A 72,089-nucleotide genomic window follows, 5' to 3' on the forward strand; every position below is an offset into this window, starting at 1 on the left:
CGTTGCGGTGGATCATCTCACGAGATATGCCGAAACCGCCGCCGATCCGTCTGCCACAGCGACAGACGTTGCCTCCTTCCTTTTGCAACGTTTCGTCCTTCGTCACGGTGCACCTCGTGAACTGCTTAGCGACCGCGGACGCGCCTTTTTGTCCGATGTCGTCACCGCCCTGCTCCGCCAGTGCAACATAATCCATCGTACCACCTCCGCCTATCATCCGCGGAACAACGGCCGCACCGAGCGATTTAGCCACACCCTCGGGGACATGCTGTCTATGTATGTCGCCTCCAACCACTCGAATTGGGATTTCATCCTCCCTTATGTGACTTTCGCCTACAACACCGCCCAGCAGTCCACTACTGGCTTCTCTCCCTTCTTTCTTCTTTACGGCCGTCATCCATCTGCTACAATAGACACCATTCTGCCATACCAACCTCACGCCACCGGATATACCCCTGTTTCCGAAGTCGCGCAACACGCAGATGATTGTCGCCAAATCGCCCGGTCACTCACAACTGACGCCCAGTATCGCCAGAACTTCAACCACGACAACGCTCACACCACATCGCACTAATCTCCTGGTGCGCTTGTGTGGCTCTGATACCATCAAGTACTCCTGGACTCTCCTCGAAATTTCTCGCCAAATATCACGGGCCCTGCCGTGTCCTGGAGCGAACATCTCCAGTTAATTACGTCGTCGAACCTCTCACGCCATCTTCCGATCTCCGCCACCGCGGCCGCGAGACAGTTCACAACCAGCGTCTCAAGCCTTACTACAACCCCTCCATACTGCAGTCGCCGTAAGTCGCCAGGATGGCTCCTCTTCGCCCTGGGGTGGTTCTGAAGATGATGACCCAGACAAAGCAGATAACTCGTGAAAACGAAGATGGCCCTGCGTGTCAGCCGTATTGCTATCGCCACGTGTGTCTGTTCCGACCTGGTTGCCCTCGGATTCTTATCGCCGCTGCTCCTTCCTCCCAGCTCTTTTAAATAAACCCCCGCCTTACAATATATACCTTTACGAAGGGAGCCAATAATCACTGAAACCAAGGTGCATGCGGGAATATTTAATTTTTTTAATGTGTACTCTGATAATAATACATAAATTAATCATTAGCTTGAAGAAAATTACTTATAAAGTAGCGGAAAAACAACCATGCTTCCGTTGGAATCAGAACCCACGACCTCCGAATATCGTATCCGGCGCTCTTATCAACTGAGCTACGGCGACGGCTTTCCAATCTGCTGCTCACGTAGGTATTTATGCTTATTGGGTGTAAGAGAACTTTGAAAGTGTTCACCAGCGCCACCCTCGTCCATAGCGGCGGACGTAGCACGTCCTGTATTGCCGCGGGTGTGACGTGGAATGCCATCTAACGGTGAGGGCGGAAACTGTGCGAGAGCTCGCTTATGCTGCCTATAGCATCAAGACTGCCAGAACCGAGACCCTCGTTAAGCTATTAGCAAACAAGGTAAAGGAAATGAGCGGCTCGTTTGACAAACTTATGAAGGGAGCCAACAGTCACCAACACCAAGGTGCATACGGGAATGTGTAAATACATTTAATGTGTAGAGGGATAATAATACTTCGATTAATGTATCGCTTAATGAAAATTACTTATAAAGCAGCACAAAAAACAAGCATGCCACCGGTGGGAGCCGGAGAGACCACATGGAAAGGCTTGTTTACAGGAAAGCAAGAAAAGATATAAAGCACAGAGAGAGCTGCACAGCAATGGCCGAGAGAAAGAAAAAAAGAAGACACGAATACACAGCATGCACACACAAATGTGTCCCTGTTGGAGCATCTCTGAGCAGAAGATATGCGGGAAATCATAGGAGCCCACGATAAGACAGCGCCAGAGTGTTAGAAAGTGCCCCAAGAACGGAACTGCAGCTCAGGGAACAGTGCTTACAACACAATAATATGATAGATACAGATGACAAGCGATATCATAAAAAAAGGCTCAAATGAATGCAAATACAACACTAGTGTGAATAAAAAGTGTGTTAAAAAGCAAGTCTTAACTAAAATGCAGCGACCAGTGAAAACACAACACGTATTTTCACATAATTTCTAAGCCGCAGAGGGCTTAGAAATTTATGTGAAACCAGCTTTGTCGCAACTATCACTTGGCCACGTGGCAAAATGGCAGGATATTTTGAGAGATGCAACTATGCAGCTTTTGGATGTTGCAATAGAGCATGGTGAATCTTACCTGCATAGCATGCTGAAACAGGAAAAAGAATCCATTGAACGTAATTATCTTAAGGACCACGAGATGCCCACTTTAAAACGCTGCGGAGCAGAAAAAAGTAGCCTATTTTTTGCCAAAGAAACCAAACAAACTCAGGCGTGATGATATTATTATTCCTTCCGAGAGTCCAGAAACAATAAGCATACCCCAAGATTCTGTTGACAATGAAAGTGCTTATTGCTACGCTACTAACTACTCTAGTGGCGCCATACAGCGGCTAAACTGCATTTCATGGCAGTTGGCAAGCCTTGAGCCATCTCGGGGCTAGATGCTTCGTCTTCAACTCTCGTGCTGCCTGCTGCCTTGCGCGTTCCAACGTCTTGCGCGTCTAATTAAAGCAAGTAAACCAGCCCTGCTTACGTCAACCGTTTCTCAGTGACATGTTTGTTGGAGGTGCGGGGTAACGGCTCATGTACGCGTACCTCGAGGACACCTTTGACGTCAGCTCTCAACGTGTGACTACAACACCAGTCCACAAGGCGAGCCGCCGCCTGCGAGGCCTACAACCCGAGTTCGGCCAACTGACAGCGCCGGTAAGGACCATGACATCCACCGCGGCTAGCCAGACAAGTCAGCACTCCGGGAATGCCCCGCCATTTGTCCTTCACGCACCTCGATTTCCGCCACCGTTCCAGGGGGACAGGTTCGAGGACGCCGAAGACTGGTTGGCCAGCTTTGACCGAGTGGCGGGTTTCAATGAGTGGGACGGCGAGCGCAAGCAGCGCAACGTCTACTTTGCGCTGCAGGACTCGGCCAAAACGTGGTTTGAGAACCACGAAGCTTCCTTTACCACCTGGGAGGCGTTTCGTCGAGAGCTGCTAGCGACATTTACCAGCAGCGAAAGAAAAGAGAAAGCTGAAATCGCCCTGCGCTCGAGATCACAGCAGCCGAACGAGGGCGTCGCGATGTTCATCGAGGACATGACACGACTGTTCAATCGGGCCGACCCTGCTATGCCCGAAGCCCAGAAGGTACGCCACTTAATGCGTGGCGTAAAAGAGCAGCTGTTTGCCGGACTGGTCCGTGACCCGCCACGAACAATGTCCGAATTCACCAAGGAGGCGATGGGTATCGAGCGCTCTTTACAGGAACGTGGCGCTCCCTGCGGACGTCAGGCTACTGTAGCAGCCGCTTCCCAGTCCCAGTACACGCCTACGTCGCTGCCCGCCGAGGACCTTCGGGAGCTTGTAAGAAGCCTTGTGCGCGAGGAACTGGCGAAACTTCGCTTTGAAGCTCCACAGGTCAGCGTCGCTGCCGTTACGGACGTGGTCCGCCAAGAAATCCGACGAGTTGTGCAGCCACCCCCAGCTCCACACACGGCGCCCTCCGTTATGACGTACAGCGATGCGCTACGAAGTCCCGGACCAGTGATGCGAGCCTTTTCTCCCAGCGCTCCTGTGCAATACCTACCGGAGCCAATCGCAACAGCACCCTCCGTGCCGCAGGAGTTCAGGCCCCCCTTGAGCAAAGCGCACGTTTGGCGTACGCCAAACAATCGGCCGCTCTGTTACCACTGCGGAGAGCCCGGCCACATCCTCCGCCATTGCCCCTACCGCAGGATGGGTTTAAGGGGGTTTTCACCTGACGCACCTCGACCACGCTACGGTGAAAGACCACGGGATATCGAACAGTACTTGGCTGATAACGTGCAATCTTCGACCTCGCAGCGACGCCAGTCCCGATCGCCATCCCCAAGGCGGTTCGCTTCGCCCGGCCGCCCGTCATCATCTGGTCAGTTCAGAGGTACGTCCCCACGTCGGGAAAACTGAAGACGGCGTCCTCCGGTGGTAGGGCTGCTGCTACTGGACCGAGTCAAGAGCCTCCAACCGACGATTCGCCGCGACGCTCCGACCGACGACGACCTGACACGACGACCTCGACGACGCGCTGCGACCGACTGGCCTCCGCCGAAATTCCGGTATCCGCCGACAACCACGACGTTACAGCACTCGTGGATACCGGCGCCGATTTTTCGGTAATGAGCAGACGGTTAGCCACGGTCTTGAGGAAGGTTCTGACCCCTTTGTCTGAGCCGTAGATCCGGACAGCTGGTGGCCACGTGGTAACTCCGATCGGTGTTTGCACTTCGCGAATCCAGATCCGCGGCGTTACTTTCCCTGGTTGCTTTGCTGTGTTACCCGAGTGCTCCAAATACCTCATACTTGGTTTCGATTTCCTTCAAGAGTACGGTGCCGTTATTAACCTCCAGGAGCTGATCGTGTCGTTTTCCACCCAAGGTCGTGTCGACGACAATACCGAGCCACGCAGGGCTATGTTACGCGTCTGTGACGACCACGTTTTGATCCCATCAAGATCCAGCATGTTTGTTACTGTAGAGTGCGATAACAGCACCAAAATTCGTGGCATCGCTGAAACCAACATGTCGCTGCTCCTTGGTAGGCAAGTCTGTGTTGCTCGAGGAATTGTTGAACTGAACAAGGACCGAACCGAACTCTTGGTGACCAATTTTGGTTGTGAACCTCAGTGTTTGCCTGGCAGAACAGCTATTGCGTATTTCGAGGAACTCAGCGAATTCGCGGGACAGCACGCTTTGTCCGGAGCCCCGGCATCAGTGGAGGAACCGACCACTCCCATAAACACTGCCGTGAACCCAAACCTCCCAACTAACCAGAAACGCTGCTTGGAAAGCGTTATTCACCCCCGTATTCTTAAACAGACCTCCACTTGAAATTTCACTCGAGTTGCTCCTCGAAGCCGGTTTCGTGCTTCTTAAACCCTCCTCCACTCCTACCGGCCCTCGAACGGAGGAACTCCTCCACGGTTTCCTCCAAAATCTCGAGGTGGCGCTGTTGCTACCTTGAACGCCTCCTCGACCGAAGCGTCCCCCCTCAACAGTGTCAAGATGGCTGCCGGCTCGCTCGCCGAGTTCGCCGAACATGTGCTACGTGTGGACGAACTGTTTCACGATGGCGCCGACGATAGCCAAGCTGCAGTTGTGCCACGGCGGGCTTTGCGGGATAGAATAAACCCGCTGGAGCATTTCAGCGATGGGGAGTTTTTATCCCGGTACTGGTTTACGAAGGACACCGTGCGAGAGCTCCTGAAGTGCCTGCCCATGGAAGAAAGCGTCAGCAATCGCGGTCACCCGCTGCCACCGATGCTTCAGCTGGCCGTTGCGCTGCGATTTTATGGAAGTGGAACATTCCAAGTCGTCACCGGTGACTTGATAAATGTTTCGCAACCGACGGTGTGCCGTGCAGTGGAACGAATATCAACGCTGATCGCGGCACATCTGTTCCCGCGAACTGTGAAATTCCCTTCTACAGCGGCCGAGTTCCAAGCGGATACGACGGCCTTCTACCGCCTTGGCCGTTTCCCTGGGGTGACTGGGTGCATAGACTGCACCCACATCCGAATCAAGTCTCCTGGCGGTCAACTCGGAGAAGTATTCCGCAACCGAAAAGGTTACTTTTCGATCAATGTGCAGGTGAGCCCATTTTTCGTTTTGCAAAACTTTATCGCGATCTAGGTGACATTATATCATATTAACGCGTGTTGATATTTAGAACAAACATAACGGCCGCTTTCCTTCACATTGCCCATCATAGCTGTCGTCTTATTCAAATAATGTTCATGTAAACATTGAGCAAAAAAAAGATAATCGGTCTCTTGCAGTGCTTTGAACCTGCACTGCATCACTTTTCAAGATTGGAGGGTCTGGTTCAATTATTGTTTCTAAGTATACGCAAACTCCTTTTATGTCCAAGGCGACTTGTGCTATCAATTTATCAGTGATGCAGGTATATGTTTGTACAATATTTTAGTTATGCCTCAATATTTTGGCTTGCGCACTTCTGTATCCACTCATAAATTTGTTCTCTATTTCTTAGCTAACATTGTATATGTAGGAGGAGTCATTTGTTTTTCACGTTGCTTGTTTTACATTTCTTTCTGCCTGCACCCTTCTGAAATGCCTGCATGACCTTGAGGGTAAAAATTAATAAATACCATGTATGTTACCTAGCGTTCCTGTTACATGAAGCACCAAATTTTCACTCGCATTGCAAGCAAACAATTTGCGCCGTTTTAATGAATGTGCTAATTTTTCTGGCTCTTGTTGCTTGTAAAACATAGAGCCTAAGCTATATAAATAGATATTAATTGCTGAAGAGTACAGTGATTTGACATGTAGCCACAAAAATTTATATTCATTTCCTGAGAATATCTTCATGACAGAGACATAATATTTTATCCTCAGGCAATACCGGGGCCAAGACTGGAATTTTACGACTTGGTCGTCGGCTGGCCTGGATCAGTCCATGACAACAGAATTTTTGATAACAGCCGTGCACGAGTCCTCTACGAGACAAAGAGAGTTCCCGGGTTGCTACTGGGAGACGCAGGTTATCCCTGCATGTCATTTTTAATGACACCTCTGGCAGATGCCAACCCACCAAATACCCCAGAGGGCAGGTAATTACAAGAGGGAACTTATACACCATAGTTTCTTTGATTGAAGGCAACACAAATGTACGAATGCCATCTCCTTTTGCTGCTGTTCTGCTCTGTAAACTCTTTACATCAAAGAGTGGATCCTCCATTTTTTTTGTTACCGAAACACTTAATTTTCCCATGCTTTTCCCATTTTTCTAATCAAATTCAACACAAATTCAACATTCAGACTTAATACATTTGCCACCGGTTGACGGACAAAACCCCTGAAGATGACTTAATACTTCCCGAGGCGTGCAAATGTAATTAAAGCTTCATTAGTAGCTGCAATGGGGCCACTGAGAATGTAATGCGCAGACTGCTGTGCTCTTCAGTTTAGCACAGCTATACAAGTTTTTACTTCAATCTGCTCGTCTTTCACGCAGGTATCAGGCGGCCCACATCAAAACCCGAAACAGTGTGGAGAGGGCTTTTGGAGTTTGGAAGCGCCGCTTTCCATGCTTAGATATGGGCCTCCAAAACCGCCCTGAGCGCTCAGCAGTTATAATAACTGCCTGCGGCGCCCTTCACAACCTCGCCTTTCTACGGAAGGACCCGGAGCCACCTGCTGTGGCCCTCCCCGTTATCCAGCAGCCACGGCCCAGCGTGCAACCCCAGCAGCTCCATGTGCCACCGCAGCCTTCTGCCAACACAGTGAATGGCTCTCATGTTCGGGTGGGGCTTATAGCCAGATCATTCCGTTAGGTGTCCTAATTACCTTCTCGGCAAATGTACACAATACTTTTCTAGTGTTAAAGAACCGTTACTTTTATGGTATTTGCATTGTTTTTGCCTATTTCTTTTTTCTATTTCTTAAAAGCAATTTAATGTCATCATCAGCTGAACTTCGTCCACGGGAGGACGAAGGCCTCTCCCGTATCTTTCCAATTAACCCTGTCCTGTGTCAGCTGCGGCCGCCTTGTTGTGGCAGAATTCCTTATCTCATTAGCCCACCTACTTTCTGCCGCCTTCTCCTATGCTTGCCTTCTTTTGGGATCCATTCTGTTACCAATGGCCCAATTTCATCTTGAATTCACATTACATGCCCTGCCCATGCCCATTTCTTCTTGATTCCATCTAGGATGTCACCAACTCTCATTTATTCCCTCATTCATTCTGCACTTTAACCGCTACATTTATCATTTTCCTTTTTGTAGTTCTGCACTGTATCGGCCCCATAGGTTATAGGCTTTGCCCCACAAGATATGGCTGTTGAAGAATACTAGTAAACTGCCATTCATGGCTGGAGAGTGCCTGCCAAATGCGCTGCACAATCATTCTTATTGTCCTAGTTAGTTTACACGTGTGGTGCGGATCTGTGGTCACTATGCTCTAAATAGATGCATTTACCTTACAACTTTCAATGCTTTGCTGCCTCTCGTGGGCTGTTCCGTTCCGAGAGTTAACATTACTGGAGATGTCAATATTATTTTTACAACCACCATTCTGCTTCCTTTGCTTGTCTTCGATCATGTTTGGAAGTTTGTCCTTAGCTACTTAGCAGTGAAATATTTTTTAGAAAATCTCAGATTATTGAGGCATTCGCCATTAAATTTCATCTACAGTCGCTTCCTCTCTAGTTCTCTGTAAATATCCTGGAAGCACGTGGCAAATAGTACTGGAGACGTGTCTCCCTGCGTGACACCCTTCACAACTAGTATTTTGTCAATTTCCTTGTGAACGACTATGGCACTCTCCAATTTCGGCCAACGACGGATTTCCTTTTGGCCGCTTTTAGGCTACCTCCCTTTTTTACTGATTGATCTTTTCCATATTATATTTCTTTGTGCTGTTTATACATGTGCAGTGTGTTAAATAAAGAACATTGTTTTTAAGAAACTGAAGGAATGAGCATATACTTTACGACTGCATCAAAATGACGACAGTGTTTGTAATTATACACAGAAGTGTTCCCAGACAAATATGTGCAACTAAATTTTATTTTTCCATTTAGCGCTGCATTGCTTCTAACTGCTTTTTCCGAATTTGAATGTCGAGAGAAAGCAGCTTGAGCTGCATTTTGACTTTTAGCCGCTGCTCGGCCAGCTGGCTCCTGCGGAGTTGCACATCGAGTTGGTGCAACTCTTCCTTGCGCCGCTCCTCAGCTTCAATAGCCGTAATTCTGGCGGCTACTTCAGGAGCCAGCGTCCGCTCTACCGCAGCAACACGGGGGCCACCTGCCCTCGTGCGAGCAGTTTGTGTTGGTGGGATGCCTTCAGATGAGCTCTGATTTGGCACGACCACTGTTCGTCTGCTTGCGTTGAGGCACTCTTCCTGAACAGGAAGTTCATCCTCGTTTATGGGTCGGCTGTTCAGCAATGGTGACTGTGCAGGAACATCATCTGCAAAAACATGTGCATACATACAATGCCTTCATGAGAACTCTGCAATGCTGTGACAAAATTCGTGGACTCTTATGCTTACATACAGACTACTGTGATATGACACGCAAAGAACAAATAAGACCATGAATAGAGGCTATTCAGACCATAACAGAGAACCAAAAACATCCTTTACATGGTCACGACTATTGTAGACATCTAAAAATAAACTTATCAACATATATGTGACGTCATGAAAAATGTACCCAGTAGGAGCCCGTCAAGAAGTACTAATAAATATGTGGCCCCGCTTGCTTGAGCACATGCACATACAACGAGAAGGAAATAACTAACGTCTGCTGCAGTGCCGCTCGATCGCTGAGCACCAGTTGCGGATTGAATCAGGGATGCTGCGGCCACATATCGATAGGTGCGAGATGTGTAAATGCCCGTATAATGCGGCATGCGGCATGTAATGCGGGCGCTAAAGAATCCCTTGCAGTTGAAATTAATCCATAGCCCTCCCCGACAAAGTCTTTCTCAGCCCAGGCGCAGGTTTTGGACTTGATGCACGAGGAAAACTAACCGTGACAGTTGTAACTAGTATTTAAAGAGGGCAGCCTTATTTACTGGAAAAGTCACCTTGGCTTGTTTCGTTGCCGTTCACCATGGCCTCTAATAGTGCAGCAGGTGGCAGGGACAGCACTGCCTCGCCGACGTGGGCTCCGTCACTGTCAAATGGGTTTGGCAGTCTTGTTGCCATATGGTCAGCAACTGCGCCAACCAGTTCCGTAGCCGGACTCATTGGCCGGCATTCGAGAGTACCACCACCTGCACCAAAATTCTTAATTGTGCATCTCCCACAGCACCATCCGTGCAGTGAAACACACTGAAGTGAGGTGTATTTTGTACGCAGCATGCAATGCATGAAAAAAAAAAAGCTAACCAGAACAGCACAAACCAGCAATGTATTGCTCAAAAGTAGTTCGAAGATTTTTCACATTAAGAAAAATTAGAAGATTGCACATACATCTGCTTATGAGCGGAAATTCGAAAGCCTTTCCCTTTCCTCTGTTTCTCCCTCCGTTATTTTAACTTTTTATTTTGTTTTCGTTACTAGAAATTGTTTTTATTTCAGTTAATTTTTCTTTTTGTTTTTTATTACTTGTTTTCATTTTTTAACTTCAGTTTTTTATACTAAGTAAGCCTTCTCGTGCATTTACATCGTTTTTCATCGAATCAGTCACACAAAACCTGCTTCAAAGACAGCATTTATTTTCATAATTTCAACTTAATTAAGTAATACAATTATACAAAAAACTTTTCCCATTTCAAGATCTACTCGCACACTGCCTAACTCAAACTTTTGCATATTTATCTCCACAGAACGACATAATCGCGCGGGCAGAATTTGCGGACACGTTTTGCTGAGGTGACGTAACCATATAATTTTTTCGCATTAGTAAGAAATAACGTCAAATTGTTAGGATTAAGATGATGCCTGGAGATGAAACGTGCGAACATGCAGGAAAATGTATGGGACAGTTTTTGAATGCAAAACTGTTTCGCTCACCTGTCCGAAAGATTTCCCTATTTTCTTCGGACTTCTTCTTCCAGCGGCACTTCATATTGTCCCACAGTTTCCGTAACTGTGCTACACACACAGTGCGTGTGCCGGCCAAGCTATTATACTCTTCGCAAAGTTGAGCCCAGGCTTCGTCCTTTGCCTTTTTCGAGGTGTTGTCTGTTCGCTTGTTTTCGACAACGTCCCGATACTTCGCCATTATGTTTCTTAACACGAGGCGTTCATCTGCGGTGAAAATGAACCGCGGAACTGCGGGCCGTTTCTTGGCGCGCTGGGAAGCGTCCGAAGCAGATGCCGACGGTGTCGTATCGAAGTCCGATACCTCATCATGGTCGAACATTGTACACGCAAAAAAAAAGGAAGGGCAGATACAAAAACACCTAAACACACACGAACAGTCGAACACGCGCAGGCACAAACACTGCAACAAAGCTGCACGAAGCGAGTCGGGAGCACAACAGACGAGAAACACGCGGCGAGCAAGGGGAAAAAGGGAAGAGGGACCGTAACAAAAATGCCGCGCCGGGCAGCTGCGACTGCTGCGGTTGCCAGACAGGTAAAGAAAACTGGTTATTTCTTCTAAAAGTACACGTTTTTTTATAGAAAAACAAAAAATATGCAGTTTATTTGTTTTTACCTTGCAGTTTACCGCTAAAATAGACAAAAGGATTTCTATATTATCAATTAGGTGGTGTTCTGTTTGCACGAATTTACAATACTCTCAACACCAGCAGTTTCTTTCTCGTCCTCGAAAGCACTGGAGTGGAGGAAGGCAACTCGGCCAGCTCCTCGATGGAGGAATGTCCGAGGTGTGTTCAAGAAGCGCGACTGCTCCTCGGGCCGAGGATGAGCGCTCTCCTCCACTCCCAGGAGTGGAGGCGCAGCGTCGAGTGGAGGGTTGTTTGTGAATACGGCGGTCAGTCTTTCTGCGACTGCTTTGCCTCTACCCCCCAAGGTTAGGCAGACACCGCTCACAAAGCACCGAATTATAGTTGACGCCAACCAACGGCCGTTATGTCAGCCGCCCTACCGCATCTCTTCGAAGGAGCGCGATACCATTCGCCGCCAAGTTCAAGAAATGCTCAAGGACGACGTGATACAGCCATCGACAAGCCCGTGGGCGTCGCCTGTTGTTCTAGTGGCAAAGAAAGATGGAAGCCTACGGTTCTGCGTTGATTACAGACGTTTAAACAAAGTCACTAAAAAGGATGTTTATCCGCTCCCGCGTATTGATGACTCCCTGGACCGGCTGCGCCACGCCAAGTACTTCTCATCGCTAGATTTACGAAGCAGCTATTGGCAAATCGAGGTGGACGAACGCGACCGAGAAAAGACTGCCTTTATTACACCGGACGGTCTGTACGAATTTCGGGTGCTCTCTTTCGGCCTGTGCTCGGCTCCTGCAACCTTCCAGAGGATGATGGACACCGTTCTTGCCGATCTCAAATGGCAGTCCGGTCTCGTGTACTTGGATGACATTGTCATCTTTTCTGACACGTTCGAAGAGCACCTGAGACGCCTGCGCGCTGTGTTCGAAGCAATTCGGTCAGCCGGTCTTTCCCTGAAGCCCGAAAAGTGTCACTTCGCTTTCGAAGAGTTGATGTTTCTGGGCCACATAGTGAGCGCTAAAGGGGTTAGCCCCGGCCCCGATAAGACGGCCGCCGTGGCTGCTTTTCCTGTGCCCACCGATAAGCGAAGCGTGCGCCGGTGTCTGGGTCCCTTCGCCTATTATCGGCGTTTTGTGCAGAACTCCCAGATCGCTGAGCCCCTCACGCGACTCATGAAAGATTCCGAACCATTATTCTGGGGCCTGGAGCAACAGCAAGCCTTTGAAGATCTCTGCACTCGTCTCCAAAGTACGCCCATCCTTGGACACTTCGACGAGTCAGCCGACACTGAACTACACACAGACGCCAGCAACATCGGCCTCGGTGCGGTCCTTCTGCAGTGGCAGGATGGTCTCGAACGCGTAATCGCATACGCGAGCCGCACCTTGTTACGATCTGAGGCGAACTATTCCACCACCGAAAAAGAATGCCTGGCCATTGAGTGGGCACTAACAAAATTTAGCCCGAACCTATATGACCGCCCTTTCAGGGTCGTCAGCGACCACCACTCGCTGTGGTGGCTGGCGAACCTGAAAGATCCCTCGGGACAGCTTGCACGCTGGAGCCTTCTACTTCAGGAAATCGATGTCACCATCGTCTATAAGTCTGTTAGGAAACACAGTGATGCCGACTGTTTGTCTCGTGCTCCTATCGAGAACAACCGAGCTGACACCGACGACGATTCTGTTTTTCTTGGTGCCATCTCCACGTCCATCCGCATTCAACACCAAAGGGACGTTTACGTGACGGCGTCCTATATAAGAAAAACTACAGTCCAACGGAAGCTGTCTATCTACTCGTCGTGCCTACGGCCCTTCCCGACGAAGTCTTGCAGGCGAGCCATGATGATCCATCTTCTGGTCACCTGGGTTTTTTTCGAACTTTGGCACGAATACGGCAAAAATACTACTGGCTAAGGGTTGCTGCAGTTGTGAAACGTTACGTAAGAACTTGCCGCAAGAGCCAACGTCGCAAGACGCCACCGACTAAGCCAGCCGGCCTACTCCAGCTTATTGATCCGCCTCAGGTTCCCTTCCACCAAGTTGGCATGGACATACTCGGCCCAATTCCGGAGTCCTCTCTGGGTCACCGCTACATTGTGGTCGCCACCGACTACCTCAGCCGATACTGTAAGACTAAAGGTTTTCCGCGTGGTACTGCTGACGAAATTGCGAACTTTTTCATTGAAAACATTGTGCTTCGTCACGGTGCAACCCACCATCATTTTATCTGACAGGGGAACAGCGTTCACCTCGGCCCTTACGCAGGAGGTTATGCGCCTAAGCGGCACCAGTCACCGCAAAACAACCGCTTACCACCCTCAAACGAACGGCCTCACCGAACGGCTCAACAAGACGATCGCCGACATGATTTCTATGTATGTCGACGCGGACCACCGGAACTGGGACGCCATACTCCCTTACGTCACCTTTGCTTATAATACTGCGGTCCAGGAAACGACACGCTTCACTCCATTTCGTTTAGTACATGGTCGCGAAGCCACAACCATGCTGGATGCAGTGCTGCTTCCAGCTAGCGCTACCCCCTCTGTTATGGGTGCTGCCCAATTTGTTCGTTACGCTGAGGCCGCCCGCCAACTCGCTCGACAGCGCATCCGGGACCAGCAAGTTCGCGACGCTCAGCGATACAACCTCCGGCACCGAAGTGTGCGTTACCTGCCCGGCGAACAAGTCTGGGTGTGGAGCCCAATCCGCATGAGGGGACGCTCTGAGAAGCTTCTACGCCTATTATTTGCCAAAGATACCAAACTCAGGCGTGATGATATTATTATTCCTTCCGAGAGTCCAGAAATAATAAACATACCCGAAGATTCTGTTGACAATGAAAGTGCTTATGTTGGTAAGCGAACAACCGGGAGTACTTCTATAATTAATCTTTCGGGTGCAAACCTCTCCAACAAAGAGCAAAGTGTCTTATCGAAAGGCCTGAGCTTTTGCCCCAGCAACGGAAACATAAATGAGCTCCAGTTTTATAAAAACTTGGATAATTTTGTCCGTCGCCTAAGGCTTCGAGAGTACTATGATAATAAATCTGAGAGCAGAAACGCTGGGCCATCTCTGCCATCGTCTATGGACTGCACTCCTCCACAGCGAGATAATTATCTCAATCTCTACATAAAGGCTGTGCACAACGACATCTTGTCGGATTACAAAAGGCGCTCATACTGCAGAAAAATCTTTCGCACAAAGAAGAAATTGCTTTAAAATCTCTCGCCACACGTTCCGGCATAGTTATAAAGCCCACAAAAAAAGCGGTGCAATTGTCGCGATCAGTACCCAAGACTGCAAAAATGAGCACAACGGCAGTTAAGCAACAAATCTTTCTATAAACACGTAGCCTCTGACCAAACCTCGAATTTCAAACAAGTGTTCCAAACCACTCTCAAAGACCTCGTAAAGGGTAACAAAATAACTGATAAAATCTCCAAGCCTTTGCTACTGTTGTCACCCATCCCCGGGAGGTTCTGTGTTCTGGAAAAATACATTTAAAAAATAATCCGGGACGACCAATTATTTCTGGAATAGGAACAACATCAGAAAGAATTTCCAGTTTTGTAGACAGCTTAATCAGAGCAATACCGCCAAATTGGTCCCTGGTTTGTCAAAACACAACTCAATTCATTTCTGACATAATTGATCTGTTCATTTCAGAAAACAGCATACTCGTTACCCTCGACGTTGTGTCGTGATACACCACTCGGATAGGATCAGGGCAGTCGTTAACGCTTACAGAAATTCCCAAGTTGAAACCCTAATCGACGTCACTACTCTTGAAACGCTGCTGCATTTGGCGCTGGAAATGAATAACTTTTAATGTGATGGCGGCCACTATGCACAAATTTGTGACACATCAATGGGCAATAAAGTAGGTCCTAATTATGCTAATATATTCATGGGCATTCTCGAAACGTGATTCTTTAACAGCTGCCTCATCTGGCCTCTTTTTTATAGGAGGTTTATGATGACATACTTCTTATATTGTGCCATGGTGAAGAAGAGCTACTCAAATCATCACTAACTTCAATAATGCACAAAAAGCATCTCGTTTTCCCACTCCTGCTCAACCTCCATGATCAGTTTTTGGACGTCCAACTTCAGGTCTCGAAAAACGAGCTTGTCACCTAAGTGTTTAGAAAGCCCACAGACAAGCACCAATACATGCATTTTGAGAGTAGCCAAGTAAAACATAAAATAATAATAATAATAATAATTGGTTTTTGGGGAAAGAAACTAACGCAGTATCTGTCTCATATATCGCTGGACACCTGAACCGCGCCGTTAGGGAAGGGATAAGAGAAGGAGTGAAAGAAGAAAGGAAGAAGGAGGTGCCGTAGTGGAGGGCTCCGGAATAATTTCGACCACCTGGGGATCTTTAACGTGCACTGACATCGCACAGCACACGGGCGCCATAGCGTTTTTCCTCCATAAAAACGCAGCAGCCGCGATCGGGTTCGAGCACGGGAACTCCGGATCAGTAGTCGAGCGCCCTAACCACTGAGCCACCGCGGCGGGGCAAGTAAAACATGGCAAAACAGGAATACCATACAGCCAGGCTCTAAAATTTAAAGACATTTAAAGACATGACGTTTCCGCACACCAATTTTTTTGCTGGCTTGCCGCAGGTCGCCGTCGAACTTCACGATGGCCATATGGCTCTGCCAACAACAGTCGAAATCAAGAAGTCGTTGGACTCCACGAAGCGAGGCGCAACGCCTGGACCAAGGAATTCTATTTACTAATTCTGGAATATTGTAGGCCCCATCTTCTCGGATGCGTTAAAAATCTGCTTCACTTAGCCTGTCTTTCCTGAATTATTTTACAGAGGCCGCATTGTCCTTATTACTAAAATGTCTCCTTTGTCGACATGTACGCCAGATTGGCGCCCGATCACCTTACTAAATTCAGATTACTAATCATAAGCAAAATTACTCGTTCGCCGTCTACGGTCTCTCCTACCGTCCCTCATTTCCTGCCACCAGGTTTGCCCCATCACGGGTCGTGAAGTACGCATAGATTATCCTCCGTAACGCGAAGTATCCTACAGTATACTATACGGCAGGCCACGCAGGGTCGTCTTCCTTCCCTCGATGAAGTGAAGGCGTTCGACTTTTTAGAGCATGAATATTGACGGCACACTGAACGCTTTCTGTTTCCTACCTTCTTTCGTGCTTTTGATTAAAGAGGTCTACAGGGAGATTAAAGCCAAAGCTTTACTGGCCGCGAACTTGCGCGAAAGCCGTTGCGGGGCTCCGAGGCGGCACATGACGCCACAACGCGCGCCTCGCCGCGGAGCCGAACTGGTCTGCCTGGGCTGGCGGCGTCTGGCGCACTGGCACGAAATATAGACGTGCTCCTATTCTCCGCCTGTGCGGTCAGAGTTCGCCGAAGCCGCCGAATGCTTCGGCGGTCAAGCACAGTTGGAGTATAGAGGGTCTCGCTTTGGCCGACGTGACGTCGCCATGCAGCGCGCGCGCTCGTTACGCCGGAGTATAAACGCACGTGAGCAGAGCCTGCGCTTAACCGCTAACCAGCGTATTCGGTGGCGGCATCTATGGGACCCACTGAAAACCCACGCGCACTCACTGAATAAAAAGGACTGGCTGTGGTTTAGCTCTGGTTAATCCGAGTTGGATTGCGAAAGTTTTGTTTCCTCAGCACGTCGTCTACTCAGCATCTCAATCCGACGCTCTCGAGAACTCAAACCGGTCTCTTCCGCAGTTTAGGAGTGACTCCGGGACGTGGCACGACTTCTAGCCGAATCTTTCTTCCGACGCTTATCGAGTCGTGCGGCGCGTTCTTCTAGCGTCTCTTGAGAGCATTGTCTCTTCCTCGCTTCATTTTATCGTTGTTGCCTCTTCTGCTCTCCATAACGGCTAGAATACATGGACGCAAAGCGCAAATATATATATATATATAAAAAAACTAATGTGGATTAGATTCGCTTAGCTAATCTAGGAAATACAAAGCAAAAGATGTCGGCGTTCACTGTGTTCATTGGCGTTCGTGTTCTAGACACCAGTGGCTTTGAGGAAAGGAAGGGCGCATAACTGGCTCTCTGGATATGCGGACGCCTCATTCGTGCTTTGAGACATGTGTCGGTGGTGAGAGAGATGTAGACTCAATGCATTAGAGCTGACAGCCTTGTGGCTGACATGCGGCATTGCAGTAATAGCTAGGCCGCAGCGCTCATTTGGTGATCAACCTCCCGCGATCAACCATTAAATGCATCCCACCTCTCTGGGTGGCAAGGAAGGCGCGCTGCCTGTCCAGTGTGTGGAACGCAATCAAAGCAGGCTTTTGCAGTTGGACACCAATGCCACATACATAAAAGGGAGATTGAGGTTTTCATTAACACCCGCCGCGGTGGCTCAGTGATTAGGGCACTCGGCTACTGATCCGGAGCTCCCGGGTTCGAAACCGACTGCGGCAGATGCGTTTTTATGGAGGCTAAACGCTAAGGCGCCCTTGTGCTGTGCGTTGTCAGTGCACGTTAAAGATCACCAGGTGGTCGAAAGTATTCCTGAGCCCTCCACTACAGCACCTCTCTCATCATTTCTTCTTCACTCTCTCTTTTATCCATTCCCTTAAGGCACGATACAGGTGTCCAACGTTATATGAGACATATACTCCGCCATTTCCTTTCACCAAAAACCCAATTAATATTATTATTATTTCCACTGACCCACAGAGCCGGTTGTACGCCTCTCCTTTCGTGAAAATTAACGGCCTTTGCAAAGATGTCAACGCCAATAAACTCTATGAACGCCATCAGCTCCCTTGTTTCGTTTGGCTTTTGAGGAAACGAAATGGCACAGTAACCATCTCACATATCTCAGTGGACACCCGAACCGTGCCGTAAAGGAAGGGATAAAAGAGGGAGAGAAAGGAAAGAGAAAATTGAAAATTTAAAGTTGGATCTTGAGGAAAGGCGCGGCGCTGCGCAGCGGTGGAACACCTGTGGCTAGGTTCTTCTAGTGGCGCATGCACAGTAGTCACTAGGGAGCGAGAGAGAAATATCCGCGGCGAGTTATATCTAGGATGTAACTGTGAGAAAAGAGATATCATAGAGCGTCCATCCTGACCATTCGATCACATTTCAAGTGACATCTGCGGTAATACAGTACTTACAACGTCCGCCCCTATGGACGAGAGTGGCGCTGGTGAACGCTATCTATACTCCGTCTCAGAAGATGTTTGCAGCACTACGAAAGGTACAGCTCTCTCGTCCTATCAGGATGGCGCGCACTACATTAGTGTGTTCCTACGCGCCTGTGGCTCGATCCACCTGATGTCCAGGTGGCTTCTTTCTACCTCTATTTATAGTAGCACCGAGCCACAGGTGTTCCACCGCGCAGCGCCGCGCCTTTCCTCAAAATCCAACTTTCAATTTTCAGTTTTCTCTCGCTTCTTTCCCTCCTTTATCTCTTCCTTTACGATGCGGTTCGGGTGGCCACCGAGATATTGTCTTTCTTCTTTCCCTCCCTCCTTTATCCCTTCCTTTACTGCGCGGTTCGGGTGTCCACCGATATATGCGAGACAACCAGGGTACTGTTCTCATCAGTTCCTCTGTTGTCGCGTCGCAGTAAATTTCAGTAATCGGGTCATGTGCATATAAATTTATTTACTCCAGCGTGCCGAGGCAGCCGAGTGTCGATGGTGGCGAAATGCAAAACAAGCCCATGTGCTGCGCGAGAGGCAACGCACGTTAAACGGGTTCGATCATCTCATCGTCCTCATAACAACTGAATTCAGCACTGCTGGTTGTGTCGTCCTCCAGGTTGACAACAATGGCCGGTCCCTGGTCAACAACATCGTCGATGATGTGGTCCAGTTTTCTCATCACATCTTCCTCACTGATAATATGCTGCACCTAATTCTTCCATTTCTCAACAGTCACTTGCGTGATGCCTTGCCAAACCAGAGGCTCGACGTCTTGGAGCTTAAACGTCTTGTTTTGGCTGGCCACGAAACCCTTGACGTCGCTCCAGACAAGCTCTATCGGGTTCAGTTGGCAGTGGTACGGTGGCAGGCGCACAACGAGATGGCCAGCAGCTTTAGCAATGCAGTCGACACGGTATTGCTCCCCACCTGTGTTCACATTGCTGACAAGCTGCATGAGCTCGGCCTTCACCATGCCGCTGCTCCACGCGACACCTTTTCCGGACAGCCAAGCCTGTATGTCCTTTTTGAGGCTACTCATCCGCGGCACTTTACCCTGCTTCACAGAATGATATGGCGCGTTGTCCATCACTATAACGCTGCCGGGTGGTAGTAGTGGGAGAAGTCTCCTGGAGAACCAGTTTTCGTAGTGTTCCCCGTTCATTTCCTCGTGGTAATCGCCCGAATTTTTCTTCGCTCGGAAAACTTCCGCTGCGCCTTCGACAAAACCTTGCTCACTACCGCAATGCGTCACAATAAGCCTGCCACCTTTGCCACTGGGGTTTTGTAGACCAGTCGACAGTCCGGATCGATGCGCTTGGTGTGCAGATTGGATGGTGCAGTCAGTCCACACTCGACTTCGCGTGTGGCCGGCGTTAACCCACGTTTCGTCGGTGAAGAAAATAGGCCTACCCTGGCGTCGCAGCTCCGCTATCTGGCGCAGGTACCGGCGGCGACACTGCACAATGTGCGTAACTTCGATTAACATCGCATTCCGAGAGCGCTTCTTATATCGGAAGCCAAGTTTCTTCAACATCCTCTGCATTGTCGCTGCGGACACGGTCGGTAGCGTTTCGTCCTTTCGAAATGCGCAACCACCTTCGCGATAGTTGGAATTTCCGCTCTCTGGAAAAAGGTGTGTACCACCCTTCGCAACACGCTCAGGTCAAAATCGTCCAGCTTCTTCGTCCGCTCGCGGCCTCTTCCGCCAGCACGCTTCTTCGGTGACAACACTCGGCCCGCGTTCAACGTCTCCGTTGTCCACTTGTAAAGCGTTCGCTCGCTCACCTGCGTGAGTTTTGCCGTCCTCTTGATGAGCGCATTTGTACTCCAACTGCCCCCGCACTCGACGCGAAGCGCTTCAAGAACATTTAAAGCCACCTGCTTCGCCTGCTTGGGGAAACAGCGCCCTGTCGGTGTAGAGCGCACAGGAGACACAACAGACTCGTCCGACGCCATGTTGGAAAGTGGCGACGCATCACTACCTCGCAGCAGGCCTCCGCAGAGCTGTGTCCGTGCGGGCTTTGTCTGGTAATTTCACCAGTGGTTGAAACACTCCCTACCATTTAAATATACCTGTCCAAATCATGTTTTTAGTTGCAATGCTTATTGTTTTGATTAATAGTCATACACTCCTCAAATATTTGAGGGACTATTTTCTGCGTTTCTGCAGCCCTGATTGGACGAGAGAGCTCTACCTTCCGTAGTGCTGCAAACATCTTGTGAGACGAAGTATAGACGCTGTAACAACGCCCTGGCTGCTTTTCTAATAATAATAATTGATTTTTAGGGAAAGGAAATGGCGCAGTACCTGTCTCATATATAGTTGGACACCTGAACCGCGCCTTAAGAGAAGGGATAAAGGAGGGAGTGAAAGAAGAAAGGAAGAAAGAGGTGCCGTAGTGGAGGGCTCCGGAATAATTTCGACCACCTGGGGATCTTTAACGTGCACTGACATCGCAGAGCACACGGGCGCCTTAGCGTTTTTCCTCCATAAAAACGCAGCCGCTCGTTCTTGTTTTCACAGGATGGCGTCGCCAGCGTCAAGCACCACCTCCAGCCCAAGTCGACCCGGATCGCAGCCGCGCCTTGAGGGAAGGACGCTCACTGTGTGTTTTCCGCTGGCGCGCACGTTCCGATGCACCGAGAAGGGATGCGCTACCGCGTATGCCTCGGCCACGTGGACGTACAGGCAGCAGTCCCTCATTCGACACCTGAAAGCGACCATGGCGTGCGCGTCGATCGCGTCGAATACTTCTGCACCCTGTGCAAGAAGGATGCCGGCCGCTGACCTACTGTGCACGGAGGGAGGTTCGAGGAGACCGAGCCTATGGAGCATTGCTACAAGTGCTCTGAATTTGCAATGACTTTTACCACAAAGAAGCGATTGCACAATCACCACTCGTGGCACCGCAGGAAAGCTGCGTCTGAGGCTCTGCCGCCCCGTCCCGGGCCGTCGTCAGCGACTCGCCGGAGGACGCGCCGCTCGCCGCCACCGTCTGAGGACTACCCTGCCGGAAACGCAGCCCACAACTCGCCTCCACCGAGCAGCCAGCCCTCGTCGCTGTCACTAACACATTCTCTTTCCCCAGGTAACTTATTAAGCCGACGACGAGCGACCGAGCCCTGCACCAGCAACGCACATCGCCCCGTCAGCACTGGAGCCTGACGTCATCATCTCCAGGCAGCGTGATGCATCCGCCCGGGAAGAATCGCCGATCCAAACTCCCTCGGACCAAGAGGGGGGCCCAACACAGCAACAAGAAGAGGACGACGGCGGCCACGAAGATGAAGAAACCACCGACCCTGCGGCAACGCGCACTGACGACAATGACGGTGCCGGGGACGAAGCGAACACCGACCCCCTGGAAAACCTGACTGAGGACAACGGAGTTCTCGCCGAGCACCCCAGGCGCCTGCGGCGTTTGCTGCGGGAGCCTGTTTCTGACGAGGGTTGGGATGAATTCCTTTCAGTGTTGCAGGAGGCCATCGCGGAGGTTGCGAAGGAGGTAAGCCTGCCGCCGGCTCCAGCCGGGGGTAAGCCGCGTCAACCGGTCAACCCCGAAAACACTCAGCAGATCCAGACACTCTACCGTAGGAATCGCCGCCGAGCAGTAGGCCTGATCGTGGAAGGCGAATCTTCGCTCTGTCCGGTCCCACTGCAAGACATACAATACCATTTTAAGGCGACGTGGGGACCCAAGGAAGTTGACACGACCATCCTGCTCAACAAGACCAGCTTTATCGAGCCGGCGGAATTCCCCCTCGACGAATTCACAGAAGAAGTCCTCCGGAAGCTCCGCAAGTGCGTGAACAGCGCACCCGGGAACGACCGAATCACCTACCAGCACTGGAGATCCACAGACCAGGAAGCCAAGATCCTGACCGCAGTCTTCAACACCGGCATCATGTTCAGGAGAGCGCCCCTAGAATGGAAGGAGTCTCGGACGATCCTGATACACAAGAAGGGACCAGAGCAAGACATAAGCAACTGGCGCCCCTTCGCCCTCGGCTCGACGATCGCAAAGCTGTATGCCGGTTGCCTAGCATCGAGGCTGCAGCGTTGGTTCAGAGAGCACGAGTCCCTCTCGCGCTGCCAAAAGGGGTTCCTGCCGCACGGCGGCGTGTTCGAACACACTTTCGTGCTGCAGGAGCGCCTTGACGCGGGGCGTGGCGGCCGTGGGGAGCACTGCGTGGCTTTCCTGGACTTCGCCAACGCCTTTGGCTCCGTCGCCCACAACGCCGCCATGAACACCCTGCGAGGAGCCGTCGCCGGAGACGACTTCTGCGCCATCTTCGCCGACCTGTACCTTGACAACACCACCCGCATCGTGGCAAAGGAAGGAGCGACGCAGTCCATCGATATCTTCGCCGGAATTCGCCAGCGGAACAGCCATACAACCAACAGAACAGCCATACCAACCATTAATGACTTTGAATCGCAATCTTTTCTAGGACGTGCCGTCAGATTCAGCGTTTTCCCGGATACTGCAACAGTCGACGACGCCATCACCGTAGGCCACCGCCTGCTGACCTCAATGCTCGCTCCGTGGCAGAGAGGTTGGACGCTGTAGAAACATTCCTGTACCCAGCGCTCAACTTCTCCATGCGGGGCGGGCTGTTGGGGAAGGCCGAGTGGGAGAGCTTCAACGAAGCCCTGCGACCACTAATTAAACGCACTCTCTACCTTCCAGCGGGTGCCACCAACGACTACATCTACGGCAGCGCAGCAGCAGGCACGGCGGGAATTCTCCTAGCAGCGTAGCTCAGCGACGTCTGCCGCATCGACAGCGCTTTTAAGCTCCTTCCTTCTCCCGACGCAGAGGATCGAGACCTGGCGAAGCGAGCAGTCACCGAGGTCACCAGCAAAACACTAGGCCGAGAAGTGACCGAGGCGGACGTCGCAGCCTACCTCAGCGTGGAGACGGAGGGAGACTTTAGGGCGCGGGCCACGCAGCTGAAGTTCATATGGACGGAGGCGCGAAAGGCGTCCCGGCGTTTCAAGGTTACGTAGGAAATGCAGGAAGATGGGCCCCGCATCACCTGTGCCGACGTGACCCTGGCGCCGAAGCACCGAACGAAGTTCGTGAAGAACCTGCGCTCGATCGTGACGGCCGCACGAAATCACTCTCTCCAACAGAAACCCAACCAGAGGAAAGTGATGGAGTGCATAGCCGCCGATCCAGGCAGCAGTCACTTCGTGCTTTCCGGTCTTTTCACCCGTTTCTGTGACTGACGCTTTCTTCACAGGGCAAGGTTGAACCTCCTGCCACTCAACGGGGCCAGGCCGTGGGTGCGTGCAAGCGACCAGCGGTGAAGAGCGTGCGGGCACAGCAAGGAAACCCTCCCCCACGTGCTCTGCCACTGCATGCGTCAGAGTGCTGCTTACACCGCCCAGCACAACAAAATCGTGAACCGGCTGAAAGCAGCGGCTGGGATGCGATTCACAATTACCCACGAGAGTCGTCCCGTGGGAACGACTAACCTCAAGCCAGACCTCGCTCTGGCGCGAGGGGAGTCATGATTGTCATTGACGTCACATGCCTCTTTTGACATAAATATAATAATAATAATAATAATTGGATTTTTGGGGAAACGAAATGGCGCAGTATCTGTCTCATATATCGTTGGAAACCTGAACCGCGCCGTACTGGAAGGAATAAAGGAGGGAGTGAAAGAAGAAAGGAAGAGAAAGATGCCGTAGTGGAGGGCTCCGGAATAATTTTGGCCACCTGGGGATATTTAACGTGCACTGACATCGCACAGCACACGTGCGCCTTGGCGTTTTTCCTCCATAAAAACGCAGCCGCCGCGGTCGGGTTCGAACCCGGGAATTACGGATCAGTAGTCGAGCGCCTTAACCACTGAGCTACCGTGGCGGATGACATAAATATAAATAATTGGTTTTTGGAGAAACGAAATGGCGCAGTATCTGTCTCATCTATCGTTGGACACCTGAACCGTGCCGTAAGGGAAGGGATAAAGGAGGAAATTAAAGAAGAAATAATGGAAAAGGTGCCGTAGTGGAGGGCTCCGGAATAATTTCGACCACCTGGGGATCCTAAACGTGCACTGACATCGCACAGCACACGGGCGCCTTAGCGTTTTATTTTCCACAAAAACGCAGCCGCCGCGGTCGGGTTCGAACGCAGGAACTCCGGATCAGTGGTCGAGCGCCCTAACCACTGAACCACCGCGGCGGGTTACCCTTTTTGACAATCGCAGAACTGCTTTCGATGCGGCACGGGAGTATAAGGTCGCCAAGTACGAACCCGTGCGCCAATACCTGCTGCGAAAATTCCAGCGGGTTAGCATCGAGGCAATCGCTGTTTGAGCGCTCGGCTCTTGGGACCCAAACAACGATAAAGTGATGAAGACGCTCTGTAGCAAAAGCTACTTGCGCCTTCAAGAAGCTGTGGTCAGCGACACCATCGCTGCTTCACGCGAAGTCTATTCCAGACATGTGGCTGCAAAGTGAGGGGCTCGCACTTGGGTGGACCACAGCTGTAACGCGCTGGAAGACTTCGAACACACAACAGCACACTCACACCACACGAGTAAAATTTAGAGACGAGACTTCCGATAAAAAGGAACGAACAACAATCAGATATCCGGATGAGAACAAGGAAATCTCCCGAAACGTTTCTGCAAAACCTCTGTTCTTATCAGCTTAAAATGTTTGTAACCTAACAAGGAATTCATTAGGTTGTCTGATGGAGCGTCATCCACTTTAAACACCCCATCCGATATTATTTTACACAATTATGAATTTAGTTTTCTTGCAGAATCTTAAAAGTTTAAGGCACGAATTTTCAGAAATATTAAACGTTGGCTTTACCTACGTTCACGGGATAAATTTGACCTTAAAGTGTAATTTTGCCTCTGAGAAACGCCTGCTTTAATTCTTCTCGTAATTTCTAAACGGTGTTTTATAAACAGCCAGACGTGAAAAACAAACAAAAAAACACCATGCAGGAAAACTATGCAGGCATCTATTCTTGCAGAAAAAGGTAAAAGTGGACGAGGATGTATCTCGAGTGTCCAACATCGCTGTCGCGCTTTCTTGTTTCTTCTATGAGTCAGACTCACCAAAGAGTACACCGTCGTGTCCGGTTCATCGTTGAATTTGCCGAGCAGTTGAATACGGTGCTGAAGACTTGCATGTTAGACATGGACACGTTGACTCTAGAGCAAAACCGAACAATACATTCCATTCAGAACGTTCATGACGTAATTGCATTGCGTGCTCTCCACTAATGCCTTTTATGTTTGCACATCCTCTCTTAAGAAACAATAATTGATTGGTCTTTCATGTGTCTGGTCTGAGGCTGACTCACTTCACTTACATTGTCGCATTGAGCGTCCAAACTCCTTGCACATATTAATAAACCTTACGCGATCCGAGTCATGTGGAAAGCGTTATAGACCATCACCATTAAGAGCCTATCACGCACTCAACTTCCACCTTCAGTCCTCGCAATACCTTATTCAGACACAGTTTTTTCTTTGTGCTCTAGAGAAGTTTGGAAATCCTACTCTGGCCCTACCCGGCTCTGCCTCTGAAAGATTTTTTAGATTCTGCGATTTGTTCCTGCCATCTTTTTAATGTGCGTTTGTTTGTGCTTTTGTATTACAGTCGAACCTCAATATAAGGAAACAGTTTATAACGAAATAATATATTTAACCCAGGAATGACAATTCCCCTTGCAAGCTCGATCAACGCGGGCTTTAACGAAGTTATCGCCCGGCCTCCTTCAAATTCGTTACAATGAGGTTCACCTGTATCTCATATTCTGCGAATTCTGTTCATTTGTTTCCACATTTTCTATATCCTTCCTCTATAGCCTAATTAGAGGCTGTGTGAAAGCAAATTAAAATAAATAAATACATAAATAAATAAATACATTCTGCGCAGCCATGCCATCGAGCGCTGCCCTCACTTTGCTATCATTCTGACATTCCGCCGGAGCTAGTTTAGCCATTCATAAAAGATTAATCGATGAAGAGAATGGTCTAGAAGCAAGGAGAGAATGGGGCTTTTAGAATAGGAGCATCGAAAGCCTCATTGAGCATCTTCGTCAGCGCCGGAAACGGTTTGAACAGCGTCTCAAGCTCAGAAAATTAGTTGGGCGTGTAAGCAGAACGGCGGGAAACACTTCAAGCGGATCGCGATTTCAGAAGATGCTGCATTTATAGTAAAAATAACGCCAGGGAAAAAAAGATATTTTTTGTTGTCTGTTAAGCTTTTCTGTTCCGATTTCAATACGCTGCACGAAACTTGTCTTGCGTTGTGATAACTTGAGAGTATTAGTGAAGCAAGAGCAAGAAATAATTTCAATGTACACCTAACTACGCACATTCCGCGTATTCTAGTAACGAAGAAGATCGATAGCCAAGTGTACGTGGACAAAAATACGATTAAAATTTTTGTTTTTTTTTTATTTGGGGCACCTAATGGATATTTTCAGATGATTTATTCTACTAAGTTCTACTAACGAAGCAAGAGTAGCCTGGAGAGGAAAGCTCGCGGTGCAGTGGTCAGATAGCATCACGAGCACTCCGATATATTGGTAATTATTGTTTACCCTGTTTACTAGGTTAGTGATTGTTCTTTCGTGGCTTAAAAAGTATCTCTTGACATGACTTATTGATAGTGGCTAACGCTTTCTTCCCGCCCTGTCTTAACTACTGTCTGGCATTTCTTCATAATTCCTTTTTCGTTTGCCTATTTCTAATTTCTGGGAACTTTCTTCTTCCACTCGCATCTTCCTCCCTTCCCTTAAGACGCGGTTCGGGTGTCCACCAATATATGTGAGACATTGTGCATATCCCTTATTCAAAAACCAAAGTTTTCAACTCACTACACAGTGACTATTTTTAAGCTGTGGGGATTTACACAGGATAACTTTATTTTCCTTAGCTTTCCTGTTTTGCATAAAACCACCCCAAATATTGGTTGGCTAGGTCAGTGCAGCTTTGTTACCGAATGGAATACGAACAGTTTTATGTTATCCAAACGTAACAGGGGTGGAGAAGTTTTGGGAACATTTACTACTTGTGCGAAATTCGTGCAAAACAAACATTCATGCGAAGCAGTGAGGCACTCGGTGCTAGCACAGGGGCTGCGGCACGGCGTCTAACGGAGTTACAGCGATGGCTGCAAAAAGACCCAACACTTACTGTCAACAGGAAGTACATAGCAAGCGAGGGTAGCAATTTTATGACCGCCACGCAATACATACAAGGAAGTTACTTTTTCAGAAGGGTTAGGGTTCGTGTTGATGGCTAATCGACATGAGGTTCCATAGCGCACTTTATACATACTTCACTTGTTACTTTATAAAGCTGTGCCCAATAAAAATTATTTAGTGGAAAATTAGCACTCCTGTTGTCGTAGTACTATTAGTAGTAGTAGTAGTAAGTAGTGGTAGTAGTAGTAGTAGTAGTAGTAGTAGTAGTAGTAGTAGTAGTAGTAGTAGTAGTAGTAGTAGCAGTAGTAAACAGCGTAGGTAACCAATCAGAGGGTGCTTACTATGGAATGGGGAGGGTATGGTCTGAGCGACCATTTAAGTTATAGGTGCGTTGTTGTACTCATGGTTATCGTTGTTGTGACTTTGAGGTGGTCCCGTAACGCTCGCCACCCGTTTTGTGACAGAGCGTCGCCAGCTCTCTAATCGGTAGCGAAGACTCCGAGTCAGGCGTCGGTGAGAACATCGAAAGGGATTTTATACATTATGTACAGAGCATTATACAGGACGAGATCGGCATAGAGGTTGAGAGCTAACAGCAAACGCGACTGTTCTCGCACGGTGACGTCCGGCGAGGCTCCAACGCGTCACACATCTCACTCCACTCGTGAGCGGCATACGGCTCACGGTGGGTCGGTGTCTCTACAACGGGCTCGGTAGAACGGAGTCCGGAGTCTCTCCAGGCGGCAGCGTAGGGGCTTATATAGCCCCGGAGAAATAGTAGTCACTCAAACGGACCAATAAAAGGCCAGCACTTCACAGCCATCCTAGAGGTCCAACCAGCGACCGCGCTGAAAACCGGCTTCAAGTTTGCCGCGCGCGGTGACTCCCAGGGGAAAAGGGGAACCAGCGCCTGGCTGTCTAGCAATTCGCTGCAGGTTGGAACATGCCGCTCGCCGATGCTTCTCCATAAGGCGATGCTGCCCGGCAACGCAGCATCTTTACTTGTCAAGGAAGCGTTATGGCGCTTCTGCCTTGCGGCGCAGCACCGAGCTGGTCCACGGGCGTTCGCAGGAGAAATTGTGCATCTAGTAAACGTGGAAACCGGGCTGGTTGTCCGGGCACAACACCGTGGAACGAGGAAAATATCTAAGAGTTAGTTCTACTCTAAAAAGCATTCTTGCATGTGTGATCAGGCTAATCAGGTCGCAGTTCTCCGCTCGTTGTATTTTTATATTTTTTAGTGCTCAGGAAATCTTGGTGATTGTTTCGAAGTGGCTGTGCCCCATTTACGTCACAGCTACCATAGAAAGGATCCGATTGGCTGTAGTCACTGGTGTTTCTGTGTTTATCAGCGAATGCGATGCTCCAGTCGCGCATGGTTACAAGGTTGTGATGAACATATTTTGATCTGGGATGAACTGTCCTGGTTTATTAACGGCAACCAAAATTCTTGATAATCACCGCTTCGCTGGAAGCTGCAGCACTGCGCAACTTACTAGAATGCCATTCGTTTACTTGATTGTCTCCATGCGCCAGCACAAGCAATGATGGCTGATAAAAGGACATTCGTTCTGCCATGTAATTTCCTTGCTTAACGAGCAGCAGCCTGGACCTCCGCAATTTAAAGAAATATTTCGTAAGGCACAACCTTATTGGGAAACATGCGAGGTGGGGACAAAAAAAACAGCGATGACTTTAAGAAATATGACAATCTCGCACAACTGTTAACATGTAGGTACGCCTTACGCATGGCCATAACAGTTTTGACAACGTCGAATGTTGAAAATTGTGGGGGTGATTACACGCTCCCCGTGCTAGTGATTACTTTTTCCCCTCGTGTTAAATACCACAAATTTTCCAAGCAGCCTTATTCGCACGTTTATTCGCCGGCTGCGACGACATTCGTGAAGACGTTTGCGACAACGTTTAACCAGGGTCCTCACTTGCATACTAAAATATGCAAGCAGTTGTGGCCTATTCAAGAGATAGCTGTCGTTATTATGCGTATATGCAGAGTAACGGCCAGGTTTATTATGCCTTCCCCCCTCTCCCTGAAACAAATACATTCTAGCCTCATTGAAATTTCTCCCAGGATATGAGATAGAGCTCACACTGTGATACATATTAACAGTTCTTTCACAGTGCACAGAAGCCACTAAAGCTCGTCGCAGCTTTTTCATCTGTTGCCCCAACCCATTTTCGCTGGAAATAAAAACAATTTACGACGAAACTGATGGACAAGGAATAATTCGGTGTGAACTGTTACTGTAGCTGTCAAAACGCATGACAGAATTTTCTGTCGTTTCTTTTGTCGCGCGACACAACTCTGTGTCGTGCGACAATCGATCTTGTCGCGCGTTGCGTAGTGCGACAGAGCCTCCTGTGGTGGGTTCTGTCGCACGACAAAGGAGTCAGTGGTGGGTATGATGATTGACATGGAAATTAGCGCGACTGACTTCGGAAACTTTCGTTTCCCACACGCAACATTATTTTGAAGTGGCGCAGCGGTTTCTTACCTCTACTAGGCAGGACTGTGGTTGTCGTACTGGATCAGCTGCCTGAGATATCCAGGCCGGCTGTTGCTGCACCATACATGCGCGGATAGAGACGCCCATCGTTCATATGCATCCTCAATACATCAGAGAAAGAGGATTCAATCATGCGAAATAGCGCTGATCGGAAAAGCGACGGCCCGTGAGTGCATGTACCATTATGCTTGAGAGGAATAACAGCTTTTTTTCCCACAGGCGTTCCTTGCCAGGTAAGCGAGTTTCATTGTTTCCACATTCGTCATTTAGCAGTGTGTTGTACGCCTGCAAAATTAGGCAATTGTTTATAGATTGGATCGCCTTGTACGTGTCCCGCTGACTTCATTCACTGGCTCGGGAACGCACACTCGCACGCTTCCCCCCCCGCACACACACACACACACACACACACACACACACACACACACACACACACACACACACACACACACACACACACACACACAGACAGCACGAACGATATATCTGCAATACGATGCGGGCTGTAGGTTTGAAACTAAAGCATTAGTGCTCGAGTTATGAAGCCAACGATCCCTGAAACGAAAAAAGTATAGGTAAATGCTTCTCTTCTTTCAATTTGCGGTGTTAATATATAGCGAAATAATAGCGCAATTATTTCATGGCTGAAAGATAATTGATTCAAAAGTAGAAGAAATTGACCACATGCTGCCGCTGGGATCCTAATCCTCGACTTCTTCCCATACTGTGCTCTATAGTGTCCAAACGACTTCCACCCTCAGTCTTCCCAAATCATTGACAGAAATATACAAGTTGTTATAATTATTTGTACTTCCACTACGACTAACGTTCCTGGCAGAAGCATTATGGCATAATGAACAGAAAGTAAGAACGAGTGTCAGCATCGTATATTCTTTCTTTTTAAAATAAATTTACACTATACGACGCTGGTGGACACAGTGAAACTTACCTTGAAGGCCATTCGAAGACCGCCGTTGCCGCCAATATTTTAGTCCAATGTTTTTTTGCTATTGAACTGCATGATGTAAGAGAAAATGCATCCTGTACTTCGTGTGGGCATTGATTGGAAGAATTAACCTAGGTACACAAAGAGAACAGTGGCAGAAGCCCCGGCTCCCTAGCGTCCTACCTAGAAGTTGTTCCTACGTTGTTCGGTGCATAGTAAATAAGAAAGTCTAGAGAATCTGCCTTCTGTAATAATTCCACGTAAGCCAAAAAATACTGTCTATGTATTCTTGGACGACAAAATATTGTACGGCAAAACGTGTTTGCATAAAACTAATTTATATAGTTATATGATGGGGTCGATGCGAGAAGACAAACTAAGCTAAGCCTTAGAGTAGACGCACGCATGCCATGTTTACTCGTGTATACACATCACTGATTTACCGGACGCCGCAAGAAGTGCTTGAGGTTTTCTGTGTAGTATTTCTACAAAGCTTTCTTTCTTTACCTAAGGCCTCTGCATCGCGAGAACAAAACCAGAGGAACTGGCCCATCCATTCACAAGCATGCAGTTTCCTCAGAATGCACGTGCAGCGTATAGGTCACGAATGTGTAGGGACAGCATATGTTGCGAACCCTCAATGTCATCTTAGCCGCCTGATCTGTGATGTTTCCGTACTGCTATTCGAAGCATTTGCCTTCTTCTCAAAATACGTGGGAATAGAGTTTTTCCACCGGTTTTGGAGTGCAGCGTCAGCGTCGTACTGGCTCCCTTCAAGGGCGGATGTCTGATAAGTGACGTTAACGATGCTCGAAAGATCATAACTGAATTTAATTCGAATACATAGTTGATAACTTTGCTGCGTTGGTCAAATGTTTAAGGAAACCCCCGAAGGTAGGGTGGATTTGTAACAAGAGAGTAATTATTCATTGGCACCCACCCAAACACAGCCACTAGGCTAGAAAGGAAAGCTATACAGCTTTCTCAGAACCTTCGCAGTTAAACGAGAATTGTCCTGGCCTGGGGTTCGAACCCAGGACCACCGCTTCACAGGAGCAGCCGCACTAACAACTCAGATAACGGGGACGGTTTGCTGTGTGTTTTGTTTAAAATCACATGCCATATGTTTTGGTCAAACCCTTCATTAAACACCTTTCGCCTAACGTATACCGTGTTACCGTTACCGAATCACATGGAGCCCGCCCGCCGCCGCTGAGCACGCGCTGATCGGTCCCGATGCTGCAAGCACGCGAGAGGAGCCTTACAGCTGCCGGGTTCCTGGCGCCATCTGGCGCCTTCAAGGTGATTTACGCAAGCGCATTGACTGCTCGAGGCTCCGGTACCAGTAAGGGTAACACGCTACTCGGTATGCTAAAGGTGTCCATTAACAGCACTGAATCCGCGTATACTCACCACGGCATGCTTGCACCAACCGTGTTTGAAGAAAGTTTCTCAGGTTTTCATATAAACGTCATAATACGCCTTGATGATGAGATTAGAGCAAAGGCATAATTGCACTTAACATACTCTATTGAAAATGGATTCGCTAGTGCAGTTTTTTTATCTTCAAGTTCTAGTGGACAAGCGATTGGTGTGACGTAGTCGACAATGGTTTTTCATCAAATAAGGGAAGCCCCTGAGAAAATTCTCACTGGACTTTCCCATACCACTCATCCGAGTCGTCGAAGCCAGGTGTAATTTTGTTGCCAACCGCCATTCCAATGGCTCCAAAGTTCACTGAACTGTGGGCGACATTAAGGTAGTGTGCACATAAGCGTCGCTTTTACTGATGTCTATCCTCGGGACGCGGAGTCCATGAATTTGAAAGTGTTTTATTGAGAAAGCATTACGTGGTTTACCGGAAACCAGCGTCGGCGCTGAACAGCAGCAGTAGTCACAAAAATCTTATAAGGCGTCACTGCACTCTAAAGAGAAATCACCAAAAAAAGGGGCGGAAGCTGTGCCCTAGCGCGCACCCTTTTATAAAGGGCGGCACGGTTGAGGACAGCTTACTCACTTTTTACTCCCTTTTTTACTCTCTTTTCACCCCCTTCTCCTGAGAGTGCGCGATGCCGCAGACGTGAACAAATGCGCAAGGACCCTCGCAGCATTTATTACTAGCGCTACCTAAAGTCTCTGGCGAAAAAGAGTTTTTTTTTCTTCTTGCAGTGTTGCAGTTAATGAGCGCACTACTGTGCTTAAATGTACGGTTGCCTACTCCAGAGGAGAACATTCTGTCAACATGCGGTCATTGCAGCAGTCACTGTGCTATGGAGGGTGATCAACTAAGTCTCTAGATTACAGTAGAAAAACGCGACCTTTGTTATAAAGCGAAAGCTGAATCTTAGGGTACTGAGACTTGAAAGAATACCGTGGCTTACCGCGGCACTCTGTGCTGGTAGAAGACGCCTTGAAGGGTTCCTGAGGGGTACACTCCAAGGTGCACGGTGCGAATGTCTTATTTCTCCAGTTAATTGTGCGCCGCGTGTCTGCCTTTCCGTCCACAGTTAGTAGCAGCTGGTTTCGGCCCTTATATGAAGTCTAAAAAACACAGGGGTGCCTAATTCCATTATGTGTTGGCACTGCGACAGTTTTCGAAGCTGTTGATTTTAAAGCAAGTGATTAGTGGGGCGGTTAAGTCGCAAAGGTTGCTCTTGCCGAGCTCTTCACGTACACCACTTGCCCCCTGCTGCGAATGGAAGGCGGAATCTACGCACGGACAAACCTTGTCTGGTGACGTCACTTCCGGTGCAATTGCATTACTTCCCTCCAGATGGCAGGCATTCTCCGATCTGGTGACATCTCTTTCTAGCAGGTGACGTCACATACCTCCAGTCAATGAGAATTCAAAGTAAAAGTCAGTATATATTCAGACAACGCATGGTGCAGTTGCCTAGGGTGTAGACCAAAAGGCTAATGGATGCTTGACAAAGAGTCTGCTCCCTACTTGCTTCCATTCGAGAGCACAAGACATTCAGCGCATAATTTAAACACAAAAGAAGATGGAAACACAGAGTGCTTAGTTAACATTCTCTATTCTTCGTTTCTCCGTTCTGCATGGTGAAGTCATTGATAACGCTACTGCCGGCGAGCCAATCAGAATTTTTCTCGAATAGCACTATCGTGGATTGCCTGTCTGTTGCATCCGGCGGCATCGACATCATCAACTCTGACGTCAGAACATCTACACGCTGGCGCGTTCTACCTACCCATGCTGTCGAATATTAAACAGATAAAACGTAGTCGGATAGCCATACGGCAAATACGGCAACGCATTGCGGTCGGTACTGTTGCCGTGTTTGGCAACCGCGTTTTCATTGCGGTTTTTATTTAGTGTAGTTATCGCATTTATTGTGCGATTGTTCTAGAACTCTCTATCACAGTGCTCTCTATTATGGCTACCGACAACTAAACTTCAATACCTGATTTACTCTGTGAGTAAGTTTCGGTTTCTAATTTGTGGGTTGTCTGTACACTGATTTTATGTACGAATATGTGTACCTGCATAGTGGCTATTTTGTGCTCGTAGCCTCCTAACTATGTGTTTAAGTCATCTACCCTATGCATTCTTGATCCAAATCAGTAAACGCCATTTCGTGCCTTCAGCCACTGAGAAATGGCTGGCTTTACTCGGCGCCTTGGCGAAGGGTGGTACAACAGGTCTGAAGTACTGAGGGGCATTTAGAAAGGAACAGTGGTGCCAGAGCTTACTTTTGGGAATGCGATTTTATGCTTAAGGGCACCAGTTCAGTCGCGACTGGTAGTAAATCAGCGACCTGCTGACAGATTAACCTCAGGTGGCCTCGTCAAATCCACAAACGAGGAATTACAATATGAACTGGACATCGCTCGAAGTACGGAAAGCTAGGAGTGAAGTATTCTGTGAGGAATACCTTACGAAATTCGACGATAACATCTGGACACTTAAGGTATTTATATACTTGCGTAGAAAGAGCGTTCGCTCAAAGTGGCGGGAAAGGACTAGGAAACTCAGCACAAAGTGTGAAGGAAACCGTGGCGGAGGTAAAGAGAGATTTAAGCGAAAGGGAAAAACGCAGATGTTCACAGCTGGATTAAACCAATGGAAAGAAAGCAGGCCCTAGACCGGCAAAGAAAATGGAAAATTCAAATCAGGACGGAATCTTTCAATAGCAGCTAAGTAGTCAGCTCGCTGCGCTTTCAAGTGAGATCTAGGCGTCTTAGAACACAAAACAACAAGAATAAATTTAACCAAGAAGATGGCACATATGCTGGGTGCAGTAAATTCGTAGAAACAACTGAACATATATATGTTACTAAAATGTGATAGTATTCATCCCAACGCCGGTATAGGCACAGCCACCCTCCCTGAGACCTATGTCCTTAGAGACAACGTATATAATCTGACAGAATCTGCGGTAGACTTTAGCAAAAAAGCGATTGCAAGATTTTTGTCCAAAAAGCAGGGAGGTGACGTAGGGATGCATGTCAGGATTAAAAACTGGACAAACGTTAAAGTGAATGAAATTCACAAGTAATGAAAAATGGCGTATTGATAGGTATTGCCGTTAAACTTGACAGATTGGTGAGGTAAATATAGAGATAAAGATATACCGAGCATGGAGGCACCACTCACCACCCTGTTTCAAAGGGAACGTTCCTAACATCCATGCATCCATCGAAACAATAAGAGCTATCAAACAGGTATCGCTGTAAAACGTAACGTGTTCATACCCATTTCGTTGTTGCTTGGGTTGTAAAAGGCGTTCACGACAGCAGGACCCACAATCCAACTGCAGTGAGAAAGAAAAGCAAAGCGTTCTGCAAAGCATTCTGGGATGCATTGTAAAAAAAGGTGAAGCCAGTAGGCGTAACTTTCCGCGTGTTATTCATCATCACCAGCCCGATTACGCCCACTGCAGGACAAAGGCCTCTCCCATGTCTCTCCAATTAATCCTGTCCTTTGCCAGCGGCACCCACCCTACGCCTGCAAACTTCTTAATCTAATCCGTTCACATAATTTTCTGCCGCCCCTGCGCTCCACTCCGTTACCCTTAACGACCAGCGGTTATCTCATCTTCACATTAGATGTCCTGGCTAAGCCCATTTCTTCTTCTTAATATCGACTATAATACCATTAACACGCGTTTTTTCTCTCACCCACTCTGCTCGCTTCCGGCCTCTTAACGTTACATCTATCATTTTTCTTTCCATGGCTCGCTGCGTTGTCCCTGGCTTAAGCTGAACCCTTTTCGTTAGCCTCCACGTTTCTGTCGCGTAGGTGAGTGCCGGTAAGATACTGTTGTTGTATTCTTTTCTCTTGAGGGCTATTGTTAAACTGCCATTCATGATCTGAGAGCCCCTGTAATATGCGCTCCACCCCATTTTAATTCTCGCTGTGAAAGCTGCCAGATCCAGTGGGGATCTTGAATAGGGGCTCCACCCGCTGAAGAGGGCGAAGACATCGCAAGATGAATACGACCTCTGAAATCTGAAGGGTATGGAAAGTAGAGCAATTAAGTTTAACCTATCCTGTCTTGTCATTCACTGTGCTGTTGTTATTTACGTGTTGATAAGCGTCGTCTGGTGGCTCGGCACTCTGTTATCAAAACTGCACCCGGCGTGCTTCTCTGTGCGTCTCCAAATTCTCTACGCGCAGCAAAACTTCGGCAACCCGTGGCAGCGCGCCGATCGATGTCATGATCTGCGCTTGTGGCGCTGTTATCGCTAGCGACATGGGACACACGCTGAAGCCGCATTGACATCGCTCGATCAGCTTACCAATGCGCAATAGTTTGCAAATGGCGCCTCTTTGTCTCGCTGAAAAAACCTGTTTACAGTAGTGCAATTCAAAGGAAGAACTGTTCCTTGTCAGATGGGATGTTCTCGGCGATGTTTTATAGAATAGCGGCTCAGTTCTTGAGACACTATACTCTATCTGCTCGTCTTTTGGGTCGCTTTCTGCTCCAGGTGCAAGGTAATCAGAAAAGAGGTTTCCAGACAAGGAGGCGCACGAAATAGAAATGCTATGCAAAGTCTTGATCGCAGAGTACCGGGCCACCTGCCGGCGCCCGGATGCAATTTACTTGTCTCTTGCGCGTCCCGGATACTTATGGCTCCGACAGTATTTGAGTTAGGGCTGTCCTTATTACCTGCCCGTTAACCCGTCTTTCATTTCACTCGGTGCCAATTACTCATTAGATACGTAGTCACTTTTATAGGCAAGGCATCACATTAAGCGTGAAGGCTTGATTATTGTTTTGCTTCGATGTTTTTGGCTGGGCCGGCAGTGTTTTCGCTGTGGGCAGGCGAAAGAATCTTGAGCCAGGGAAGCAACAACTTACTCGGCTTTGTCGTACGGCTGCCGCCGCTTGAGTATTTCCCGCATCTATTGGCTAACTGTATCCAAAGCAGCATTTGCGCGAAGGAACAGATTTGACACAGCTGCGGTGCCTGCAGAAAAAGAAGTCTGTAGTTCTTGAACAGCTAGGTCATTACGTATTTTCTATAGAGGATCTTTCGCCCAGGACTACACTAATTTTTTCAAAATATGCTTTTTGAGTTAGAAAAGCGCTTCTTTCGGCATAGGATTGTCTGCGGTATGGCACGTCTGAATACAACAAAGATGTGCGAACTAGCAGGCTGGTAAATAATACTGAATAGTTAATTTTTTTAACTATTATTGGTAGGCTCTGTGAATATTGAGAGGCATGTAGCCCACCGTAAGCAATACGCACATCAGTTTTTAGGATTGGAAAAATGCGGTTCCCTCAGCGCCGCGCGATGTAGCAAAGTTTTGTTGGTCCTCAGCACCGGTGGTAATCGCGTTTTCGAAATTCTAAAAACTGATGTCGATATTACTTAGGTTGGGCTACACGCCTCTCAATAGTTATCCGGGGAGCCTAACAGTAATCACTTTTATAGGGAAAGCTCTACTTCAGGACCAAAGCTGCGAAAACCAGGCCATCGCTGAAGCCTTGACCTTGATTTGGAATAAATAAATAAATAAATATTAAAAAGTCTAGAATTCGAATCCGCTCTGAGCGAACACATCAGCTTCGCTGGCCCCTCGCTACAGGAGAGCACAATACCATGTCAAAAAACGAGTCCCTCATTTCATTTACCTTGTCTGCTAATTGCTTATCGAGCGTCTCGGTTCTGGCACTCTTGATGCCATAGGTAGCATAAGACGGCTCTCGCACAATTTCCACCCTCATCGTTAGATGACGTTCCACGTCACACTCGCAGTAATACAGGACGTACTACGTCCGCCCCTAAGGACGAACACTCTCAAGGTTCGCTTCCGCCCAATAAACATAAATACCCACGAGAGCAGCAGATTGCACAGCCATCGCCGTAGCTCAGTTGGTAAAAGCACCGGACGCGATATTCGGAGGTCGTGGGTTGGGATCCCACCGACGCCATGGTTGTTTTTTCTCCTTTATATATATTATTATCCCACTGATTAGCACTATACATAAAAAAATTAAACATTCCCCTATGCAAATTGTTTCGGTGACTATTGGCTCCCTTCATAAGTATATATATATATATATATATATATATATATATATATATATATATATATATATATATATATATATATATATATATATATATATATATATATATATATATATGGCCATTAACAGAAATTCGTAACAGCGCCCAGGCAGTGCTAAAAACACCAATAGCTTACAGGGCCTCAATGGGAGGCGACTCAGACATTCCGGACAGCGCACTAATGTCACGGATGATGTCATTGCGGTATTTTTGAATGTTCAGAGCCATGCGCCTCGAGGTATCAAAACAGCTAGTAGCGCTTCTCACGAACTGCTGGTAATGAATGCCGCTGGCGCGAATGCTCACCTTCGTCCTTATAAAATAAATAAATCATTTATATAAATAAATAATACTTGATTTTGTGGTCTCGTGGGTGCGCCACTGTTCGGACTGAAAAACAACTCGTCTTTTAACCTTGCCTTCTTTAATTCTTGGAACTCTATAGAATTGCATACAACGGATTCACAGATATAACCAATGGCAGTCAAGAAATTGATGGAGGGAGGCCATAAGGAAATTAAATAAAGTTGGCACTGTAGGGAATGCACAGGAGTAACTGAAGGTTGTTGTGAGAGTCTTGGCCCTATAATGCTCCCGCGGCTGATGATTGCGTGCTTGGACCCTCTTTTCAATAGCTGCTACGTCGCGGTAGTTATCCCCCGCCACCACCATCACCACCATTCACTATCACCAACACCACCATTATCATCAACATCATCATCGTATGCCTGACTATGTCCACTGCAGGGCAAAGACCACAAAAATCTCCGTTGGATAACAACGTCGTATTGGATTTTTTTTTTTTTTGCTGCAGGGAAAAGCCGCAGCGGCTAAATAAGTAAATTACGGTTGAAGGAAAATTATAAGCACGAAATTACTGGAAAAAGAGAAAAGCGAGAAGATTAAGAAGGAGACCATAGGACCGAGTGCCCGTCCGATTCGTCACCCTATTTTTAAGTCCTCGTGTTGAGTGGCATTCTCCTTTTTTTTACAGAAGTAATGGACAAATTAGCTTAACAGCACAAATGTAAAAATAATTGTCTTGCTATCTTGTGTTTGACATGATGGAAAGCTCACATACCCATGCAGGCGTTGTAAGCAACAGCAGCATTGTCTTTGACGTTCTGGCAGTCGTAAATCAGGGTCATGTTTTCCAGTATGCCTAAACGGCTGGCGGAAAGAAGAGTGACGACTTTATCAGACGAATGAACAAGAGATAAAGTTCCCATGCCTAGGCTTTGGAAGCTTCCAATGACACCGCATACATAAGCATGGACAAATGGGTCAAGGTGATGACACCGCATCTGACTCCCAGATATTCCGTGCCCGGATATTCCGTACCCAGATATTCCGAACCCAGATAATCCGTCGCACCCTGATATTCGAAACAGGGACGTTTTTTTCAGCGGGAAGCTGTTTACGAACGCAGTTTTTCTGAATATCGCAATATTGCATCAAAACCGTGAAATGAGCCGCAGATCCCCCCGCGGGACGCTTGTACCTTCCTGTTGCTTACTGTCATTTGTTTTTAAGGATTTCTTAACTGTTCGGTGCGAGCGCGACACAAACTTAAGCAGCATTATGTTTCTAAGCAATAAAGATTAGACCATTCCGATCCCCAATATGTTTATTATTTTAAAATATTCCTCGTTTCTTCACAATTAAAAGTGGTGCCAAAGAAAGTCGGACACGTTTTAGAAAACAAACACGAGCCGAAGGTCGTAGTGAGTTTCACCTTAAATAATTAAGTCCTGTTTTAATTCTAAAAAATGAATAGATTTCTGGATTCTGATTGTTGCAGCCTGACGGCGTCGAAACCCGCTCACTCGAGTTGAACGTTCTAGAACTCAAGTGAGCACTCAGACAACAGGACATCATTACAAAGGATCAAATAGCGCATACGAGAACATAATAAGGGTGTAATTACTCATTGGCATCCAGCCAAGCGCGGACACAAAGGAAAGCTATGTTGCTTAAACAGAAACTTCGTAGTAAAACGAAATTTCTTCCTGGTCTGGGGTCTGAACCCGGGACCTCCGCTTCTCAGGAGCAGTCGCTGTACCAACTGAGGTAACCGGGACGGCAAGCTTATGATAGGGCGAGAGTGAATTGACCAATAACTCGAAGGGGGAACAGTGCAGATCAAACGTTTAGGGGAAGCCCCCTGGGTGGAGACAAATTTCAAAACCTCTGTGCATCTGCACATTGACCTTGCTCTTGATGGTGCTACAATGCAGAGGAGACCATGTGTCCAGTGTAGTTTGTACTAGGTCACTGGACAGTTCAATATATTTTTATATGGCACAAGGCACAAGTGCGCCTTCTAGAGAATATGGACTGCTGATTATTAAGTTCTCAGCTCAGGGCAACAAGAAGAGTAAATAGAGGCTCGGACCCAGGTAGCTCATGACAGCTGGCCAATATTTGAAAGCCATTGGCAAAACGTGGCCCTAAGTAGTCCCAGAGTTGCCATTGAGGATCTGGTATTGGCTGTGCCATCAAAAAATCATGGCTATGATGGGCCATGTTAGCCAGAGTTCTTCCATTCTTTGCAAGAATTCTCTAAGCCATTTTCAAAGCCTGGCTATGATGGGCCATGTTAGCCAGAATTCCCCCACTCTTTTCCGTAATTGGCTAAGCCATTTTTGAAACCTGGCTATCATGGGCCATGTTAGCCAGAGTTATCCCACTCTCTGCCAGAATTCGCTAAGCCATTTTCGAAACCTGGCTATATTGGCCTTGGCTTGCCACCCCTTATCCAGTGTTAAAAGGGTACTGGCAGGTGTTGGTGAACATTGCACCATCCATTATACTGGGCAGAAGATTGACTTTAAAATTTATTATTTGTAATAGTTTATAATTTTCGAACGCGGTAAAACTCGTTTGAGCTCCTGGGCTGCGCTTCGTCGAGTTCAAGAATTTGAAGTTTTATTAATCTTTTTCTTATCGAACACTTTCGCGGTATATGTGTGCAGTTGGATAAACCACGAATATTTTCCGACTGCGCAGTCGGAGATAGAGGCATAGTTACGACGAAAAAACTCAAATGAACCGAATTAAGCTGTCAGCAGATCGCGCCGGTTAGAGGGAGCTCTCCCACAGGAGAAACTAAAGGAGGAGCGTACGTGTCGACGCCGTCGAGGCGCGGCGCGGCGACGTCTGCCGCGGGCTCCGCCGCTGATGAATTGTGTTCTAAGGTGCTTCCCAACAATTTTCAAACACATTTCGAAGCATTCCAAACGCATTCGCTTTCTGTGTGCTGCTGCCATCGACTATTGTTTGGTCCGTTCGCTGATTTTGAGTCGTGCAACGACGTGACGGAGACTTCGGAGGTGGTCAGTCGTGTGTGCATATTCCGCCACAGAGGAACCGCCCTGTCGCAGAAGGCCCGTTTCACATGCTGCAACTAGAACAAAACAGTCGGCTAGCTGGTGACGCCGAAGTGCGATTCTCGGCAGGTGCTTTCATATGCAACTCCGCAGCGAATTCGGTCAAAGGGACAGTCAAGGTTTCTTGATGTTTGCAAAGCGAATCCGTGATTAAACGCGACCGAAACGCTACACGAAATGTGTTGATGATGTTATGACGAGTGTATTTTAGATTCGGGGCATTATTTCAATGTTTTGATTAGAATAAACAGTTTTGCTTCCACCGCGGCACCAGCTCCCACGTGACCGCAGGTCGCATGCAGTCTCGGCGATCCCCATTGTTCAGTCGCTGAGCGAACACACGGATGCTGCGACTGAATACCAACCGGACGGAACTCGATCGCAAGCCGTCTGCGGCTAGACCGACGGCCCTCCCTAGTCGCACAAGACGGAGTTCGCAGTGTCGCGGGCGAAAATCGCATCCATGTGAAAGGGGCTTAAGACCGACGACGACACCATCCAGGCAGACAAATACGGATCTGTAGAATTCTATCGTTAATACTGGGAACTAGAAGCGGCTGCAACTAACCACTAAAATTCCTTTGAAAAGGTCTGGTAAATTTAGTAATTAACGAATATGTGCTGGCATGCCCCATATGTAATGATTCGTGTAACTATATATGGCTTAGCCACGCCGCTAATAAAAAAAAAACCTTTTTGAGAAGTGCAGAGTCAGAGCTCACGCTGTTTTTTTTTTGTTCGATTTCTGGGCATAATAACTCGCTTATTTGTATGAACTTTATGTATTTTAACGCGTTTTTGCACGCTCTGCTTGCTCGAGTATATGAAAACCAGCCCAAGAGTGCTTCCTTCTAAAAATCTGAAAAAAATCAAATGACTTTCGCTTCATGATTTTTCTTTTAAATGAGAAGAGCTCTATTTTGCTTCCCTCTAGAGAATTCACTGCCACACTGCGCAGTGGGCGTCTCCTTAATAGAGATACTAAATCAAACGTAACAACTTAGTACAAGTGCATTCCCTAAGCCAAATTTGTGCGCAATTTTAGCAACGTCCAGAAACGAAGCAGTGGCCTCGTAATTTAAAAAATTTTAAGTTGCGCACGCGGGAAACATTAGGCCGCCGCTTCAACACGCGGTAAGCGATTCCTACGCTTCAGTACGTCGTTCCCTGTGATCGCGCCTTCCCCTGTGTTTTCCGGTTTGGTTTTTCTTCCTTTTCTGAAGATCGTAATGTTTCAAAATGTCGTTTTTTGTGCATTTTATTTTTTTTTTGCCAAATTTGCATTGAGGGCTATAGCTTGTAGCACCCTCTCTTGGGCGGCGCCGACAACCCGGCTAGCGCGCGCCACCCTGCGAAGAGAATAAAGACGGCACCTGGTCGTGGCTCGTGCAGCCACGGCTGGCAGTTCTGTTCTGGTGTCGGCTCGTAGCAGTGGTCTCGTTTCCTTCGCTCCTGAGGCGTTAAGCCTACATTGGTGACCAAGGACGAGCAATGACCGATCCCGCAACATCCACGCAGCAGGATTCGCGTCCGCAGGACGTCTCGTCGCTGCAGGTTCGCCTTCCACCTTTCTGGCCCCAGAACCCGAAAGTTTGGTTCCACCAGGTTGAGGCGCAATTTTGCCTAGCCCGCATCATGTCGGAGACGACGCGCTACTACCATGTTGCCTCAAGCCTGCCTCCTGACGTTGCCGGTGAGCTCTCCGACGTTCTCGCCGCCCCCATGGGTGCTACACCATGTCAGCACCTAAAACCCAAGGTGATGGAGAGATTTATGCCATCGGACCGCACCCGCCTCCAGCAACTCCTTACCGGAGAAGACCTTGGCGACCGGCGCCCCTCCCAGCTTCTGCGCCGCATGCAACAGCTTCTCGGGGAGCGCGACATCCCCAACCACTCAGCGGTGCTTCGAGAGCTTTTCCTCCAACGCCTTCCCCAGCCCATCCGCCTCATCCTTGCGGCGGCCGGTGACGTCACCCTCGACCGCCTGGCTGAGCTCGCAGATAACGGTCATGAGGCCACCTCCCCGTCCGTCACTGCTGTTTTGCCGCCAAGAGACCCGGCGATTTCGCGCCTTGAGGCCCGTCTCGAGGAGCCCGCCTCAGTCGCCGCACTACGGAGCCGACGTCTGGAGACCCGTCCTTCTCGTCTTGATCATCGCGCTCTTTCGCGCTCACGTCAAGCTCGGAATCCCAGCCCTACATCTCTTTGCTGGTACCACAGGCGTTTTGGCCACCGGGCCACGAAGTGTACACCGCACTGTGCGTGGCCGGGAAACGCCCGCCGGGATCACTAACGGCGGCGTGTGATTCCCCCAGTCATTCGAGCCGCCTGTTCATGGTCACTGACAAGTTCTCCGGCACCCGGTTTCTTATCGACACGGGCGCGGAAATCAGCGTGGTTCCACCGACTAAGGCAGATCGTTACAAGCCATCAGGGCGGTCGCTCCGTGCTGCCAACGCCTCGTCTATAGCCACGTATGGGCTACGATCTCTCACCCTCGACTTCGGCCTACGCCGCACTTTTCGATGGGTCTTCGTCATCGCAGACGTGGTTCGCCCGATCATCGGCTCAGACTTCCTCTCCTACTTCGACTTAGACGACAGCGTGCGGCATCGTCGCCTTACCGACGGTCTGACTCATCTCTCCATCTCGGGAGTCTCGTCCGACCTTGCTCCCATGGGCATTCGCACGCTGATACCTTCCTCCCAGTTCGAAAAAGTGTTGGCGGATTTCCCGGAGCTCACTAAGCCATGCAACCTCACTCAGGTGCCTAAACATACTGTGACACACCACATCGTCACCCGGGGTCCAACCGCAGGTGCTCGACCGCGCCGCTTGTTTGGAGACCGTCTAGCTATCGCCAAACGTGAGTTTGACCACATGCTGGCCCCGAGTTCGAACCCGACTGCGGCGGCTGCGTTTTTATGGAGGCAAAACGCTAAGGCGCCCGTGTGCTGTGCGATGTCAGTGCACGTTAAAGATCCCCAGGTGGTCGAAATTATTCCGGAGCCCTCCACTACGGCACCTCTCTCTTTCTTTCTTCTTTCACTCCCTCCTTTACCCTTCCCTTACGGCGCGGTTCAGGTGTCCAACTATATATGAGACAGATACTGCGCCATTTCCTTTCCCCCAAAACCAATTATTATTATTATTATGATTACATGCTGGAACTCGGCATTATACGCCCGTCGTCCAGCGCGTGGGCGTCTCCGCTGCATCTAGTGCCCAAGCGTGATCCCGGTGACTGGCGTCCCTGCGGCGACTATCTGGCGTTGAATGCCAACACTGTTCACGACAGCTATCCACTGCCCCACATCCAGGACTTTACATCGCGCCTCGCCGGCTGCGGCATTTTTAGCAAAGTTTACCTGGTCAAGACGTTTCACCAAATTCCCATTGAATCCGCCGACATACATAAGACCGCCATCACGACGCCCTTTGGTTTGTTTGAGCACGTCCGGGTGCCTTTTGGGCTACGCAATTCGGCTCAAACCTTCCAGCGGTTCATGGCTGAGGTCACGCGGGGCCTACCGAGTGTATTCGCGTACCTTGACGATGTCCTCATCGCCAGCCCTACACCTCATGATCATGAGCAAGACCTACGTGCTTTGCTCAAGCGTCTACAGCACTACGTCCTGGGTGTGAATGCCTCCAAGTGTGTTTTCGGTGCTTCTGAGCTCGAGGTTTTGGGTCATCACATATACTCAGTGGGTATCCGCCCTCTCGCGTCCCACGTCCAGACCATCGAGAATTTTCCCCTGCCCACAACCCGGCGCCTCCTGCGACAATTCCTGGGGCTGGTGAATTTCTCCCGCCGGTTTATCCCGCACTGTGCAGAGCTAGTTCGCCCGCTCACCGACCTCCTCCGGTCAACCGCTGGCCCGTCCTCCGCAATCTCTTAGTCATCAGAAGCCCAGGCCGCCTTTACTGCCGCGAAGCAAGCAGTTGCTAACGCCGTGCTTCTAGTCCATCCGCGCAACGACGCCCCCACGGGATTGATAGTGGATGCCTCCAGCGTGGCCATCGGAGCCGTCTTACAGCAGTACATTAACTCCGAGTGGAGATCATTGTCTTTTTACTCTCGGAAGCTACTTCCTGCTGAGACCCGCTACAGCGTCTTCGGTCGAGAGCTCCTAGCCATCTACTCCGCTATCCAGCACTTTCGGCATTTTGTAGAAGGATGCAAGCTTCACGTGCTAACCGATCATAAACCGCTGGCATATGTGTTCCGGACGAACTCATCGAAGTACGTGTCACGTGAACTCCGTCAGCTCGCTTATATCTCGGAGTTTACTACCGACATCCGGCATGTGAAATGTGCCGCCAACTCCGCCGCTGACGCCCTTTCTCGTATAGTCGCGGTAGACGCTCCATCTTCCACCGTCCACTGGGCCGCATTCTCTTCTGCACAGCACAATGACGATGAGCTCGCCGCTTTTCGAGCGAACCCTCGTTCTCTCCGATTACGGCTTGTGCCCCATCCTTGCTCGCCTGAGCCCTTGTGGTGCGATGTTTCAACGGACTTTCCTCGACCTTTTGTTCAGGCTTCACTATGTCGCCCTATCTTCCATTCTCTCCATGACATATGCCATCCAGGCATTCGGGCTACTCAGCGCCTTCTCACCCAGCGCTGTTTGGCCCGGAATCAACGCTGATGTGCGTACTTGGACGCGCCGGTGCCTACCCTGTCAGTCGACCAAGATCTGTCGGCATACCAAGACACCTTCCCAAGCCTTTCTACCTCCTGGCCGTCGTTTCGACCATGTTCATCTCGACATCGTGGGCCCTCTACCCATCTCTCGAGGCTACCGCTATATCTTGACCGTAGTCGACCGCTTCACTCGCTGGCTGGAGGCAGTCCCCATTCCTGACATCACCGCAGAGACTGTTTTGCGCGCCTTCATTTCTGCGTGGATATCTCGATTTGGTTGTCCTGGCACTGTGACAACCGACCGTGGACGGCAGTTTGAGTCATCCCTGTTTGCTTCCCTTAATAATATTCTCGGCACCAGGCATTGCCGTACCACTGCATATCACCCGTGTGCTAACGGTATCGTGGAACGCCTTTACCGCCAATTGAAGGCCGCCCTCGCTGCCCGCCTCAAGTGCGCCTCCTCGGTCGACTCCTTGCCCCTTGTGCTGTTTGGTCTAAGGGCCGTCATCCGAGAAGACTTACAGTGCTCAGCTGCAGAGCTCGTGTATGGTAGTGCTTTGCGTCTTCCAGGCGTCTTCTTTACATCCAAGCAGCTTCCAGCACAGCCCCAAGAATTCCTCCAACGCCTGCTGGACTGCGTTAAAGACCTCCGGCCTACTCCCCCACGTCCGTCCCGCCACCGTATCATTTTCGTACACTTCGACCCACGTTTTTGTGCGCCGCGACGCTGTCCGAGCTCCACTCACACCGGCTTACAACGGACCTTTCCGCGTTCTCCGCCGCACCCCTAAAACCGCCACCATCCTCCAAAACGGCCGCGAAGAGACCGTCAGTCTAGACCGCCTTAAACCGGCTTACATGGAGACCGCCCTGGAACGACTCCCAGCGCCGCCTGACCTCGAGTGCCATCGCCGGCCCTCCGTCCGTTTCGACTTCCAGTCTAAGCGGGGGGCCCTGTAGCACCCTCTCTTGGGCGGCGCCGACAACCCGGCTAGCGCGCGCCACCCTGCGAACAGAATAAAGACGGCACCTGGTCGTGGCTCGTGCAGCCACGGCTGGCAGTTCTGTTCTGGTGTCGGCTCGTAGCAGTGGTCTCATTTCCTTCGCTCCTGAAGCGTTAAGCCTACAAGCTCTTGCAGACGTCTTTACTTATTTGCTCGCAAATTAATTTTTTTTCTTTCCAATATTACCTTTATTGATTAAAAGCATCGGAAATAGTTGCGAGCCACAGTTCAATACGATTTTGTTTCTTTTAGCTTTTTGTGTGAAATTTTCGCACCAACAAGACGTTGGCGGATTCTTTGACGAGCAGCGAATAAATGTAGTGACAAATGGTGTTAGACGCATGTTAACCAAGCTTGTTTGCCACATGTCCCGTACGTAATACTATGACAGAGTGCGCATTTGTTTGCATAATATTTAATTTATTGTTTTATGTTTTTGTTATTTCATGATATCATTTAAGCCTCCCTCAACTAACACACGGCCCCACAGGACGCGCGAGTGTCTGAAGTCGTTTTGGCGAAGTCCATGTCGAGCTCCACATTTTTCGCTTCAAATTTTTCGGTCGCCGGACATCATGCTTCTCCAGCGCCTTTGCAAAAATACTTTTACGCTTCCACGTTTTCCGCACCTTACCTTCAAAACTGCTTATGACTGATTCTCGGAGAATTCCAAAACCTCTCTCACATGTTTCGGCCCCCTCCCCTCTCTCTTTTGATGTCTCCTGTCTCCCCAACTCATCTCCCGCACGTGCCCTTTTCAATGCAGCGCGCTACACCAAAGCCTCGTAGAAAATCTTTGGATACACCCCCCCCCCCCCCCCCGAAGCGCTCTTTTTGTACTCGCTTTCTCCTAGCTCTTTCTTCCATGCCCAGGTACGCGCTGCGTGGCTCGTTGCCTCCGCCCTCCCCCCCAAGATGTCCTTTTCTCTACCTTTCAGCTGGAAACTTTTTTTGGGACCGCAAAAGCTGCGTAAAAGAAAATTACTCCCCTCCTTGCTACCCCTCTCTCCCATCAACATCGTCTCCCCTGCCATTAGTCACCGCGCGATGCATCGACACGACACATTCTTGACCGGATGAGTCTTGCCTTGTCTGGTACGGCGGCGCACAACCAATGCGACGAAAGAGCATGCGCACTCGAGCTGGTTCCGTTCGTAGTCTGCGCAAGCGAAAACCCACATCCGACACTTAATGAGAGCTCCGACGCGATTCACTACCCTGGCCTGCAATACCTTACTTGTAAGTACTACAAATATTTATCTTGAGATACGTTCTGAAATCATTGTGATTTTGGGAGTAAGTGCTGCTCTGGTTACATGAGGATTTATTTTTTCCGTCAGGAAAAGAGAACTGGACAAAGCACGAGGACGACTTCTATGTATCTACTCTCATTGCCAAATGTCTGGCTTCGACGTCGTGCGCAGTGCGGATCTGCCCGAATGGTAAGAATTTTATTTTTCGTCTTTGGCGCAATGAATTCACCAAACATTCACTACTTTGTCGAACAGCGTGTTTGAATTTTTTCTCACCTTTCATCCAATTCATTCAGGAATGCCTTTGTCATGTACAGCCTATGCAGAATAGGAATCGGAACTGTTTTGTGTTCCACTCCAGACCAGTCGGTAAGGATATGTGTACTACTTCTGCGCTCTTACCTTGTGGTTAACGCATTTGCAGGTGCAGGTGGTCATGTCAATTTTGAATCTGTATTACATGCATTGGAAGCGACTAAGATAAACTGTTGGATTTTAAAAAAAACAAAGGTGTTCTGAGTTTTTTTCGTCCCGGGTATCTATATTTAACCCCATCCAAACAAGCAAGCGTTGTTCAAAACTGCTGTTTTGACGTCCATATGGAGGAGATGCTACAACCTGCGATTCTTTACCTGAATAAAAAATGCACTCTCAATTTATAGATACGTAGTTATGAAAATAAAAGAAAATAAAACATTTACTTCCTTTCAATATTACATTACTTTTTTTCACATTGAATATCTTACTGGAGCGCAATTAACTAAAAATCACCAATTTGGGACAAGGCAAATTAAATTTCACTTTGTGCGAAAAATGCGGTGCTTGTTGTTCTAAATTATCTTGTAAAATGTGTGTCGAGTGTTTTCACGCCGACTGTGCCTCACAAAATTCAGTATTATTTCATCATTTCTGTTTTTGTCCCGTGAAAGCCGTGTTTAAATTCATCATGACATCATGCCTCTCTTTGCAGGCTCGACGCATTGTGAGGTCATCGTGCAAGAGCTGGACAAGGAATTTGAGTACAGTATAAAAGTCCTTTTGCAAGAGGAGTGCAACGAATTCTTCAGATATGACTGATCAGTTTACAGGAGGACAGCTTCGTTAAGCCCTTTATGGATCTCTTAGCCGTGCTACAGCAGATTGCCGAGCTGTGTTGTCGAACCTGAATCATCGGCACGCAGCAAACATGAAAATAAATGTGCCCAACCCCAAGTTCTGCCCAGCACCCCACCACAAGTTCTGCCCAGGGCCCCGCCACAAGCCCGGCATCCCACTCCAGGTACTCACCCCTGCCTGAGCCCTGCCTAAATGTACACCACCTAAAGCGCCTCACAGCTGCTTTGAATAATGATCTTTTTTTAATACTTTTGGTTTGCTCTTTTCTTGCTTACCTTCCTGCGGGCTGGTAGGTGGAATAGTACCATGTTTGCGAAAAGTAACCAGGCTGCAAGGTTTGCATCTCCGCTGTATAGGGCAGCCCTTCCCTAGAGACGAGTATTGGATTGTGAGGACATCCTAGGGTTCTTACCCTAAACATATTTGTCACTCTAAGCAAGATGCCAGCCATGCAGCCTGGTTACTTTCGAAGACGAAATCGAAAATGCTGGTCAGTAACAAGCAGCCGGTGTTCGAAAGCTGGATACCATTGTTCGAAAGCTGGGTACCAATGTTTGAAAGTTGGATGACAGTCCGAGATCTTTAATGGCCCAGGCTGCAGAAAGCTGGATGCCATTGTTCGAAAGCCAGATACCAATGTTCGACGGCTTGATACCAATGTTAGAAGGCTGGATGCAAACGTTCGAAAGCTGGATGCCGATGTTCGAAACCTGGATGCCAATTTGAGACCTTTACTGGCCCATGTCGCAGAACGAACGCCAGGCCTACGTTGGCCACTTGATCGGCCGTACGTTGGCCCTAAATTGGCATGAAAGTAGGGCCAATGTTTCAAAATGGTAGCGCTCAGCGTAAATGCCAGTGTAGGACCGATGTTCGTGCCAATTTTTGCAAATGATAGCCCAACGTTCGACCAATGCTGTTGTGCTGCCTGGGGAACGCTTTTGTTTCGTCTCTTCCTAAGCTTATCGTCGCAGGTGAACCAATATTTAGTTTTTCTTGAAAAGCAAAGCGGATGGATATAGCACATCTTACTTCTAAGCGTCTCCTGCAGTGGGTCACTCAGGAGGTCGAAAGTGCAGGTCGAAGACTCGCTCTCTGATATGTTGTGCCTTTCTATCCACTCGCCGCACGCGTAAGAGTAGAAATCCTCGCTCGGGTTGATGCATTCGTCTATGGACTCGTCGATAAGTTTGGCTGGATAAAGAAATAACTAGATAACTAAATAAATAAATCGATCAATCAATCTATCTATCGATCGATTGTTCAATGGATCAATCAATTAGGCAAAAGCGTCTATTTCAAGTTCGTAGAGGAGTAAGTCTGTCGTAACATACTTCTCATCGATCTGCTTTCGTGTTAGGCCTATAAGCTGAATATACGCAGTTTTTACGGCTCGTTCTGCGCAACTCGAATGCGTGCCAGGTTTAAATCCACTCTTTTTTAATCAACCGCGTGGCGTCCTAGTAGCTCAGGCAGCTGCAGAGGGTGCGTGTGCGCCTTATGTATAAATGCCTTGCGTATTGTGAGGTATGCCCAAAATATCGGTTCATGTATGCAAGATTTTGTGCAATTTCAGTTCATTTACGGTCTACTCTCATCAATATATCTGCTCGTAGAGAGTGAATTGATACGCATCGGAGGGCTGCAATTAAGAAATTGTCCTGTACTCCTGTTTGGGATAAATCATATCTGCCCTCCTCCAGTCGCTCCAGGTAGGCGAAACACATTTGCAGGCGCAAAAAAAAAAATACTGCAGCTCTCGGAGGCAATGACATCCACGCGAAGTGAGACAGACGAATAATGAAAGAGACCGCATGAAAATTCTTAGCTTTAGGAAGCGATGGAATCATGCTTATTTTAAGAGACGCTCTTAACGGGGCACTAAAGGGATATACCAAGTGCAGCTTGAAAAAAAAATTATAAACGCGCTGCATCTGTTCGTAGTTTAGCCACAATCTAGGGCGTACACAAACACAAACTTGATAGTCGAGTGACTTCCCCCAAATGTCGCATATTTTTTTATACGGTGGCGTATCGCATTGTTATATTTTTCGATGCCGAAAAAAAAACTTAAGGCCTATGCTACAATTGTTTCCTTCAGTGCTCTCTACGAAGATTGCAACGTTTTTGTGGTCAGCATTTACACAGCCCACCCTGAGCACATTTCCCGTGGATATCAGATGTAGAGTGATGTGTCGAATGAGGTGTCCGAGCAGAAATCGGCCCAAGGAAACTGAAAGGCTGCCTATCAACAAGATGGGGGGGGGGGGCTTGTTGGTGCATGGCCAAGGGTGAGAAGCGGGGTCGCATCTTATCAAAGGACGTAACACTACGCCGTCTCGGGTTCTCTCTCCTGATCCGTCATCTTGTAATTCTATTTTCCTCCGCTAAATTTTCAAATATACCTCTAAAATAGGATGTGTAAACTCAGTTTCTTCTTGATTCTGGCTTTTCAGGACACGCTGTTTCGCGTAGGCGCTCTCCGCCGGTAAGGTGAATAAGGAGTAAGACGCACAGCTGTCGGTAACTCTAACGGCTCCAGAAAAGATTGTGCGGGATTTGATTTAAACGGAGCCTTCTCAATGCATTTTATGTTGACAGGACCAGAAGGATAGCCCGAATAAATCGAAAATTTTAAGTGATATTCAATTAACAAGAGTTCCAGCTCGTGTCAAAACAAACGCCAGGTGACGGTTTCGAGCGACGGAACACAATTCTAAATCTATTTTTCTTTCTTCAGTAATAAAGGCGTACTTTGCGGCTGGACAAACATCAACATGCGTGGTAAGAGCCTTATAATTTTACTAAGAAATATTGGATGGAGGGGTGTTCAGTGCTCCTTCAAGTGCAGTGCACGTTTGAATGATTTAGTAAGGCGTGAAATAAAAAAAATAGCCCCGAATACTTTACCTAGCTGCTTGCATACCTCGTGGTTGTACACTGTGTAGTCTCCCAGAAAAAGGCGTAAGAAAGAAAACTTCCGACCCGATATAATAAATTAGAACGAACTGTCAATCTTTGCCAACGTTATCGAAAATGAGTGAGTTAAATATTTTCCTTTTATAATTCAGATGTGGAGAAGGGTGAGAGCTTTAGATGAATAACAATGTTTCCGTCAAAGTGGCTGGGCGGCACAATGCTTTTTTTCTTCTAAACACAGCCTTGCAACTGTGAACGCTTCCTACAGTGATTGTAGAGGCACCAAGTCCATTACTCCTTGTCCTCTAATGTATCTGCCTTTCGGGATGGGTGAAGAGGAAGCTGCGCTCCTCCTATGGGCTCAACAAAATTTATTCCTGCGCCCGGTTAGTCGCTGCTACGTTACTTCCTTGACCGCTGCGTCCAAATGACATCCGTCGCCGTTACAAAGCCAGAGGGTGAGTTCGAGCTCCGATGATGAGAAAGTACTAAACGAGACTATATCACGGTAGAATATCGCTAATTGTGTCTCAGGCATTCCTATTTCACATCTGAATATTCTTCTGTAGACGAGAGCGGTTGCCAATAGCTCTGGCGTGCAAGTTCCCAGAACAGCATTCAGTCACAATAATTCTGACGCACACATTGTTCGTTGCGGTGTCAGCGAGCATCTGCAAAAACAGGAGCCGCCATCGTTCTCTCCTAGGCAACAGTTTCGTCGCTTGCGGGGAGCGTCTGGGGCTAGTATTACGCTTGCTTTTGTACGAAGGTCCCAAAAAGTTCACGTTCTCCTCCTCGAAGAAAAATAGCAACAGCTGTGCCGGTCTGTAATGCGCTCCAGCCCCCCCCCCCCCCTCCCTTGCATCTATATTGCACTCATTCCTATCCCCACGTGACTCCATATGATGCATTCGGATAACGCAAGAGCTGTCAAATGGAGTACAAACGGACGACAAAGAACTGCTGAAGTAGTCAACGGGTGCCATAAACCCAAGAGAAAGACTCGCATAAAAGTTGCACTGCCCAACATTTCGGCCTCTTACTAAAACACTCACAGCTGGAGTTGACGTCAGATATACCTCCAAATGTTCATTTGCTAGAGCACATATGTGGATGCATACACGTTTCGAGAGCTGATGAAGCCTGTCGCTATATCAGCTTTGCTTAAATGCATTGAGGGAGATATGCGATAGAAATCCCCGCTCCAAGGGAAGAATACAACTGCGATGCTGAACTTCCAACCAAAGCATAGCCAAGGAGGAAAAGCATTTATTCCCTCGATCTCCATTGGAGCCGAAGTTGCCAAGGTTGCCCACATTGAGAGGAAAGGTATCATGGCGAGATTTGTGGCCGGCATAACTTGTTCGAAGAATATAGACGAAAAATAAACAAAAGATAAAATCGAAGGCGGATACGAACTGCAGAAGCGCGGCTACACGTAGGTCGTTCTTTTACGGGTTAGAGTGTCAGAGCACTGTTGTGCTTCCGTGACGGTAACCATTTGTAGGGCAGCGGGTCACACGTGTCCCACTTTTCTCAAATGCCAGAAAATGAACAACGGTGCGCCTACGTGCCCTAATTACACTATTTTGCACGCTAAAAACGACCGACTTATAAATAAGCCATTCAATGTGTTTTTATCTTTCACTAATAGGCCTCCTAGGTATTGTTTTTTAAAAACCGCGTGTGCGCAGTCCAGAGAGGTTCATCTTGGCAGGAAAAAATTTTTTTTTTCGAGAAATTGTTGAGCTTTTGCGCTTTTTTCTCCAGTAAACTGCCTCATAACACTTCCTGAAGCAATTTACAGTTCTAATGCAAATTGCCTTATACGTCCGAAAGACTGTAGTAGGAGACCATTGGGGGAACTGTGTATTTATTTTTTCTACAAAACAACTGCTAGAAACGGCTTAAAAGTAATGCCACTCAATTACTAGATTCACTCTGAGAGGAGATTTGTCATTTGCATGAATGTGAGAGATGCACAGAGGCTGCTATTTAGAAAAGGTCTACGACGCCTTTTGGGAATGCGTGGGTTACTGTAACGGCTATTTGTAATTATACATATATAATGAAAGGATATTCGTACACAAGGGGGAGCTGCGGATGCAACACACTCAAAGACAAGTTGGAGGAAGCGGATAGTACTGTAAGACCCAGCACTGCACCATGGCGGCACTTCAACGTTCCTATCTCCATTTTCATGGACAACTCAAAGTTCCACCTCCATAGACCTGCTGTGGCGGTCTCTACTTTGTGCCTGTTCTGCGTTGAACACGAAATGATCGATCACTTTTTGTTGTCTTACCGCTGCTTCTCTTTATGGAGATGCCTGCTAAAACACCTGTGGCGACCGCTCGGTCTAAGTTTGTCGGTTGGAGTCCTTCTCTCTCTTAGCGCTTCTACCCTTAAGCACAGCAACCAGAATGTGCTCTCCGCCATTCTAAGGTTTCGTTTAGCCACGAAACTGCTACCACCCTAAAATCCTTCGGAATTCCATGTTCTGGCTATTCATGCTCAAAATTATACTGAAATCAAAACATCCTAAACAGTGCACGTATCACCCCGTTCCCATTTTCAGTCACCAATCTCACAGCCACCGATTTGTTCTTAGTTTAAATAACCGAATTTTCACCCGTTTTATTTTATCAGGAAAAACTTTTTTGACCAATTGTCAGTCGCTGCCTGTATCTTGGCCCGACCCCTGAACTGTGTACGTGAAATTACCTCCTTGAGGACAACAGCAACAACAACATTAGGCGCGCCCACCATTGTTTGGTATACAATGGCTAGAAAATGAAGAGGAGCCACCCCGGCGACATCTGGCAACGGCAAAAGGAGCGGGTCCTAGTAAACCTTGAGGGGGCGTCCGCTGGATGGAGTGATAAGGGATGGGATTCAGAGCCATACTAGTCATTAAGTACTGGAAAACTTCAGCATCAGGTTTGTCGTGACGATGCTTTTGCGCCCTCGGGATTCGGAGATGAAACAACGGGACAGCTGACGACATTTTTTGCATGCTTTGCCACTTCTGGTTGGACAGTGTCCGTACTGCAGGGTGGCTCATTTCTATACAGTACGAAGAAAGAGGAAAATCCATAGTTTGACTGCGTGGCAGTGCCCTACGCGTACGTCACGGAAGGGGACCTGCGATGGTACCTTACCTTACTACGATGAACAGTGCGACATCCGATATGAGGATTGCTTCAACGACGTGGGAACGAAAGGCACCAGTTCTCTCTCTACGCAACTCACTGGGTGCGCCGTGTCGACGCACAAAACGATGCAGGGAGAAGATAGCAACTTCGCGGGAACTACCAACGGGAAAGGGCGCCTCTTTCGGCACACCGGATCAGAGGGTTGACGCCGATCATCATCGAGCGGCTCCTAGAGACCGTTCGCCAAATAGAACGAAGGGGCACGCAGAGCACGGGAGCGGCTGCAAGGGGTCGGTAAGACGTCGCGCAGGAGAGTTAAGAGTTGACAGGTGAGACAGAATGGGAAGTATTTGTGAGCATACTCGTACCTTGCGCGCCAGCAGTAACCCTGAGAAACACTTTTGTTTGTTTTCAGAACTTTAGCATGTGCACACTGATGATCGGCATGGAATGAAGCACGTATGTCAAACTATATATAGCGAGGAATCTCTAGCAGCCACCGTCCAACATTAGGCATGTGGGTTGAGCTTCGGGATGTCCGTCCTGGAGGGCGATTTTTCAAAGCTTGACGGCGAAGTGTGCGAGAATGCTCACCCGCTGGTTTTGTAGACACAACGTTCATGATGGACGCCTGCCATCGGCCTTCCTGCTGCTCTTTAGGTGTACCAGCAACGGCACGGGGTTAGAGAACGAGATTTGCCGCCGAGGAGCTTGCAGCGTCGCTGGGAAGTTCAGCGCGAGAGAGAGCACCAGCGTCCTGTGCTTGCGACCAGGTTGGTAGATTACACGGATGTCAAACTGTTGAATGCAGAGAGCCCGACGGACGAGGCGACCGAACGGCTCTTTAGAAAGACGACAGCCAGCAAAGCCCGTGATGGCCCGTGACATCAAACTGGCTGCCGTATAGATATATGGCCGAATTATAATTAGCGTCCAAACGACAGCTAAACACTCCGCCACAAACGAGTCGTTACATTCAGTTTTGGTTATCGCCAGAGCGGTGTATGGAGCGACGTATTCTTCAGAACAACGTTTAAGCTTACCCAAGGCAAGTCCGATGCCGACGCCATTGACGTCCGTTTATGCCGCCCTCTAGGCGCTGCTGGGTCATAGTGCCGGAATACTGGCAGCGAAATTTAAAGACAACGCACTAAGCCAACGCTTCCTCGCATTCGTCGGACAGGTCACGTGGTGCTGCCAAGCAGCTTCGTCACGGGCCCTGGGATACACGCAAACTTGTGGACGAAGCGCTGAAAATGGGAACACGGATCTGGTAAGTTTCGAAATTGTTCGATCGAAGTCGGTTTTGGAAACTACGCAACAGCACGGTGCTTGACCGGGCCGTGGGAATGGCCTTGCTTAGAGAAGATGTGGCCCAAGATTTTCAACTGCCTGGCTCCGAAGTGGCACTTTTCAGATTTAGCTGCAGGCGGGTGTCGGTCAGGCAAGCCGAAAATTTCTGTAGCCGCGCAAGTTTGGTTGGGAAGTCGTTGGAAAAGCCGACAGCGATGCTGTCTAGGTAGCAGAGGATTGTGCGCCACTTGAGCTTGCGAAAGATATTTTCGATCATATATATGAAAGTGCCTAAGGCTTCGCACAGGCCGAATGACATTGCAGTCAACCCGCAAAGACCCCTCGGATGTAACGAATGTCTTCTATCGGTCAAAGGTAGCCATCGGCACATTCGCCGCCGCGGTGGCTCAGTGCCTATCGCCCATGGCTGCTGGCCCGAAAGACGCGGATTCGATACTGTCCTCGGCGTTCGAATTTCGATGGAGGCGTAATTCTAGAGGCCCGTGTACTGTGCACGGTGTCAGTGCACGTTAAAGAACCCCAGGTTGCCGCGATTTACGTCGTCACTCATAGCCGGAGTCACTTTGGGGCGTTAAACCACCACAAACCACGAACCATAAACCATGGGCACATGCCTGTAGCCAGGAAGTCAACGAACACAAATTACTCTGTTCACTGGAGGTAATCAAAAGCGTCGCCGATACAGGTAAGAGGGTGATTGTCCCTATGCGTCACAATGTTGAGGCGGCGCTAATGAACACATAGTCTGATAAAATCACCTTTCTTCTTTCCGGTGCCAGCGGACAATATCAAGGGCTCTGTGGGGGTTGCGACGCCACGGTTCAGAACTTTCACAACTTGCTCAGTAACACGTGACGCTCGGCCTGAGCGACAAGGCTCGTGAGAGCCGGTGCGAGGAGGTGCAGTTGACGTCAAGACTAAAGGGATCCGGGCAGCTGTTAACGGTGGGTCGATGGAAGCTTGTCGTCAGGCAACGTATCAAACACCGAATCTGAATGCAGAGGGTTCACTGTGGGTCTGTAGGCAGTCTAGCGAACATCGAGAATGGAGGTTGAATGGAGTCAAGCGACCCACTACGCATAAAGGTATGTGAACACGGGGACGGATCGTAAATCCCCATCATCGTAAGACTTCTTGTGGACATCAAGGACAGCATTCAACAGCGGCAGGTTATTGCGGCACGCAAAGAAAGGTGATGACGTAAATAAACGGGTGACTGCAGACGTGGCAGGATACGAGGGAGTAACAAGCATTCAACATTCCGGTGCAAATTCAGCTTCCTCAGCCACAGTAAGCTTCTGCATCCCGGAGAAATGGGTTTCAGCTGTAAGTTCGTCGCACAGCGCAGAGAATTCCACCTCGGCGCAAGCGCAATCAATCGCGGATTATGTCGCAACAAGAATTTCCACCGCAGAAGCACGTCATGGGGACACAACGAAAGGACCGAGAACTGAACATTGTTTAAAATATCGTGAAATGACGGGCTGGGTGATTGCCTATGCATTCTGAGGCGAGGACGAACGGTGGATCGTCCCTATTCACGGTTAAGAAGTCATTGCTTGCTCTGACAAAGGACGCTCTACTGTCAAAGACCATTGGATGAATAAAACAAGATAATCGCACAAGTTGTGACTATCTCATTCTGGAGGATTTTCCTGGCCCATTAGGCAAGGCACACAGCCCCTGTCTCAAATACATAGTTCTCACGGATGTCACATACGAGGGCTTCTGGGATACGTGCCGCCATCTTTAAGTACTGAGCGGAACCGCGGGCGCAGAGCGCCAAGCCACGCAAACCTACAGGGGATGCGGTCCGTCCGTTAGTTCGTATTTCTGGTTCTGCGAGGTGTCATCATGCCCACGTGTGCCATTTTCGGCTGCGCAAGCAGAAGCAAGTCTTCTGCGCAGAAATCAAACACCGAGCCGGGCGTTGGACTTCACGGTTTACCGAAACTGATTAGCGGGCAGTGCGAGCGCGCTAAGCTCCTTTCGGAGAAGCGCCGAAGCCTTTGGCTGGCACGGATCAACCGAAAAGACTTGGAAAACCTGGACAACTTTCGCGTATGCGGTCGGCGCTTTATCACAGGTAAGAAAAAGTAGTTTATTGATTGGCATAAGATTACATACGGTCGCTGTCGGAGACGTCTCCCTCGGCAGCTGCAGCTGGTAATGACCTGTAGTACACGAGCCTCGCCATTGCCTACGTGTGAGCTGAGACTCTGTTGTTCGTAGAAAAATGAGTCAATGTGTGTAAAGTTGTGCGCACGGCACCAACTTTAAATTTTCCAGGAAGACCTTCAGGCCATATGGACGACGCGAACCCGGACTGAGCGCCGACGCAGCACCTGGGTTACGGGCCCGGTGAAAGACCAGCTGTTGGCATGTCCGCCCGTTTTGCACGGACGAAGACGCGGCAGAAGAAAGCAGCCGCTAAAGCTATCGCTGATGCAGCGGCACGCCAGTCATCGGAGGACGAATGCACTGCATGTGTTCGTGTTGTTCCCTCGTCCTCCGTGATGGCGTGCTGTGCCCTCACAAACATCTGCCCATTCATAATACCTGCAAACCAGCAAGCATCCACATGAATTTATCCAACTGCGGATAGTCTGCTTACTTGCTTTTATAGCCTGTGTCTGCAGTAATGTTGCTGTTACTGCAGTTTGAGTGCCCATGTTTAATCGTGTAGGCATTGAGAAACCTTGCTCATGAAGCCATGCAGTGTGCTTGTAAGCTTGTGTGAAAAACATTTCATGAAGTGTGGCTACATGAGTGCTTAAGCTGCAGACAAATGTTTTTCTATGTGCTCAATATCAAATGCAAACGCGTTCACAGTGAACCAGGAAGTTTTCTTCCTTATTTAAATTAAGCGTGCCTTTATATAAAGCACAAAACCGGCTTAACGTTTCAGGTATTCTCTCTTCAACAATTGCAGAATGCCCGTTTGCAGCACCCCTTGGTTTTCACTGCTTGTGAACTGAGCTGTTTTCACTTCTACTGCGTTGCCGTTGCAACTCATAAGCACAGTTGTAAGTTCATATTGCATTTTTGTCCATTGTAGACTGAAAATGGTCAACAACATAGTGCTCTAAATCAGACAAATGTCTTTTGTTACTATTGCATGTATTCCTTGAATTCTCATTAGTGATTCTGTTTGTGTAAATGTGTACCCATTTTATTTATTTACTAAAAGTGGGCTGAAAATGGTCATCTTCATAGCGCTTTAAATGATACACATGTCTACTGTTTTCTGACTACTGCATGCCTTGCGTTTGAAGTCTCATCAGTGCTTCTCTGTGTACATGTGAAACCATTGGAAAGGTGTAAAATTTTGTTTCCTTTGTTTTCTAGTTTAAGTGAAAGCATGGAACAAGCTGACCTAGTAATTATTGATCTAGCATGATAAATGTTTGCTGCATACATATCAATCAATATCTGCAGTGCAGTGTTTTCATCGATCTTTGTTATGAACTACTGTGCATTAACTGAATATAAGTGCTTTTCACCAGGAGGAGATGTACAAAAAAGGCCAAGTGGTACCATGCTTGTCTGGTTTGTTTAGCTGTTTTTGGCTGCAATGCATGGTGTGTTACATGAGGCTTAAACTGAAGTATATGCTATGTTTACTAACAATACATCAAGGCAGGCGTAAAGCTGTGCAGCTGGAAACATTACAGAAACAACGCAAACAGCTCACGGCAAGACATTATTCTTGCCTGTGGAACAATCTTGGCAGAACGATTGTTTCCCCTTTGGGGCTCGCTTAAACCCAAACCAACTGCAATGAAACCACTAATAGCTGCACTGTGGGCCATCACAAGAAAGCATCTTCCCTGCCTCTGGACCTTGGCAGTAGCAGAATATGTTGGCGTCAGCTGTTGGCTTTCTTGTTATCCTTTTCCAGAAGTTGAGCGAAAAGTTTTGGCAGGATTTCACGAGTAAAAAATGTAATGCCGTTGGCACAATATTCTGAAAAAACGCGTCATCTCTCTCCACACTTTCTATAAATACTGACAACTGAGTCCATACAACAAAATCACAGTATGGAACGCCACGCCACTTTGTTTGCATTTGAAAAAAATAACAGTGCTTTAAACGCAGGCAACCATCAGTTTCCTCTAAGTTGAAGTTGCGGTCCTTCAAAGCTTCTAGTATCGTACAGTTGCAGACTGAAAAGGGACATTTCACTTCCACAATGCCCATTTTGCAGCATGTACAAGAGACAAAACTGTCTGGACTAGCTGCTATATACTGGTAGTTCACACTTAAATAAAGTCGTCTTTTGATGGGTGAAGTCTGTGCGGTTCTTTATTAACATTTCCTCGGCGTAGCTTGCGATTGCAGCAGCCTCGTGGCGTAATCCCCACGCTGTGGCTGGAGTGGGAAAATTGTGTTGCTCTGGATAGCATATTTTTTTAGTAATCTCATTGATGGTTCATGCACACTTGGGAAGCATACATTCCTCATGACCGAAGCAGTTATCCTGCCTGCACGATAAGCGTACCATTTTGCACACTTCGATTGCCCCCGCGTGCATTTCTCAACGCTCTTCACCATCTCTTTGCTGATCGAATGTTCGGCAACAGTTTTCTCAGCACGGCAGATAAGTGCAGGCAGGTCTTCCGGCTGTGCTTCTAAGCATAAAAATGATGAAGGAGAAGAGGTTCTCTTCTGCACGGTGGCTCAAACATAGCGCTGTACTGTGGGTGCAGTATGAAGAATGCTGGTGTAGCACCAGAATCCGTAATTTTTTTGTGAAATGCATTCAGTTCTTCTTCTGTTGGGGGTGGCACAGGTGGTAATGCTTGTGGTAGGCCTTCAGGTACGTGCTCAACGCCTGGCTTCAGGTGAATACTATCAATATGATGCTTCTTTTTCTGTGATGATGAAAAGTCAATGTCTCTAATCCTCTTATTGCCAGCCCCAGAGCTGTGCGCAGGAAGCCACATGTTCTTTTTTGTCCGAGCACATTCGTGAGTCTCTGAGACATACTGCCGTCTCAACAGTGAACAATGTAGCACCGATGTGAGAGCAGGCTTCACCTGCACCTGCCATGCAAGTGCAGTACGCTGTCACGATTGCTCCGTCAGGCTCAGCTTGAACCCACACCTTCAGTGGTGCCCCCCTTTGCCTTTGTGAATGGTTGACCTGAGAAAAAATTACCAGTAATTAGATGCTGACAGCAATCTACATCCTTCATAAGGTGTGACTGATCTGAGGATTGCTAGTACGATTCCAGCCCCGCCAGCCGCATTTCTATTGGAACAAAAAGCAGAAACATTCTATCGCCCGAGAAAGTTAACGGGTTGAGTGTCCTCGGGGAAGAAATACTGTACACCACTGTCTCTCGACCCAGTTGCCTGGTAAAGTTACCAGCTGATGAAGCATGCGCGTTCATGCTCTCTCTCGGGACATTTCAGGTCAGTGGCATGCGTGACTCTACGGCTTGACTTGTTGCCCAGTTGCAGCATGAGCACGTCAAACAACCAACAACGAATTTCATCGATAATTTAAAGCTACAGTAGATTCAAGTATTTAATCTGAGGCTGTAAGCGTATGCCGATAGCTGCATTTCTTTCAATTGCAATCATTTTGCACTCGCACGTACCCTACATACACGAACTTCTATCTGTCATTCGAAACAAAGCGACCGCACAGTCTAATGCGTGCTGCAGGCGGCACGTTAGCCATAAATATTAGAGTACAAATCGATATTTTAAATACACGGACACAGAAACGCGCGCTTCCGCGCATACGTGCTTCGACGTTAAGGAAGCTCACTTCGACCAGTACGACGACATGCTTCGATGGCACTCGCATGGCAGTCGCTCTTTTTACGCCTCCACTGGTGAAGTAATGTGGGCCTCAAGAGAATTGTATGTCTTCGTCTGCTGAAGAGACACGTAGCTAGTTGATAACACTAGGTAATTGATGATATCAACGTGCGTCGTGCCTGGCAGCAAGTCGGCATCGGGAGCGGAGTCCGTCCCAACGCGTAGTGTGGATGGGTCCACGCCGCCGCACATTTCCTCCTTTGATTCGTGCCGAGCCTGCGTAGGCCCCACAAGCAAGTCGAAATAGCAGCGGAAAAACTCATGGCGGTCGGAGTTTTCCATCGTCTTGCGTGGAACAGAGCAGCGAACGAACGTGCAGGCGCCGCGAACCCAGCCAGTCAGCCCAGCTATCTTCAGCCCCTGCCAATGGCGGACATCCGGCGGAAGTAGCTGGCGTGACGTCACATGAAAACTATGTATTCCTCACATCCCCGAATCAATTGGGAGAGGAGGATGTGATGTGGGAACGAATGTGGGATGGCGCTAAAGAGGATGAAGCGGTTGACTTGCAAGCTTAGGTAAAGTGATGCCCCAGCTAAGCAGAAGGGAATGCAGGGTTGGGGGGGGGGGGGGGGGGTAGCGCTGTAGGGTAGTAAGGCTGTGTGTATTTTTCGGAGGAGGCAGTACCGGAGGTTGCTGGAGTTAAATATATTCCAATGATACATTTACTAAGGCTTTCCTCGCATTTTGAATTACACCCACTAAGTTTAGCAGATATGCAACATTTCATTCTCGCGCAAACAAATTTTAAAAATCGACCTTTTTTAAGCCTCAATTCAGATGACTTGAGGGGAAGCACTGCACGTAATCCACACAATAATTCCGCTTTACGCCTCACTAGCAAAATTTTGAGGTTTATAATAGATATAGTTGTTAGTGGATATTTATTTCTAAGATAACAATGGAAGGAAAAGATGTTGTTAGCCGCGGCCTCTGCCATCGAAACCTGAAGCACCTGAGGTGCGACTAGCGGGAGTAAAAGGACAGGGGGAGGTACAGAAAGGGGTGAGCGATAGTTTGAGCATAGGCGTAGGGGGAAATATGCATTATGTACGAATACAGAATAGGAAATAAATGCTGTCTCCAAGGCAATATATGGCAACCCGTCATTTACAGTCACTTCTTCAGCCATTCAACTCGCGTAGGAGTGTTTTGCTACTAACGTTCGTGATCTCATTGCTACGTCATGCCAAGCATTGTCACTGGCCACCGGCTGCGTTCTGGCCAAGGATTGCTGTTTATGCTGTTCTAAAATGGTTTGTAGTGGTGGAGAGACGGGGTCCTAGAAAATTTGGTGCCAGTGTCGACTCAAAATGTTTGAAGAGCCCCCCTAGTTGCCATTTAACATCAGATTAGCCTTAAGAGCGTTCGTCAGCGGCGCACACGACAAGAGTGGCGGACATGGGGCGTCCGAATTATCTCAAGTGTCACGTGGAACTTGATCGAAGGTAGGCAGCGTCAAGTGCGCGAGAACCCAGGTATGATGCCTTTGGAATCAAGACCACCAGAACCGAGTCCCTCGCTATACTATGAGCAGAACGAATAACCGAATTGAGAGGCTCGTTAAGTTTTGCAGCGAAAGAAACCAGAAGTCTTTGAGGCAATGGAAGGCATAGAGGAATGCTGCTTTATATAGTTTGTTGATCACACCTTTTGGTGATTAGAGATAAATATATGGGGAATATTTTAAGAAACGACAGAATATAGAACAAATATAAAACACAACTATATATATGCAACCTCTGGAACAACGACACGCGCGTGCGCACGCACACACACACACGCACACCACACACACACACACGCACGCACACACGCACATCGTATGCAGTGCGCTTTCAGGGCAGATTTCAGAAACCGATTGAACAGCGCCGCGAACAGACAGGACGGAAGGGAACACAATAATGTGCTTGTGCCTGTGTTCAACTCTTTCGTCCTGTCTATCAGCGCTGTTCAGTGGGCTTCCTTCAAAATGCACTAGACCTACTGAGCCCTCTTCTTAGATTAAAAAAAAAGCCCGATTTCCGAAATTGGTACGGTAACCTCGCCACTACGGCGTCTAATTTCTCTGGAGCTGCTTTGCGACGTAAAACCCCACAAAACGATACAGCTAGGCAGACTGACCTTTTAATGCTGGAGTGGCAAGAAGACAATACAGTAAGTAAACACTGATTACGTTCAAGCATAAAGTCGTGAAAGGAACACTCTCGAAACAAAGCAGTCACGTTGAGCAGCAACTCATGAAACACATTCGCATTAAGAAGAAACACTCACACCCGCGGATGAGCGCTTCACTCAGGGCTGGTTTACTGCAACAAAAAAGGCTTCATATAAACCCTGCGTCGTGAATGCGCGCACAGAATGCACTGAGAAAGACACGTGCCAAAGGCAAACCTAGAGCCGACATGCACCAGAAGAGAGACAACTTGTGGCAGAGAAAAGGTCGAATGCCAGTGTGCACAAGGAAATGGAAGCATCGGTTACACCTTCATTGCCGCATAATAAGTGCTGCAGTAATTGCGTAAGCTCAGCTTTATTTTCTTGTACAAAACGGAATTCGACATTTTCTTTGCCACAAGATCTCTGTTAGTGTGCTTGCCGCGTCTTGGTTCGCCTTCGGCACGTGTCTTCATCAGTGTATTCTCTGCGCGCATTCACAAAGAAGTGTTTATATGCAGCATGTCTTGTTACCATTACAAAACATTTTAGACAATCTAGAGACTGGCTATAGACTTCTGTCTATAAATTCTATACCATCTCTATAGACAAACCCCACAGAACTTTCTATAGGCAATACAAATCCTGTAGACAGCCTATATCAACCCACCGCCGTGGCTCAGTAGTTAGGACGCTCGGCTACTGATGCAGAGTTGCCGGGCTCTAACCCGGCTGCTTCCATTCGATGGAGGCGAAACGCTAAGGCGGCCGTGTGCTTTGCGATGTCAGTGCACGTTAAAGATCCCCAGGTGGTTGAAATTATTCCGGAGCCCTCTACTTTATATCACCTCTTTCTTCCTTTTTGGATTCCCTCCTTTATGCCTTCTCTTATTGCGCGGTTCAGGTGTCCGCCGATATGCAAGACAAATACTGCGCCATATCCTTTCCCCAAAAACCAATTTTTATTTTAATACGCAGTCATACACAATCTATAGATTTATGGCCATACATTTTTAGTAGCCATATGTCTTTAGACAGTCTATATATTACGAATAGACAAAAAGAAATATCTATAGGAAAGCAATAGGTCTATAAGAAATCTACAGGCTGTCTATAGACCATTTTTATGAGGAATGCAGAGAACCAGTCGTGAAGGCAGCGTTCATCCGTTTGGGTGCGAATGTTGTTTTTTTTAATGTGAATATATTTCATGAGCTGCAGTTATATGTGATTGCTTTATTTTCAGGGGCGTTTCTTTCAAAACTTTATACTTGAACATCATCAGTGCTTGTTTACTATGTTGTCTTTTAGCCACTGCCGCATTAAAAGGTCGGCCTGCCGGGCTGTATTGTATTGTGGGCCTAATCTTTTATCCTCCAAACTAAAGAATCATTTCTGCTCAAGCACGCAATCGTAGGTAACGAAACCTCGTATGCCACTCTCGTTGAATACTTCAACAGCGCTGTTAAGGAAGGTTATAGGGGCAGGGACCAGTCGAATTTCGTTGGAGGCGAAATTCCAGAGGCCTGTGTGTGAGAGATGCATTGAAATGATGGGAAGGGGGCCCAGTGTAGAGATGCGGATCAGTAGCGAACGCCTGGAGATCTTTAGTCGTACAGTGATGTGTCAGCTACATTCGGCCTGGAACATGCTCTGAAGAATGCTGCAAATTTCATATTTGGATGTACTTAACCACCGCATCAATCGGTCGTTGTTGGAAGATGGCTAGCGCCAAATTACTCTATCGGGGCCTCAATATCTGTGTCAGAAACTTCCGACGCACTGACTGACAATGGAACCGATCGATTCTCGTTGACACACTCATTTTTCGATATTGAGCGCCCTATAGGACACTGGCTGCTTTGCTATGTTTGTGGCGATACTTGAATGTTAATATCAGTGTCACTTATTTTTCGAGCTATTGGACCTTGCACTCCGCTGATGGAGACAGGTTTTTATGTCAGATATAGATGAAAAGGTATTAAGGCTTTAATACACCTGTTTGAATTTCAAAATTACATTCGCATATACTATGGCTGCCGTGCACATATGCTTGCACGGAGACCATTAACATTTTGTGCAGCAGCAAGACTCGTGTGCAACAAGATTTTCAAGTGCCGGACAAAGGGAAATGATACACCTACGTAACATAATACTATATACCGGGCTCCGGGGATTCCATGGCCGAGCCCACCGACGGTGCACGCCGTCAGGGCTTACAAACTCACTGTCGACGAACACTAAGAGAAAAATTGGACTTTGCTCATTTAACCCTGCCCCACCCATCCTTATCGATCCCTGAAGCTCGCATTCTTTGGCGAATACAATTTAATCTTATTGATACACCAGGCAGAATGTTTTTGTATGGAATACATTTGTACAGCTCACTGCTCAAACTGTTCGCACGCATATGCAGATATGGAACACTGCCTTACAAAGCACCAATCAGCGTTCTTGTCTGCCGCCTATCCATCCCTCCCCCCCACCCCCAGCATGGCCCATCTAGCTCACCTCCTGGGACCTGAACCTACCACGCGCCTTCGTCACCTTGGTCCAGAACCTGTTAAACGGCTAACATAAAGGCTGCTTCAATACATGAGTTACAGCACCACCACCTCGAAACATGCATTTTTGAGTGCGGATTTTCGATGCAGGCTGAAGGCAAAGACATCCGAGTGCTGTGCGATGTCAGTGCACGTAAAACATCCCCAGGTGGTCGAAATTATTCCCGAGCCCCCACTATGTCTCCTCTTTCTCTTTTGAAGCCAAAAGCTTCACTACGCCAGCTTTTCCAGTCGTCAGCGAGGGCGCAAATTTGACCTTGAATGTAGATAGAGGCATGTGTGGCAGCTAGTTTTATTTTGAATGTAGGTATAGGTCAAATACCCGCCGCGGTGGCTCAGGGGTTAGGGCGCTCGACTACTGATCCGGAGTTCCTGGGCTCGAACCCGACCGCGGCGGCTGCGTTTTTAAGGAGGAAAAACGCTAAGGCGACCGTGTGCTGTGCGATGTCAGTGCACGTTAAAGATCCCCAGGTGGTCGAAATTATTCCGGAGCCCTCCACTACGGCACCTCTTCTTCCTTTCTTTCACTCCCTCCCTTATCCCTTACCTTACGGCGCGGTTCAGGTGTCCAATGATATATGAGACAGATACTGCGCCATTTCCTTTCCCCAAAAACCAATTATTATTATTATTATAAATTATTCTGGAGCCCTCCACTACGGCACCTATTCCTTTCTTCTTTCACTCCCTCCTTTATTCCTTCCCTTAAGGCACGGTTCGGATGTCCAACGTTATTTGAGACAGATACTGCGCCATTTCCTTTCCCCAAAAAACCAATTATTATTATAGGTCAAACAAGGAAACGACGCCTGTCTCATATATCTCGGTGGACAGCCGAACCGCGCTCGTAAGGGAAGGAAAATGAAATGGTGGTGGTAGTGGTTTTATTAAAAATAATAGTAAAAAGGAAGGAAAAGATTTCTGCTAGCCCCGGCATCTGCCATCAGTACTGAAGCACCTGAGCTGGGGCAGCGGAAATAAAGGACAGCAGGCAGAATGGAGAAATGAAATGAAAGAGGTGAGGGGACCGGAATAGAGGATAGGGGGAGAAGTGGTATGTACAAACTATTTACACAATAAGAAATGTGTCCAGGTTGTGCGCGTGATTAGTTCATTTTAGAGGAATTAAATCACACACGCGCACAGCACTGTGTTGGTTACAACTGGAGTGGGGCGTCCAGTTATTAATCGTTCAAGGTAGAACTCGCGGAGCGTTCGGTCACAGCGTGTAACTACCTGACGGAGAACAGACGGCGGCGGCTGCGTTTTTATGGAGGAAAAACGCTAAGGCGCCCGTGTGCTGTGCGATGTCAGTGCACGTTAAAGATCCCCAGGTGGTCGAAATTATTCCGGAGCCCTCCACTACGGCACCTCTTTCTTCCTTTCTTCTTTCACTCCCTCCTTTACCCTTCCCTTACGGCGCGGTTCAGGTGTCCAACGATATATGAGACAGATACTGCGCCATTTCCTTTCCCCCCAAAAAAAACAATTATTATAATATTAAAACCAACAGACGGGACGTCAAGCCCGTGTGTTCGAGGAATGCACAGAGGCTCACCAAAGTTCGCTCACGAGTACGCGCACTGCCCTGCGGCCACAATAGCGTCTTGATGGAGTCTGGTAGTATACCCTGCGCCCTATAGACCTCCTGCATGTTAGTAAACAAACGAGGTGGCGCTGCAGTCGCTAGCGAGCTCGTGGTAGGCAAAAGGGCGGGAAGTGGCGTCGCGGATAGGTGTTGAGTGCGGGTTTTCAAGGCTTGTAGGCGCGTTTCCAGTTTCTGCGAATCATAGCAATGGTCGATGCTTCCAACTTAGTAATTTGTCGAAGTACACGAGCTCGCGTTGGCCGCGTGCGGCCTATAAAGAGAAATAGTTTGCACTGTGTATTGTATATATGGTTAGTAGTAAACATGTAGAAAGCGTTCCTGCTGTTTATTTATGCGCTAGGCATTGAAAAAAAAAACAAGTTTTGACACTCTGCACTAACCGGAATGATTTTACTTTGGGACAATAGTGAGGGGATGGTGGTGGTGGTGAAAAACATTTATAAGCAATAAATTTTTTACAGAAAGGTGATTGGGGTAGGACCCTATTGGCCCTTTCCCCTCACAGTACTAGGTGGAGCCCCTATTCCGGGGCCCCATTGGCAAGCAACGCCGCCCGCGTCCGTTGAACCAAGGCCTTTTGGCTCTTCAGGTCTTGACAGCCGAGCAGGGCCGCCTCCCAGTCCTCTCTGGTGGGGTTGGGGTTGGGGGGGATAGATGGGTTAGATTGACACGCCCAAACCATGTGGAAGGTGTCAGACACCTCCCCACAGAACTGGCACGTGCCATCAAAGTGTTTAAGCACCGCCGGGCACAGTACAGTGTTAGTGAGAATTTTGATGAGGAGGCGCTCGTCAGCGCGATCCAGACCCTTACAAGGGGCCGGGTAGCGCCGGTGCTCCTCCTTGTAGTAATCGGTGATTTGTTTGAATGTAATGGCCAGATTGTCTGATTGGGAGTACCCTTCCAAGGACAGGGAGATAGCCCGGGGAGAGAGTGCGCGGGCGGCCTGATCGGCCTGTTCGTTTCCCTGGAGGCCCTGGTGACCGGGGGCCCAAATCAGGTTGCGTGGAGTTGGATCTTCAGATCGACAGCGATATTCCAGTATGCGCCAGGCAAGCGGGGGAGCCCAGCCCAACTCGTAGTTCCGACAGGCCCCTCGCGAGTCGGTGATGATGTGTTTTGACTTGGGATTCGTGAGAGCCAGAGCAATGGCAATCTCCTCCGCGTGTGTTGCGCTGTAGGCTTTGAAAGTGAGCCCGTTAACTGTGTTTGTGTTGTGTACGACTGCGGCCGTGTACCACCCCCCGTGGTGTGGGCCGGCAACGTCTACGTAATACACATGTTCTTGGTTACCATAGTATCGCGCCAACGCTTCCGCGCGCGCCTGGCGACGACCGCTATGGTCTTCACTGGACATGTTGCGGGGAAGGGGTCGGACCCGGAGGGCGCGTCTCCAGGGTTCTGGCACTCTCTCTCTTTCCTCAATGTGGTAGTCGTGTTTGATGTGTAGCCGGTCCAAGAGGCGGCGACCGGACGTGGTCTGTGCAAGACGCGTGTATTGGTTGCATAAGTGGGCCTCTCGAAGCTCTCGAAATGTGTTCACCACGCCCAAGGCCAGAAGCCTCTGGTTGGGAAGTGCTGGACTTGTTTCGTCGGAGCAGACATGCGCTCATCGTCTGCTGACATACGTATGTCGCGCTGTGCGAAAAGTGGGGACAGCGTCGTGTCCCTGATCTCCTGTCTCGCTTAGCGCTGTTTTTAGCGGCATGACCACGCACCAGGCAGGCCGACTTGTCCTCTTGTTAAGCTGGTCGATTTGGTGAAAATTTTTGATTTCTAGAATTATTTTCTTTCCTAGCCCTGAATTCTAGTTTCGTGGCGAAAAATTATAGCAAAACATTGAGTACAAATTTATAAATTACGCTTTAGAGAAGTGTGGTCCTCAAAAATTGTGAGGTAATTTCTTTGATTTCAGTGCCGCATTACTTTGACCAAAGCGAAAGCGATGATGCCATAAACGAGGGAATAAACTTTAAGGTTTGTTTCCTGACGTCTCACATTTTCTGCGACTGGATCACTCACCTTCGAAAATTCGCAAGAAAATCAAATGATTCCATTTGTCGCAAACTATTCCTGAGGCGTTAAGGAGCGTAATAAATCTTGGTAAGCAGTAGCAGTAGTAGTAGTAGTAGTAGTAGTAGTCTGCGTAAGTAACCACTCAGAAGGTGCTTTCCATGGAAAGCAGAAGGTATGGTGTGGGCAAAGAATCAAGTTATCGGTGCGTTGTTGCTACTCCTGGTTACCGTGCAAGGAGGAGGATATATGAGAGCGCGATCTACTCTTAAAAGCAATCTTGCATGTGTAATCTGTTATGCTAATTAGAGCCCAGTTGTTCGCTCGTTGTAATTTTTTTTGCGCAGAAAATCTTGGCGATTGTTTCAAAGTGACTGTGCCCTATCTACGTCACAACCCTACTGAAAAATGTATATAGGTTTGAACGGGTCAGCAAATAGGATTATGGCATATTTGGTTTGGCTTTATAGGATGGACGTCCCAAAGCGGCTCAATCTATG

The 72,089-nt window shown here is 48.3% G+C and overlaps 1 protein-coding gene and 1 pseudogene across 1 annotated transcript; one reads left to right on the forward strand and one right to left on the reverse strand.

Moving 5' to 3' along the window:
- Positions 1-8,660: 8,660 nt before the first annotated feature.
- LOC144120298 (uncharacterized) lies at positions 8,661-10,956 on the reverse strand. The gene is made up of 3 exons (XM_077652688.1): positions 10,605-10,956; positions 9,674-9,862; positions 8,661-9,052 (listed from the first exon to the last, which is right to left on the reverse strand). Exons 1-3 carry the CDS (start codon positions 10,954-10,956, stop codon positions 8,661-8,663), a joined length of 933 nt encoding a protein of 310 aa, XP_077508814.1.
- A 10,309-nt stretch (positions 10,957-21,265) lies between these two features.
- LOC144120299 (uncharacterized) lies at positions 21,266-24,880 on the forward strand (annotated as a pseudogene).
- Positions 24,881-72,089: the final 47,209 nt, after the last annotated feature.

This window comes from Amblyomma americanum, chromosome 2, assembly GCF_052857255.1.
Source record: "Amblyomma americanum isolate KBUSLIRL-KWMA chromosome 2, ASM5285725v1, whole genome shotgun sequence".
Classification (NCBI taxonomy): domain Eukaryota; kingdom Metazoa; phylum Arthropoda; class Arachnida; order Ixodida; family Ixodidae; genus Amblyomma; species Amblyomma americanum.

What these genes read in the sequence shown, in the direction of transcription:
- LOC144120298 (XM_077652688.1), bottom strand. Translation starts at nt 10,956, where the DNA reads ATGTTCGACCATGATGAGGTATCGGACTTCGATACGACACCGTCGGCA. An exon ending in TAGGGAAATCTTTCGGACAG is followed by an intron (nt 9,863 to 10,604) that starts GTGAGCGAAACA and finishes ATTTTGGTGCAG; the next exon opens with GTGGTGGTACTCTCGAATGC. An exon ending in CGGCAACGAAACAAGCCAAG is followed by an intron (nt 9,053 to 9,673) that starts GTGACTTTTCCA and finishes ATGTTTTTGCAG; the next exon opens with ATGATGTTCCTGCACAGTCA.